Below are 62,680 nucleotides of genomic sequence, written 5' to 3'. Positions count from 1 at the left end.
TCCTTTGGGAAGAAGACCCTTAATGAGCGGTAGAGTTGACCTTCATAGTCAAAGACGCTGAAAAAAAAAGATCCGTTCAAGCAAATTGGTTTTAACGTTATACACTTTTTCTCTTTACAATTTCCGGCCTACTTTCCAGGGACAGAGGGACTCATTAACAAAGGGTCAGTGCATGTGCTAAAGACTGATCACGTATTTAGGGTTAATAGCGCCGCTTTTATCATGGGAATTCTGTGGTTTCATATCCAACTGCCAACGACAACACAAACTTCTGACAATACGAAACATGGATTGTAAAGAGAAAGCAAAGCTCTCCTCATAATTCAGAGTTTCAAACCAAAAACCTGCTACCTACCTAGGGATATTCACACTCCAAACTTACCTCAACAGAAAAGAAGGGTCAAATGTAGACACACCAGGCCTTACTTAAAAACCTCAGTGCCATGCTGATTGGTGCGGGCACCTGCGCCATTTACAGCCTGGGCATTGTCTCCTGAGATACAGCACGGGTGCAATGGAAAATAGTCCTAACCTCTTCAGTCTTTCCTCATAGGGGAGCTGTTCCATCCCCTTTATCATTTTGGTAGCCCTTCTCTGTACCTTCTCCATCACAATTATATCTTTTTTGAGATGCGGCGACCAGAATTGTACACAGTATTCAAGGTGCGGTCTCACCTTGGAGCGATACAGAGGCATTATGACATTTTCCGTTTTATTCACCATTCCCTTCCTAATAATTCCCAACATTCTGTTTGCTTTTTTGACTGCCGCAGCTCACTGAGCCGAGGATTTTAAAGTATTATCCATTTTGACGTCTAGATCTTTTTCCTGGGTGGTAGCTCCCAATATGGAACCTAACATCGTGTAACTACAGCAAGGGTTATTTTTCCCTATATGCATCACCTTGCACTTGTCCACATTAAATTTCATCTGCCATTTGGATGCCCAATCTTCCAGTCTTGCAAGGTTCTCCTGTAATGTATCACAATCCGCTTGTGGACTGAAACCCACCCAATCTAAGCTCTCCTATGATGGGCATATCCTCCCACCCGGCAGGATAAGCCCAAGTGAAAGGTAGCATATTGGCCAACCGATCAACGCACAAAAAGTCAAAAGGCATTTCAACCAGGATTCTGGCCATAAGCAGGGAAATGATTGTTAAGATCACTCCCTTTTGCACCTTTTTGAAATTTCTTTTTTTTTTTGAAGAAACAGTTCTGCTGAGCACCCCAAAGAAAACAAAAAAACACTTCCTGTAGCTGATCAGCATCCAGCGAAGGGGAGGTCCAGAAAAGAGGTCTTCAGCAGGACCGAGGGAATCAGATATCTGACTGTCAATCCCCCTGGAGAGTTTGGGCCAAGTCAGACCAGGGATACCAACCCCCTGCTCCACCTGAGGGATGGTCCACAAAGGCACCTAACACGTCAGAGAGTTAATCCTTATTCTATTCTTTTCCCGTTTAAAAAAAACCAAACTACTCCTGACTGCAGGTTTACACCACTAACATCTGCTGGAGACAGAGAAATACTGAGGGACTGCAGGTGGAACCTCTACCTCTGCTGGAGACAGAGAAATACTGAGGGACTGCAGGTGGAACCTCTACCATCTGCTGGAGACAGAGAAATACTGAGGGACTGCAGGTGGCACTCTCGGTTATGTAGCAGTGTCAGAGAATTTTTTATTCTCTGCCTCCATCTGCTGCTAGGGATGCAAAACCCAGGTGTCTGGACTGATCTGGGGTATGATTAGGAAATCAAAATAAACACAAACTACCGAAAGGTACATAAAGAAAACCAAAAACTCACAGGGCTTTGCTAGAAAAACAGCTCCTGCAACTGCAGAACTTTCACTGCAGAAAGAGATAAAAAAAACTGCCTTACAGGTTCTGTGGACAAAAAAAAAAAGAGACGGAAGGAGAGCAATGCTGAAAGCTCTAAAATCGTTGAGATCTGGGAGCAGAGCATCAGCTAACGTCACCCATGTGTGAGGACTTCATACTGCTCTCCTCAGAGAAACCGGATGTCTGAAAATCATTGGGTAAAGCACATCTGGGGATCAGCAATGCATGGACTTTTTAACTGGCAGGCTCAGAGGTGGGGTGAGGTCAGGGAAGGCAACACCATGTATATTTTTTTTCTGGAGAAAAAATACCTGCAAAAAATGCAAATGCAAATTCCTAAGCAGTTTTCTAACAGGCCGATGCAATATTGGCGCCTGTTTAACAGGTGCTCATGATGGAGTGCCCGCTCCCGTAATGCACGCCGATCCACCACTCCCGGATGCCTGATTTAATATTTAAATCGGGTGCCGCAGGAAAAAGGAGGCGCTAGGGGAAATTGTGCGCCTCCTCAGCAGCGGGCGCCCAGGAGAGATGGCTGTCAGCCAGTTAGGAAAACGGACCCTCAGTTTTATGATCGTCCCTTTTCCTAACCTGTGCGCAGCCGCGGGGTAGGAAAACAGAAGCTCGTTAATTGAGCGCCTGTTTTCCTAACCTGACTGCCAGCACACTTTCTTTTTTTTTTTTAATTCTCCTATTTCGGTTCCTCCGACTTAATGTCGCAGTGATATTAAGTCGGAGGGCTCCTCCAGAATTAACACCTGCTCTGGGTAGTCATGAAGTTTTGTACGTTGGGCGCACATTTTTGTTTTTTGAATCAGGGGGAAATAGGTAACAGCCTCATCATGAATTTACACGTGACGAGCGCCATTACCTACGCACTAACCCTCGTTTTGCGTCGAGGGTTAGGGACGCGCGTCCAATCGTGTGGTGAGCCCTGCGCTGTGGCGAGGGCATGGTACTGCATCGGCCTGTAAGAGAGAGCAGGCCCTGACTTTCCTTCATGACCTGCTGCACATTTCACAAGTTAAAGCACCTGCAGGCTCTACAAATGCCCTTGCTGTTTTAAAAATTGTTCCCCTTAAAGCATCATGACGCAATTTTTAATTCAATAAAGTATTCAAGGGGCAGATGATTACAGGGAGCACCATTTCTCTTTTTAGTGACGTGGCCAGCAAGAATACGAGTTTCCCCCTCCTTTGCTGATACAACTGTTAAGGTATCGAAGTCTCCTTCACTGCATTTATGACTCAGGTTGGGATTGTCTATAGCTTTTGCTCCCTGTATTAAGTGGGCCTTTTAATAAAAGGCATAGTTAAGAGAGACTGAAAAGATTCCTAAGGTTTAAAGCTTAAATTTATTTCCAAAACACACACACACACACCACTTTCCTTGTCCCTTCGGAGCCTCCGGCAAAGGCGAGCTCTCACTCTGGGACACGGGATGCAAAGAGGTTACGTATCCTATATCAGTGCTGGGCCCGGTCGATAAACAGCAGGAAAAGCCAAAAGGTGTTGGATGCCCTCGAAGTCCTTAGTCAGGTGACAGGAGGGGATCCTGAGTCCCCCTCACCCTCTCTCTCATGCGCTTGCCTGCCGGGCCTTGGATTCCTCGTATTGTTTCATCCTCTTCTCCAGCTCTGGGCGGAAGTGTCGGATCAGACCCTGGGGGAAGACAGAAGCAGAGAGATATCAGTCAGCATAAACCAAGTCCTCTTCAGGGGATTTGTGAGATCAGTGTGGGGCGGCCTTTACATAGCTGGGACATACATCACCCTTCTGGCCCTCTCAGCTCCTTTCCTCTTCTGCTGGAGCCTAGCTCCTCTCTCCAGGACTCCAGTTTCTTCACCCTCCTCTCAGTCATTTCCTCGTGTACCCCATTCCTTACAAAGCTAAACACCCTTAATTTACACTCCCGGCAATCTTACAGCCTGGAGATGGATGTTAGCGCACTGCAAACTCCTTTCATCAAAAGCCAGTACGAAAATTCATCAGAAAATGTATTTTTGACAGAACTTGCAGTAAACAAAAAAGTCTAGTAAATGCCATGACAGGAATTCTTTGGCTTTGACTCCTCCCAAAAAACAAAAAAAAACCGACCAGCAACTTCTGCAGCCACTGAGGCCTGTACAACCAGGTCTGGGACTCAGCAGTCATTACACGACCACTAAAGAAACAAATGGAAACCAGTGTGCAAAGCTCTCTGAAGTCAATATCCAAAATTTGGGATTCAGCTGGACAAAGGTTCTTTTAGATTCTTACCTGTAATTACCTTTCCTTGAGTCCTGACAGACCAGTCCAGACAAGTGGGATATGTCCTCCAGCCAGCAGATGGAGGCAGAGAGAAAAACAACAACTCAGAACTGACTTCATTCCCATATAAGGGCTGGTGCTGCCTCAGCTCTTCAGTATCCTATGCCAAAGCTAAAAATAACCAAAGGCAATTGTTAGTTTTGGTTTCCAAATCACAATTATAACTAAAAACGTGATACCATCACAAATGTTCACTCCCTGGTCATCATAGCCCAGGAACAAGAATTCCCACTCAAAGGTCTGCTTTCAGCGTGGACCATAAGAACATAAGAAAATGCCATACTGGGTCAGACCAAGGGTCCATCAAGCCCAGCATCCTGTTTCCAACAGTGGCCAATCCAGGCCATAAGAACCTGGCAAGTACCCAAAAACTAAGTCTATTTCATGTAACCATTGCTAATGGCAGTGGCTATTCTCTAAGTGAACTTAATAGCAGGTAATGGACTTCTCCTCCAAGAACTTATCCAATCCTTTTTTAAACACAGCTATACTAACTGCACTAACCACATCCTCTGGCAACAAATTCCAGAGTTTAATTGTGCGTTGAGTAAAAAAGAACTTTCTCCGATTAGTCTTAAATATGCTACTTGCTAACTTCCTGGAATGGCCCCTAGTCCTTCTATTAATCGAAAGTGTAAATAACCAAGTCACATCTACACGTTCAAGACCTCTCATGATTTTAAACACCTCTATCATATCCCCCCCTTAGCTGTCTCTTCTCCAAGCTGAAAAGTCCTAATCTCTTTAGTCTTTCCTCATAGGGGAGCTGTTCCATCCCCTTTATCATTTTGGTTGCCCTTCTCTGTACCTTCTCCATCACAACTATATCTTTTTTGAGATGCCGCGACCAGAATTGTACACAGTATTCAAGGTGAGGTCTCACCATGGAGCGATACAGAGGCATTATGACATTTTCCGTTTTATTCATCATTCCTTTTCTAATAATTCCCATCATTCTGTTTGCTTTTTTGACTGCTGCAGCACACTGAACCGACGATTTCAATGTGTTATCCACTATGACACCTAGATTTCTTTCTTGGGTTGTAGCACCTAATATGGAACCCAACATTGTGTAATTATAGCATGGGTTATTTTTCCCTATATGCATCACCTTGCACTTATCCACATTAAATTTCATCTGCCATTTGGATGCCCAATTTTCCAGTCTCACAAGGTCTTCCTGCAATTTATCACAATCTGCTTGTGATTTAACTACTCTGCACAATTTTGTGTCATCTGCAAATTTGATTATCTCACTCGTCTGCCATACCTCTTTCTTCTTCTGTTACTTTTCTTCTTCCTCCTTCTTCGGCTCCTATTGTACCAGGGCTGCTGCCCATGGAGCCTGGTCCGCAGCTCCTGCTGCTGAATCCACCGAGGGAAAGAAAGCCACTGGGAAACTCCTCTCCGGTGCAGGAACTCACATCCCATGGAGTCAGATCCCACGAGAGGGAAAGGCAGGTCAATTCATCAGTACAGCCACCTATGTAGCTGCAGCACCATAGAGACAAATACTGAAGGGCTGAGGCAGCGCAAGACCCTTATATGGGTGTGAAGTCAGCTCTGAGCTTTTTATCTCTGTCGCCATCTGCTGGCCGGAGGACACATCCCACTTGTCTGGACTGATAAGGAACCTCAAGTTCTTAATTTCCCTCCTAGCCATGCAAGTCATTACACGGCTGAAACTTAACTGGATAAAAAGAGCAGTGCAGGGGTGCTCCTGGGCACTATCAAATCGTTAAAAAACAATCCTAAAGTTAGCTGGATAACTGTAAAGCAGTCCGCACCCCACCCAAAAAAAAAAACCAAACCAAACCAAGTTTGGTGAGCAGCAGCCGATGTCTCCTGCACCCATCCCCAGCAGCCCGATCCAGCCCTCCCTCCTACTGATTCCCAGAGGAGAAAACGTAGTGCGCTGAAGGACCCGGCCCCCCTCCCCCCATCAGCAGAAGATTAAAATGTTATCTGCTGGGAGAAGGAAGGAGCCTCGCCTCCTCCCGCTGGCCGATACAAGACCTTTCGGGGGTCAGCAGGTGAGGGTGGAGTGAGGAGAGGGGACCTGCTCAGTGGGTTAACATTTTAATCTTCGGATGATGGGGGAAAGAGGAGAGTCCCTCAGCCTGCCACCAGGTTTCTCCTTTGGAGATCGAGAGGGGGGACCAGCTCGACCCGCTAAACCTTTTGGCTTCTGGGGATTGGGAGGAAAGGGTCCTAACGGCTGCTGGACATTAGTAGCTCAATCTGAAAATTAAAAACGATTATTTTGAAAGTCAGCCAGCAGAGGCGTTACCCAAAAAACTTTGTTAGCCAAGTACATTCAGTAGAAGACTTGAGCTACTGAATATCTGACTAAAGTTATCCAAGGACCTTCACCCAGATAAGGTTGCTGCTGCCTGCTTTACCGAATTCTGGCCCTTCTGTACCTGCAGACCTTCAAGGCTTGCTTAGAAAATGGGCTGTGACCCTGACCAGATGTAAACTGTAATCATCTGGAACAAACTGTAAATGTAACTGCAGTGGCAGCAGGAAGGTGCTTCAAGCAGTAACCCCTGCAGTATCTATAATTCACTGACACAGCGGGTGAAAAAAAAGCTTTCCTCTCACCTACTACATAAACCAGCTGACTTTACAGCTTATACAGACTAAGTCCCACACGTTACCTACCCCCGCAGGTCACAGATGCACCCAGCCCACAAGTCACCGATGCACTCTCTCCCTTCTTCCTATGGTACCTGCACAGGCCACGCAGCTCCGTCTCCCAGCGCACAGATGGTGTGTCCCTCAATCTGTTTGCTAATCTCCCACAGCATGTCGATCTCAGCCACTCGAGCATCTCCTTTGACAAAGCGCCACATGACTTTGTTCATCCAATCAACACCTAAAATAAAAAGGAACATGGCAGCCAATGAGACATAGGTGACGTCTTTATATGCTGCTAAGAATATTACAAACTAAACAGCCAAGTGCAGGCAAATTGTGTTAATCAGAATAAGATCGTGAGCATATATTACACCATCATATAATCACTGCCCTGACATGGCATGCCGACATGGAGGAAGGCTGGGCAGAAATTGAGTGTGTGTTATATATTGATATATTGACCATCCCAGCATGGTGTGCACCAGCGTTGTGTGACAGAGGTGCATATATATGGTATGATCACCCTTGCAGCACTGGCAGCGTTGAGGAGAGTGTGTGTGGTGCTATGTTCACCCTCTCGGCATAGTGTGCACTGGTGGTGTCATGGAATGCATGTGTGGTATACTCTCCCTCCAAGAACAGTCAGCACTGGTGATGGGATGGAGAGTGTATGTGGTATGGCTCACCATCCCCGCACACCATGCACTAGCAGTGTGATAGTGTGCATGCATGCTATACGCACCCTCTCGGCACGGGATGGAGAGTGTATGTGGTGCTATACTCACCCTCTCGGCATGGTGTGCACTGGTGCTGTCATGGAATGCATGTGTGGTTTACTCTCCCTCCAAGAACAGTCAGCACTGGTGATGGGATGGAGAGTGTATGTGGTATGGCTCACCATCCCCGCACACCATGCACTAGCAGTGTGATAGTGTGCATGCATGCTATACGCACCCTCTCGGCACGGGATGGAGAGTGTATGTGGTGCTATACTCACCCTCTCGGCATGGTGTGCACTGGTGCTGTCATGGAATGCATGTGTGGTATACTCTCCCTCCAAGAACAGTCAGCACTGGTGATGGGATGGAGAGTGTATGTGGTATGGCTCACCATCCCCGCACACCATGCACTAGCAGTGTGATAGTGTGCATGCATGCTATACGCACCCTCTCGGCACGGGATGGAGAGTGTATGTGGTGCTATACTCACCCTCTCGGCATGGTGTGCACTGGTGCTGTCATGGAATGCATGTGTGGTTTACTCTCCCTCCAAGAACAGTCAGCACTGGTGATGGGATGGAGAGTGTATGTGGTATGGCTCACCATCCCCGCACACCATGCACTAGCAGTGTGATAGTGTGCATGCATGCTATACGCACCCTCTCGGCACGGGATGGAGAGTGTATGTGGTGCTATACTCACCCTCTCGGCATGGTGTGCACTGGTGCTGTCATGGAATGCATGTGTGGTATACTCTCCCTCCGAGAACAGTCAGCACTGGTGATGGGATGGAGAGTGTATGTGGTATGGCTCACCATCCCCGCACACCATGCACTAGCAGTGTGATAGTGTGCATGCATGCTATACGCACCCTCTCGGCACGGCGTGCACTGCCCACAGCTCTCGTGTTTGTAGAATTCAATAAGACGAGCAATGGCTCGTACAATGTCTGTCTGTGGATAAAATGAAGAGACAATCAGATAAACAAGGTTGGGATAGAAAAGGTCAAGGAACTGAGAAAGGAGAGCAGGAATTCACAAACAAGCCAAGACAAGTTACTCCCTCTCCTCTCCTGTCACACCCAGTATGCTCAGGGCTATAGCCTCTTGTATTTACAAGAACAGGTAGCTTTTCCACAGAATTGCACCAGTGAGCACTTTTCACTCCTGCTGCTATGAACTGCACTTCCCGTACAAATAATTCCCCGACCACCGACAAAACTTCAACAGAAGACATCTGGCCAAATTGGATTTAAACCTCTTAACCAAGGAGCTTACAGAGTACACTAAACCCCAAAGAAATATACATCTGGGCAAGCAACCACTGGTGCCACTTTTCCAGAGCAGTCCCTGCAGCCTAACTCAGGGGCCGATAATAAGATGCGTGCTGAAAACAGGCACTCGTACTGAGCGTGCACAGCCACAGCCCCTGGTCTCCCAATGCAATATTTCAATGAAATGCCGCGTTAAAAAAGAGCCTGCTAACGGAAAACTGAGTGTCCAGAGCGCTCAACAGGTTACTGCAATGAGCGCTCAATACGAGCAACCGTTTTGATCCTGCTTCTTCTTTTTTTTTTTTACCATAATTCATTCAGCAACATCAACAAAATATTAGGCGCCCTTTGCTACAGACATCCAAATTGTGTGGAAATCAATAACGTGTATACAATTATTTTTCTCCATCAGTGTCACAATGATACGTAAGGGGGAGGACACACTTACCCGCTTTTCCTGCTACACCAGTCCACATGGGTGGTTTTACTCCCCCTACCAGCAGATGGAGACAGAGGACCCGCCTTCTTCTGTGACATCATCACTGACTGTTACCACGGTGCAGCTCCAGCAGGTGGCAGTATTCTTATGTCAGAGCATTGAAGGATAAAAAACTGACTCAAAAAATAACCTGTTTTTTAAAATGTTTTTCATGAACCCTTGACTGCAAGCTGACTTCACTCCACCTCCAAGGCTGGAGTTAGATTTGCCATGTTAAAAAAAATGTGCGTTGGGTGCCCTGCACTTTACTGCATCGGGAGTAATAGGTAATGTCCTCATCTACATGCAATTAATATCCGACGGGTGCTATTGGGTTCGCGTTTGTTAAGGCGCGCGTCTTGGATGCGCTGATCTTACCGCATCTGGCGCTAGCTAGCACGTGCAAAACCCGTGCCCCAGTCTAGGCGCAGTTTATTGGATCAGCCCCTCAGTTGCTAACCATCTAGAGCTGCGTCTGTCTTCTGCATCAAGCTGAAGAAGCAGCGTTACTCTCAGGCGCTACCCCACTCTCTCCTTAGGATCTGACACTCATTACTCACTTGCTCAGTAACAGAATTTTCTAGCCATGCATTGTAAAACTTGTGATTTTTCACACCGAGGGTACACAGTGGTGACAGCATGTCACTGGAGATCATCAGCAAAAATAGAGAATAATATTCAAAAGTGGGGGTGGATTTCTGCCTTTCCACTCCTGTTAACTCTTCCGTAACTAAAGCAGCTAAGCATCCAACATTCAGCACACTCACCCTGCCGGGGCAGACAGATGTGTCACATTCAGATACCTTTTCACTGCAGGGGGTACATAAGAACATAGGATGTTGCCATGCTGAATCAGACCAAGGGTTCATCAAGCCTGGCATCCTATTTCCAAAAGTGTCCAATCCAGGATACAATCACCTGGCAATACCCAAACATTAAACAGATCCCATCCTACTAATGCCGGTAATAAGCAGTGGCTTTCTCTAAGCCAACTTGTTAAAACAGCACTTTATGGACCTCTTGCAGGAATTTGCCCAAACCTTTTTTAAACCCAGCTATGCTAACTGCCTTAACCACATCCACTGGCAATGAATTCCAGAGCTTAACTGAGCGATAATTACATTTCTCCAATATGTTTTAAATGTGCTACTTGCTAACTTCATAAAGTATCCCCTAGTCCTTATATTATCGGTGAGAGTAAATACCCATTCACATTTACCCGTTCTTGTCCTCTTATGATTTTATAGACCTCTATCATATCGGGGGGGGGGGGGGGGGGGGGGGGGGGGCTATGTCCGTGCTGCCGTGCACTGACACTGCTAACGATCTTTGAAGTTGTATCCATCGTATGATGACAGGTTCCTACTTACCGACTTATCCATGACAATGACAGCAGCAGTCCCCAGCCCCGTCTGTGCTTGGACTAGAGCATCAAAGTCCATCATCACTGTCTCACAAACTGACTTGGGGATGAGGGGCGTGGAGGAGCCGCCAGGAATCACAGCCAGGAGGTTATCCCAGCCCCCGGTAACACCCCCTACAAAGAGAGCACACACAATGCGTTTCAGGAGCTGCATCATGCATGCAATGAACTGAAGGAAAATGCAACAGGGAAAGAGAACAGCATTGCTTATTTACAGAGCACTATCAGCATCTTATGCAGAGGACAGGAGAAACCATGAGTTCAGATGATACCTGTCCCACAGAGCTTATATCTCGCTGGCAATACAGAAAACCTGGTCTCCAACCCTGCTGCACTGCTGCTAAACCCTAGCACCAGAATACACAGCTCCTGGGTGAAGCTGGGAGGGGAGGCAGCGAATTTGCAAGGACTGACAGTTCTCTGCATCTTTTTAATACGAGAGGATCCAAAGTCGGCCATGTCCCCATACAGTGATAAGACTGACAGCATTGAGCTGTGCCCAAGGAGATCTCGTTTCATTCCTTTGCATAGCAATTTGTGTGTCCTTCTGCGAGTCATTTTCTGCCATCATTTCTATGTTTCATTTAAACTCCTGGACTTGGGCTGTAAGATCTCTGGGGAAGAGAGCCACTAAGAAAATTACTGCCTAAGCTTTTCTCTCCTAAATAAAAAAAAACCCTCTCCTACTGCGAAGCTAGAAGGCCCCCGAGTGAGGCATTACTTTAATAAGACCTTACTGTGCCAACCGTAGTGGCTGCCAGATTGGCCCAAAGTGTAGGGGCCTTCCGCAGTGTTCCCTCTGCACGGTTCCCGAGTGGCCCCAGGGGACCACCGTGACTCTGCTTTGAGCACTAGAAGTCCTCCTGCTGCTTGCAGAACTGGGATGTTGTGCCGTGATCTGGTAGAGAGGCAGGGGAAGACTGCCCCAGTGAATCCCTAGTGCAGCGAGGGCTCTGCTGTATATTACTGCGCTGATTAACGAGGAGGCCTGTGAGATGGCAACAGTAAATACTCTGGGCTGTGGGAAGAACTGAACAGGCTGCAGAGCAGTCGGGAAGATTTGCTAGCGACAAAGGTAATGAGCACCGCTTGGCTTCTCGTATAAAATGCACCAGTTAAGTAGCAGCACATGTCACATGGTCTAAAACAGAAGCCCTCGCATTGAAAATTGCCCCCTTATGCTAGAACCTTCTTTCCTTTGAAAGAGGCTCACATACAGTGCATGGAAACTTTAAGATACTTAAATGTCTCTATTATATCTCTTCTACATTACCTTTCTTCTAGATATTCATGTTTAGATCTTTAAGTCTATCCCCACTAGAAGAAAGACAGAAAGACCACTGATCATTTTAGTCTATCCCCACTAGAAGAAAGACAGAAAGACCACTGATCATTTTAGTCTATCCCCACTAGAAGAAAGACAGAAAGACCACTGATCATTTTAGTCTATCCCCACTAGAAGACAGAAAGACCACTGATCATTTTAGTCTATCCCCATTAGAAGAAAGACAGAAAGACCACTGATCATTTTAGTCTATCCCCATTAGAAGAAAGACAGAAAGACCACTGATCATTTTAGTCTATCCCCATTAGAAGAAAGACAGAAAGACCACTGATCATTTTAGTCTATCCCCATTAGAAGAAAGACAGAAAGACCACTGATCATTTTAGTCTATCCCCATTAGAAGAAAGACAGAAAGACCACTGATCATTTTAGTCTATCCCCACTAGAAGAAAGACAGAAAGACCACTGATCATTTTAGTCTATCCCCACTAGAAGAAAGACAGAAAGACCACTGATCATTTTAGTCTATCCCCACTAGAAGACAGAAAGACCACTGATCATTTTAGTCTATCCCCACTAGAAGAAAGACAGAAAGACCACTGATCATTTTAGTCTATCCCCATTAGAAGAAAGACAGAAAGACCACTGATCATTTTAGTCTATCCCCATTAGAAGAAAGACAGAAAGACCACTGATCATTTTAGTCTATCCCCATTAGAAGAAAGACAGAAAGACCACTGATCATTTTAGTCTATCCCCATTAGAAGAAAGACAGAAAGACCACTGATCATTTTAGTCTATCCCCATTAGAAGAAAGACAGAAAGACCACTGATCATTTTAGTCTATCCCCATTAGAAGAAAGACAGAAAGACCACTGATCATTTTAGTCTATCCCCACTAGAAGAAAGACAGAAAGACCACTGATCATTTTAGTCTATCCCCATTAGAAGAAAGACAGAAAGACCACTGATCATTTTAGTCTATCCCCACTAGAAGAAAGACAGAAAGACCACTGATCATTTTAGTCTATCCCCATTAGAAGAAAGACAGAAAGACCACTGATCATTTTAGTCTATCCCCACTAGAAGAAAGACAGAAAGACCACTGATCATTTTAGTCTATCCCCACTAGAAGAAAGACAGAAAGACCACTGATCATTTTAGTCTATCCCCACTAGAAGACAGAAAGACCACTGATCATTTTAGTCTATCCCCATTAGAAGAAAGACAGAAAGACCACTGATCATTTTAGTCTATCCCCATTAGAAGAAAGACAGAAAGACCACTGATCATTTTAGTCTATCCCCATTAGAAGAAAGACAGAAAGACCACTGATCATTTTAGTCTATCCCCACTAGAAGAAAGACAGAAAGACCACTGATCATTTTAGTCTATCCCCACTAGAAGAAAGACAGAAAGACCACTGATCATTTTAGTCTATCCCCATTAGAAGAAAGACAGAAAGACCACTGATCATTTTAGTCTATCCCCATTAGAAGAAAGACAGAAAGACCACTGATCATTTTAGTCTATCCCCACTAGAAGAAAGACAGAAAGACCACTGATCATTTTAGTCTATCCCCACTAGAAGACAGAAAGACCACTGATCATTTTAGTCTATCCCCATTAGAAGAAAGACAGAAAGACCACTGATCATTTTAGTCTATCCCCACTAGAAGAAAGACAGAAAGACCACTGATCATTTTAGTCTATCCCCATTAGAAGAAAGACAGAAAGACCACTGATCATTTTAGTCTATCCCCATTAGAAGAAAGACAGAAAGACCACTGATCATTTTAGTCTATCCCCATTAGAAGAAAGACAGAAAGACCACTGATCATTTTAGTCTATCCCCATTAGAAGAAAGACAGAAAGACCACTGATCATTTTAGTTGCTACCCTCTAGACCAACTCTAACCGTTTTATATCCTTTTGGAGGTGTGGTCTCCAGAAGTGTACACAGTATTCCAAATTAGGCCTCACCAGGAACCTATACAGGCGCACTATCCCCTCCCTTTTTCCTCTGACCATTCCTCTACCTATACAGCCAAGCATCTTTCTGGTTTTTGCTGTCACTTTATCCACCTGTTTGGCCACTTTAAGATCATCAGAACCCCTTGTAACATGTCTTCAACCCAAGCGACTTGCAATGCGGCTGGCCCTTAGTACCTTTCTGTACTGGTTCCAATGTGATGTCCTGCGCTCCCCTGCGGCCTTCCAGTATGGCTTAGAGAATCCTGGTTTTGCCCTGCATCCTATAGCTGATTAGGGGCACACCCAGGAAGTATTGTGCTTTATAGCACCTGAAGACAGGAAGTCCTGTGGCAGACCTTGAGGACATAAGCATTATTTAGCTTATTTAAGGAAGCCCAGTTCGCATCAACAATTGCCTGACCAACATCTCCTGTTATTTTTGAACTGGAGTATTCGCTTCTTCACGTTCCTACTTTGTTTTGACCCGGACTTTTCTGACCTCACTCAGTTTGCCACCCGCACTGACCTTGGCCTGACATCTCTTCTCTTTGAATGGACTCCGCCTGTCCTGACCCTTGCCTGTTTACTTCTTTCCCTTGGTTCTGCACACTGCCATCTTGCGTCTGCTGCCACCTGTCAAAGCCAGATCTGCTAGATCAGGCAGTGACAATCTGACAGTGGTCCAATGGGTTCACGCCTCGGCCCGTGAAAGACCCGAAAGGCCAGAGGAGTAGTCTGAGGCTTACCCCATTACTCACCTCCAGATCCCACTCTTCTTTTGTGCTCAGAAGAATTTCACCTCTAATACTGTACCCTCTCTCTTGGGTTTTTGTATACTAAATGCATTACTGTGGATTTTTTAGCAATAAATCTTAGCTGCCAGTCTCTAGACCATTCCTCAAACTTTGCTAGATCCCTCCCATTTTCAGACCTTCTTGGCTGTCTATCCTGTGCAAATTTTTGAAATCATCAGCAAAAAGACAAATCTATCCTGACAATCCTTCCGCTATGTCGCTCACAAAAATGTTGAAAAAGAATCGGTCCCAGAACTGATCCATGAGGCTCACTGCTAGTAACGCACCCCCCCTCAGAGAAAACTCTATTTATCACTACCCTTTGCCACCTCCCACTCAGTCAATTTCTAACCCAATTAGTTATTCTAGACTCCATTACCAAGGGCGCACAATTTATTTTTAATTCTCCTGTGCAGAACCTTGTCAAAGGCTTTACTTAAATCCAAGTGCACTACATCTAGTACTCCCCCTTGATCCATCTCTCTGGTCACCCAATCAAAGAAATGGATCAGATTTGTCTAATGAGATTTACCTCTAGTTAAACCATGCTTCCTCAGATCATGCAATCCACTGAATTCCAAAAACTACACGATCCTCTGTTTTAGCAGCGATTCCATTAATTTGCTCATCACAGACTAACTGGCCTGTAGTTCCCAGCCTTCTCCCTACTTCCACTGTTATGAACGGGAGCCACATCTGCCGCTCTCCAGTTCTCCGGAACTACTCCCGACTACTAGAGCAGTAAAACAAGGCTCTAAATACTTAATCAGAAAGAGAAAAACCTCAAATCTGGAAGGCAAATATCCTACTGCACCAAAACAGCATGTTCTACCATCTGCTGGAGACAGAGAATACTGCCATCTGCTGGAGCTGCACCATGGTAACAACTAGTGATGATGTCACAGAAGAAGACTGTGACCTCTCTCTCCATCTGCTAGTACAGGGCATTAACCTATACATAAGAAATTGCCAAACTGGGTCAGACCAAGGGTCCATCAAGCCATACCTATTTAGAATTCAGTGCTGTTGTCTGTGATATTTTTGGTGTTTGTTTTTGATACTATTTTATGTATGTTCTATTGTAAATCACCTAGGCCACAATTTTGTTGTGTTAAGCGATTAATACATTTTAATAAATGAAATGAAATATATATATATGCTAGAGATGTGCATTCACTGTTGCCAAATTGGACAATTTCAACGAAAAACGATCGGGTTTTTCCTGAAATTTTGGGAAAAATTGTTTTTCGGGTTAGTGCGCACTAACAGGAGTTAGTGCGCGCTAACTCCCTTTAGTGCGCACTAACACTAAAATGTTAGCACGCACTAACCCGAAAAATGACTTTTCCCCAAAAAAAAAAAAAAGGCCCGAACCGCGGGAAAACGAAATTTCCTGCGGTGGGCTGAAAACGAAGGATGATACAGATAGAGAGAGAGAGATGATAAAGAAATAGATATTAAATAGGGCTGCAGAAAGAGCTGATCCCTGTGGCATACATGTACCAACTGAGTAACAGGAGGAAGTTGAACAGCCAGTTCTCACCTTGTAGGAATATTTTGTGAGATAGGAGGAAAACCAGCTCAAGACTGTGCTATAGAGTCCGATATCCCTTAGCCAAGATAATATCTGGTGGTTGAGGGTATAAAATGCAGCCAACATGTCTAACAGAATTAAGACATAATTTTGGCCACTGTCAAACCCTTGTCTAAAAAGATCTAACCTGGTCAATAAGGACTCAATACTGAACATCCTGCGGAAACTGAATTGGTACTGATTGAGGATTAAATGCTCCTCAATGTAATCATTTAAATGTTTTAACCCAGCACTTTCAATGACTTTCATCAGAAAAGACAGGGAAGAAATGGGACGATAGTTTGAAAAACACAAAGTGTCAAGAGCAGGGTTTAATTTTTTTTTGTGTTTTTAAGAATCAGCCAAATCAAAGCTTTCTTGAAATTAGCAAAAAGATATCCTTCATCAAAAGAGAAATTAACAATTGTCTTGATAGCACTCCTGATATCTGAGCAAAGTGCCTTGAATTCAGTAGTTGCACATGAGTTTAATGGACAAATGGAGAAATTCATAGCAGCTATGATGGGTCTCTGCTTTCGTTTGGAGTAAGAAGCAGCCATTCAGAACGTTACTCTAGTCCTTGGCTCAGTCTATGTGCTCTGGTATTGCAAACTTATTCCTAAAGAATTGGGTTTTCATTGTTATTCCTATTGATCCACCAGCTGGTTACTGTTCGATTTGTTTTACATTAGTATTAAAGAGGTATTGTTCCAGCGATGATAGCGTATGTCTATTGAGATATCATGTAGCAATTAGCTAATCTTTAGGTTAAACGGATACAGACATGACCTATAATATCTTTATAGAGAGAATCATCATGGAGCGATTCCTCCGAAGACCTCCCCTCCAGACCCTACTGGACTTTGGGTGCTTAGGGTTCCTGCCAGAAAAAGATTCCTCCGCCTTTCACTTGCGAGCAGGCCACGCCGTGGCCTGGCAGTCAAGAAAAGTTTTGTGCATCAAAAGTACAAATTCAGGCAAAAAAGGAGACTCACAGTCCATATCCAAATCCATCGGATCAGAACAGTCCTCCGATGGTCCCCCTTGGGCACCCTAGGCCTCCTCCAGGCTCAAATCGGGTGGGGAGGAGGGGGGGGGAGGCGGTGGAGAGAGATCCCCCCCCACCCACAGCCCCCTGAGCTTCGCGGCTATAGTCCCCAAAATGGCCACTGTTCCCACACTCAGTGGGAACGGATCACTGCCCTCTTGCCAGGCAACCTTTGTCCCCACGGATCGGCGCGGGCACAACGTGTCCTGCGCCATCCTTGCTGAAGTGTCTTCGCCGGCAGAGAGGCACCGGGAGCAGTGCAAATCCCGATCAGGCGTGCTGTCTCGCGGCCACACAGGGAGCAAGGGAGCTCCTTGGGCATGTCGGCAGAAAAAAACCCCGCGAACCACGGTAGTCATGTGACCTGTCATTCTAATGTTAATATATATTAATAGCACACAAAAGTGAGGGTCGGCACATTCAAAACGCAATAAATCGTGCATTTCACAGTCTGCTAAAAAGACAAGACACCGTCATGACTTAGCGGCGCACTTCCTATAATCATTTACTCAACTACACAGTTCCACACAAAGAAGTGGTCAAGTGGTCCAAGTCTTTCTATTACTGTTTTTGTAATTTTTGTTTTTATGCAAGTAAAACGGCGTCTTAAGTGCCCAAGCTTACTATATATTATCATAACAGTGCGCGCTGTCTTCCCTCTTTACAAATCCCTGTGATTCCCTAATGACTTTGGAGAGGAATTTTCAGTCTTGGCTATTTAAGTATTCAGTGCTATAAGGCAGCATTGCTTTCTGCAAGTTGGTGACCTTAGTATACAACTACCCAGTGCAAGTGGCACCTAATTTGAGTCTTATCAACAAAATGTTAAGTCTTGATGAGCACAATTAAGACACATCTCATAGGCGGTGTGAGAGAAGCTTGCACTGCTGCTGCCTGTATTGCCTGTACTGTAGTGGGGCAGGGTGTGTGCGTGTGTAAGGGAAGCTTGCACTCCTGCTGTGCCTGGGCAGTGTGTATGTGTGAGAGAAAGAAGCTTGCACTGCTGCTGCCTGTACTATTATCTGTTCTGTAGTGGGGCAGGGTGTGTGTGTGTGAGGGAGGGACGTTTGCATTAGTTCTGCCCATGCTGTACCTGTTGTGTGGTGGAGCCGTGTGTATGTTTGTGTGTGAGAGCAGCTTGCACTGCTGGTGTGTGTGTGTGTGTGTGTGGGGCGGGTAATGTGTATGAGGGAAGTTTCCACTGTTGCTGCCCATGCTGTATGGAGGATTTCAGTTTCCACAGCTGTCAGCCTGACTTCTCTCCCCAGCACACAGTGGCTGAGTGGCTGTGTTGTGCCTGGGGTGTCGTGCAGGAAGTGGATGCTCTCCCCAGCACACAGTTCATGAGGACAGTGGCTGAGTGGCTGTGTTGTGCCTGGGGTGTCGTGCAGGAAGTGGATGCTCTCCCCAGCACACAGTTCATGAGGACAGTGGCTGAGTGGCTGTGCCTGGGGTGTCATGCAGGAAGTGGATGCTCTCCCCAGCACACAGTTCATGAGGACAGTGGCTGAGTGGCTGTGTTGTGCCTCGGGTGTCATGCAGAAAGTGGATGCTCTCCCCAGCACACAGTTCATGAGGACAGTGGCTGAGTGGCTGTGTTGTGCCTCGGGTGTCATGCAGAAAGTGGATGCTCTCCCCAGCACACAGTTCATGAGGACAGTGGCTGAGTGGCTGTGTTGTGCCTGGGGTGTCATGCAGGAAGTGGATGCTCTCCCCAGCACACAGTTCATGAGGACAGTGGCTGTGTTGTGCCTAGGGTGTCGTGCAGGAAGTGGATGCTCTCCCCAGCACACAGTTCATTAGGACAGTGGCTGTGTTGTGCCTAGGGTGTCGTGCAGGAAGTGGATGCTCTCCCCAGCACACAGTTCATGAGGACAGTGGCTGAGTGGCTGTGTTGTGCCTGGGGTGTCGTGCAGGAAGTGGATGCTCTCCCCAGCACACAGTTCATGAGGACAGTGGCTGAGTGGCTGTGTTGTGCCTGGGGTGTCGTGCAGGAAGTGGATGCTCTCCCCAGCACACAGTTCATGAGGACAGTGGCTGAGTGGCTGTGTTGTGCCTGGGGTGTCGTGCAGGAAGTGGATGCTCTCCCCAGCACACAGTTCATGAGGACAGTGGCTGAGTGGCTGTGTTGTGCCTGGGGTGTCGTGCAGGAAGTGGATGCTCTCCCCAGCACACAGTTCATGAGGACAGTGGCTGAGTGGCTGTGCTGTGCCTGGGGTGTCATGCAGGAAGTGGATGCTCTCCCCAGCACACAGTTCATGAGGACAGTGGCTGAGTGGCTGTGCTGTGCCTGGGGTGTCGTGCAGGAAGTGGATGCTCTCCCCAGCACACAGTTCATTAGGACAGTGGCTGAGTGGCTGTGCTGTGCCTGGGGTGTCGTGCAGGAAGTGGATGCTCTCCCCAGCACACAGTTCATGAGGACAGTGGCTGAGTGGCTGTGCTGTGCCTGGGGTGTCGTGCAGGAAGTGGATGCTCTCCCCAGCACACAGTTCATTAGGACAGTGGCTGAGTGGCTGTGCTGTGCCTGGGGTGTCGTGCAGGAAGTGGATGCTCTCCCCAGCACACAGTTCATGAGGACAGTGGCTGAGTGGCTGTGCTGTGCCTGGGGTGTCGTGCAGGAAGTGGATGCTCTCCCCAGCACACAGTTCATTAGGACAGTGGCTGTGTTGTGCCTGGGGTGTCGTGCAGGAAGTGGATGCTCTCCCCAGCACACAGTTCATGAGGACAGTGGCTGAGTGGCTGTGCTGTGCCTGGGGTGTCATGCAGGAAGTGGATGCTCTCCCCAGCACACAGTTCATTAGGACAGTGGCTGAGTGGCTGTGCTGTGCCTGGGGTGTCGTGCAGGAAGTGGATGCTCTCCCCAGCACACAGTTCATGAGGACAGTGGCTGAGTGGCTGTGCTGTGCCTGGGGTGTCATGCAGGAAGTGGATGCTCTCCCCAGCACACAGTTCATTAGGACAGTGGCTGTGTTGTGCCTGGGGTGTCGTGCAGGAAGTGGATGCTCTCCCCAGCACACAGTTCATGAGGACAGTGGCTGAGTGGCTGTGTTGTGCCTGGGGTGTCATGCAGGAAGTGGATGCTCTCACCTGCATGTCTCTCTATCAGCTCCTTCAGCGGGATGGACATCTCCTCCTCCACCGTGCATGGATTTTTAACGTGACCGGAGATGTTGAACAGTTTAGTGCCTGAATTCCTTTCCCGGCCAAACCCAGCAAACCAGGCACCCCCTCGCCGGCAGATCGTGGGGGCCACAGCCACTGTCTCAACATTTGCCACTGTTGTGGGGCAGCCAAAAACACCTGGAGTGAAAGCACAAGGATCGCTAGTGATGGAATAACTTATAAACAGGCCGATACAGTAAAAGTTGCGGGAGAGCGGGCAAGTGACTCTCCTGTGCGCACGATTCAGTATTCAAATGAGGGCTCGTGGTAAAAGGAGGCGGTAGGGACACTAGCGCGTCCCTAGCGCCTCTTTTTTGACCGGAGCGGCGGCTGTCAGCAGGTTTGAAGGCCGACGCTCAATTTTGCCGGCTTTGGTTCTCGAGCCCGCTGACAGCACAGGTTCAGAAACCGGATGCCGGCAAAATTGAGCGTCCGGTTTTCAACCCGTGAGCTGATTTTACTGCTTTTCTGTGCACTTTCCCGGTGCCGGCAGAAATTAACGCCTACCTTTGGGCAGGTGCTAATTTCTGAAAGTAAAATGTGCGGCTTGGCTGCACATTTTACCTACTGAATCGCGCGGGAATAAGAATAACTAATAGGGCCATCAACATGCATACCCACCGAGACAGAAACGAGAGATTTTAAAAAGATAAAAATGTCTTTGCCTCTCATTTACCACAGGCATCTTATATGCTGCCGTTCTCTTTACATTTTTTAAATCGGGAGCTTCTAAAGCAGGTTCCAGATTGTGTCATCAGACCGTAATATGCACAGATTACAAAGACAGCTCCAGTTCTGTGAATGAGGAATGCAAGACAAGCTCCCAGCGTGAGCAGAAGCAATCAGCTCGTTCACGAGAGAACTGGCTCCTGGGCAACCTCACAGGCACCAAACAGTCAGCCTGGAGCAGAGGGATCTCTTCCTGCTTACTCACTTTTCAGCTTTGAAATTCTTTCAACGTCTCCCCCTAAGGCCCTGGGAGCAGCCAGATTCAGGACAGACTGGGATACAGCTGGATTATGCAGAGTGCAGTCATTTGTGCCATCATAGCTGACTGTGACCCAGGCTGTGATGCTTAGAAACCCTACTTGTTATGGCTGCGGTTACACAGGGAGTAGTTGTAAGATTTTCTTTTTAAAGCAGGCTCCATACAACCCACTCATTGTACTGTGGAGGTAAAGTGTCCCAGAAGACATCACTCATGTGCACCGGTCAGCTCTTTTGTGGCTCCTTCCAGACCTGTCATTTGTGACATGTTAACAATCTGGTTGCTCCCAGGGCTGCTGCTTACGCATTGTTACGTGTACAGTTTTTTGCAGGGGTCCATACCAACGTCAGCAGGGAAGGGCGGCTTGAGGCGCGGCTTGCCTTGCTTCCCTTCGATGGATTCGATCAGCGCCGTCTCCTCGCCACAGATGTACGCCCCCGCCCCTCGCACCACAAAGACATCAAAGTCGTAGCCGGATCCGCAGGCATTCTTCCCGATAAGACCTGCCTCGTACGCCTCCCGGATCGCCATCTGTTGGAAGGAAAAAAGGGACGTGCCAGGTACAGAGCAGGCAAAGCACAGTCAACGAAGCCATCTCAAACCGTCCCCCTCAAAGCACCTACCCATTCGCAGCATCGCCTCGCCACCCCCACCTCAGGCCCATCTACGCGCCCTCGCGTCCTGTCACCCGCGAGCTGTAACCTCTGTCTCAAGACTTCCGCAAGAGGACGAGACAGGAGTCCCTCCCTCACCTGCAAGTTGGAGGCCTCGTTGTAAAACTCCCCTCGGACGTAGATATAGGCAGCACGGGCCCCCATGCTGTGCCCCGCAACCAGGCAGCCCTCCAGCAGCTTGTGGGGGTCGTGCCGCATGATCTCACGGTCCTTGCAGGTCCCCGGCTCCCCTTCGTCCGCATTCACCACCAGGTACTTGGGCCTGAGGGCAGGAGAAAAAAAAAATCCATGCATGGAAGGAAGTATCCGTTTGACTTCTAATCGCAGAGAATTTAAAAAATTACTGAAAACTCATCTATTCACTCAAGCTTTCCATTTATAATAATTTTTAAATCTTTGTCTTGATTATAAATGTTTGTGTCTTTGTTTTTAAAATTATGCATGTGCTTTGAACACTTGTAAACCGCCTAGACGGATATATATTATCCATTTGTGCGGTATATAAAAACGTTTAAATAATAAATAAATAAATAAGTATACGAGGATCTACTGAAGGATGCGCGCTGACCACACACACAGCACTGACAGTGCAACCTCAAGGGACAGACTAAACCTTACACCACTTTTAAGTTTAAGAGCAAACTAGGTAGAATTTTTTTTTGATCCCAAAATATTTTGGGAGGTAACAACAACATGTTTATTTTGCATTTCCAAAACTATGTGCATTGTTTTTGCCAGAAAAAGTACCAACAGAAAAATCAGGTGCAAATCTCTGCAGACACTTTTTCCTTGGGAGTAATTTACAAAGTGAAAGTAAGCAGATACTTTCATTTTGGAAACTAGCACAAAACCGGCAGGTAAAAGTAGCAGTGAGTTTTGCACCTGCTCGCACAGTGTGGAACATTATCTCCTTAGTGTGTCCCTGCTCTGTGTTATTCCTCAGGCAGGGAATCTCAGATGTGCATTGCTTATGTGTGTTACATTGACAACTTGTATCACAAGGCTCAGCAGCACTCAGGAGCCACAGCTGGGAAGGGAACCTGAAACTGATGCTGAGCAATACAAGGTAATCAAAGAGAGTGCTAGGAATTATTAGGAAGGAATAAAACGGAGAACGTCATAATACCCTTATATCGCTCCATGGTGAGACCGCACCTTAGAACATAACATAAGACCTTCCATACTAGGTCAGACCAAGGGTCCATCAAGCCCACTATCCTGTTTCCAACAGTGGCCAATCCAGGCCATAAGAACCTGGCAAGTACCCAAACATTAAATAAATCTCAAGCTATTTTGCTTATTAATTAACAGCATAAGAACATAAGAAAATGCCATACTGGGTCAGACCAAGGGTCCATCAAGGTTTGTTGATTGTGCATCATTACAACCTTTCAGGTATCTCCCCTGCACTTCCTCTCCTCCAGGGTATACATATTTAGGTCCTTCAACTTCTCCTCTTAAGACATTTGATGGAGATCCCTCACCATTTTGGTCGCCCTTCTCTGGACCGCCTCCATCCTGTCTCTGTCCCTTGACAGTACTCTAAGTGAGGCTTCACCAAGGACCTGTACAAGGGGATTATCATCTCCTTTTTCTTACTGGTTATTCCTCTCTCTATGCAGCCCAGCATTCTTCTGGCTTTAGCTATCGCCTTGTCACATTGCTTCGCCGTCGCTATACACTATCACCACAAGGTCCCTCTCTTGGTCTGGGCACAACAGCCTTTCATCCCCCATTACATACAGATGCATGACTCGGCACTTCTTGGCATTGAATCCCAGCTGCCATATCTTCAACCAAGCTTCCTCAAATCATGTCTTATTTGTTCTACTCCTTCCAGTTTGTCCACTCTGTTGCAGATTTTAGTATCATCTGCAAATAGACAAACTTTACCTTCTATCCCTTCTGCAATGTCGCTCACAAAAATATTGAACAGAACAGGTTCCAACACCAATCCTTGTGGCATTACACTTAACACTATTTTCTTTTCAGAGTAGGTTCCATTTAACATTACACACTGTCTTCTATCCATCAACCAGTTTGTAATTCATGTCACCACTTTGGCGCTCACTCCTAAGTCTCTCATTTTATTCAGAAGCCTCCTATCAAAAGATTTGCTGAAATCCAAGTAGATCACATCGAGCGCACTTCCTTGATCCAATTCATTAGACATTTAGATTTGTCTGACAGGACCTTCCCTTGGTGAATCCATGCTGCCTCGGGTCCAGCAATCCTCCTGACTGTAGATAGTTGACTATCCTTTCCTTCAGCAGAGTATCCAGGTAAGACTAGCCAGCCTGTAGTTTCCAGTCTCCTCTCTGCTCCCACTCTTGTGAAGCGGGACCACCGCTGCTCTTCTCCAATCTCTCGGCACCACTCCCGTTTCCAGGGATCTATTGAACAGGTCACGCAGCGGAGCCGCCAGCACATCTCTGAGCTCCCTCAGTATCCTGGGATGAACTTCATCAGGCCCCATGGCTTTGTCCACTTTCAGTTTTCCTAGCTCTTCCCAGACATTCTCTTCTGTAAATGGAGTTGCATCTACCCCATCTCCATCTACAGTCTTGTCAACCAGCAACGGTCCTTCTCCAGGGTCTTCTTTAGTGAACAACGAACTGAAGTATTTGTTTAATATTTCCGCCATTTCTTCATCTCTCTCTACATACTACTCCTTATCACCTTTCAATTTCACTATACCACTTCGGACCTCCCTTCTTTCTTTGATATATCTGAAAAATGTTTTGTCTCCTCTCTTTACCTCTTTGGCAATCCTTTCTTCTGCCTGACTTTTTGCTTTCCAGATTTTTTTCTTCGACTCCCTCAGTTTTAACAAATATTATTCCTTGTATTCTTTTTTTGGGGGATCCTTTATATTTCTTAAATGCTGTTCTTTTTGCCTTAATTTTTTCAGCTACCTCCTTAGAGAACCAGATCAGTTTCTTTTTCCTCTTATACTCTTCTTTACTTTCCTAACATACAGATTTGTTGCCTTTATAACAGCTCTTTTTAATCTGACCCACTGTTGTTCCACCTCACCCGTTTTCTCCCTGTCTTCCAATTCAAACTGCAGGTGCAGTATTTATTTAATAAAAGATAGTATTAGACTCTGCCAGGCTGCACAGTGACTAAGGCCCGCTATGCGGCTGGCAGACAGTGGAAAGAAGAGGAAGAAAGGAAAAGAAAAAGGAAACTACGTAAGAGAAAGAAAAATAGCTGCAGCTCTAGAAAAAAATCACTTATAAAAACTGTGAGGAGAGAGCAAAGCTGAATACCATGAAACACACAGCTCCCACGATCACAAGGCTCCGCGGGAAAAAAAAACCCAAAAAAAGACTGAGGGAGCCTGCCTAGGGAGCAGGGTGATAACTACAGCTGCACGTGCTCAGTAGGGCATGCTTGAAAGTTCTAGAATCTCTGAGGTCAAAGTTCCTGGCTGGGGCTCCATCCGATGATGTCACCTATGTGACATCCTGCTTGTCCCTGGAGAATGGGATTTATTTACTGTTTGACAACTCGCCAGGTACTTGTCACCTGAACTGGCCGCTGTTCGAAATAATGGACACTCAGCCTGACCCCTGTATGGTAATTTTTTTAAATTATAAATCAGTGAGCAATCGGACTGCTCCCACTGTTCCATGACCAAATCAGGTAGGACAAGTCTTGTCAATACATTGGCGTTACCTATCACATGATATCGGCACCAAACTGCACTATCCCACCCAGAGTCTCTTGCTGACCCTTAGAGGCACTGCCTTGCCTCATCATCACTGCACAACACTCTTTTTCTGTTCCGCGGGCAGCACGCTCGTGCACTATACCCCTGTGGACACTGTTAGGCTTGCACGTTGTTACCTGCCATCAGATGGTTTGTTCATGAAACTCCATTTGAGACCGGTGGGGAATCCGGCCCCTCCCCTTCCCCGCAAGCCCGATGTTTTTATCTCATGCAGGGTCCAATCGATTCCTTTCAGCAGAATTTCTTTAGTTTTATACCAATCACCACGAAGCTGCGCGCCCTTCAACCTACAGACAGGAAAAGCATGGGGAGGGGGAGAAAGTCATTAGAAAGCTGAAGAAAACTGGACTCTCTAAGTTGTTATACCTTTTACTGGATCAGCCCAAGAAACGCTGAGCATAGGAGTTTTGAAGACAACAGAGGTCACAACTGGAGGAGGGACCCCTGTAGCCTGGAAAGCTCCTGCACTCCAGCATCTCTCATGTAGGGTCCAACAATAGGTATCAGACCTTCAAAGCCTCCATTATACCATTATATGCAATGACAGAACTAGCGAGCAACTGGGTCTGTATGACAATCTGCAAGAATAACAACAAGTAGACGTTCAAGGGAAATGCAGGTGATGAAATAGCTGGATCTGCCTAGCAGGCTATGATCTCCTTCTGTCGACTTGGTCACTGTGGTGGCTTGCTGATGGTGGAGTACCATCGGGAAAGGCTACAGGGATCTAAAAAAGTCACATGTTCAGGCAACAGCCATGCTGGTGTGGGCTTTGTGCTTAGATATGAGAGAGGAGGGATGCTGGCTGTGAACTAGAAAGGAAAGCTTGTATGCTTGGCTGCCTAAGAGGTCGAAGTACAAAGGAGAAAATAGCAAAAACTGCCTTGGATAAGGAGTCAAACTCTATGGGTAGCAGCTGGGAAGCATCCTTGGCAGTGTGGGCAGACAAGATGAGCAAATTGGTCTATTTGTAACTGCTTTCTTCCACACGTTATTTCTGTTTTGATGTATTTATTGCACCCCTGTTTATTTGTAAACCAGCATGATGTGATCGCTTCATGAATGCCGGTATATAAAAACCTTAAATAAATATTTATTTATTTATTTATTTATTTATTTATTGCACCCCTGTTTATTTGTAAACCGGCATGATGTGATCGCTTCATGAATGCCGGTATATAAAAACCTTAAATAAATAAATATATCTTTTGGCCATCATCTACTACAGTGGTTCTCAACCTTTTTTCGGCTGGGACACACCTGACAGATGGTTCTCACATGCATGACACACTGAACATGTGACAGTCACAGGGCTAAATGTAAACATGCACTCTGTATCCACAGGAAACCCCTCGACCCCCAGCAATGAGTTGTGCAGGGCATTACCCTGTACAACTCGCCATATAAAAAAAAGATATTCTGGTTCTGATGACATCTCAGCAAAAGCAAAACAAATTCCCTTTACTACCAGGCACAATAGCCCTCCTTATGAAAAGACAGTAATTTACCACTAATGCATATCCTATTGAGAAAACACAACAAATAAGATTGATACAAATGCCTACATCCTAGTAAAATACCTCACTTCGATCACACACCCAGAACTGACCTTCACCAAGTACAGAAAAACCACAAATTATAAATATGGAGACAGAAACTGGAATGGAAAACCAAAAAAGCCACTCTGCATGCAGTGCGAACCTGGAGAAATGGAAAGAGAAATATAGCTCCTAAAATAGTCCCAAGATCTGCAATAATGCACACAGTTACACCTGTGATTATGGAACACACTCAAACAGTAACAACCCGGTCTAAGAAATACAACTATTAAACCAGGCCCTGAACACTAATACATTTCCTATTGGGAAAACACAACAAATAAGATTGATACAAATGCCTACATGCTAGTAAAATACCTCACCTCTGTCACACACCCAGAACTGACCTTCATCAAATACAGAAAAACCACAAATTATAAATATGGTGGCAGAAACTGGAATGGAAAACCAAAAAAGCCACTCTGCATGCAGTGCGAACCTGGAGAAATGGAAAGAGAAATATAGCTCCTAACAGTCCCAGGATCTGCAATAATGCACACAGTTACACCTGTATTATGGAACACACTCAAACAATAATAACCCTATCTAAGAAATACAACTATTAAACCAGGCCCTGAACACTAATACATTTCCTATTGGGAAAACAGAATAAGCCAAGCTGCTATAGATCCTGAGACAGAAATAACTGAAAAGCTATACTAATAGATGTTACAAAACAGCTGCTGAACAGAATAACATCCAACACTTAAAAACTCACAAAAATGATTAAAACATGCCCAAATAGCAATAAAATATTTCAAAACAGCAAACACTGCATAATTCCCAATAATTAAAATGGCAGTCAATCAAGAAAAATAAACTTAAAAGCCACCTTTACTTACCTCCTCCAGCAACTCTCCTACTCCTTTCCCTTCCAGGCCAATAGCACTCACCAGAAGCAGCAAGGGCTGCCGAAGCTCTGACCTCACAGCGCCCACAACCAGTCACTCACACACACATCCAATTAGACCCCACAACCAGTCTCAGTCTCTCTCACACACACACACCAGTCATCTTCCTGACCAGTCTCTCTCTCAATCACACACAAATGCTCCTGCACCCATTCACATAAGCTCTCACCCAGGCACCCATTCACACCCACACATACAAGCTCTCATTGGCAAACAACTACTTCCTTCACTGCAGGGATGGGCTCCAGTTCCGCCACGGCTTTACTCCAGCGGGCCTTCTTTTTCGCCGCCACAGGGATGAGCTCCCGTGGTAGCCTAGGTCGGGTTTCCTCTTCACTGCTATGGGAATGAGCTCCCGTGGCAGCCTAGGTCGGGTTTCCTCTTCGCCGCCATGGGAATGAGCTCCTGTGGCGGCCTTGCTTGGTCGGGGTTGGGTTTCCTCTTTATCGCCATGGGGATGAGTGTTGGTGTTTGAGGTAGTTGTGGGTGGATCCTTGGGCCAGCAGCAGATGACCACGCCCCTGGGGAAAGATCCCGAGAGGGACCACCGGTCAGGCTCAGAGTATGGAGACAGACACACACAAGTTCTTTTATTAGACAGTATATGGAATCACCAGAGGTGGCAGTAGTGAGCTGGAAGTGCCCAGCAGGACTGTAGTCCCTCAGGTACTGGAACAGCGATCCCTGGATAACTGAGCTGTAGAGAAACTGAGATAGTGAGTAGGCAGGTATGCAGAGTTCAAGAACAGAGCCTTGATGGTAACACTCACACTGTAGTCTCTAGAAGTAGTCCAGGTGTTGGAATGACTTAGGCCCTCGAGGAGCGAGTACCTGGTTCCAGGGAAAGCTCTGAGAGAGAGAAGGTAACTCACTGGTGTGGTAGGCAGTGATGACCTCCAGGCAGAATAAGTATTCAGCAACCAGTCCGGGAACATGGGCCCTCGAGGAGCGAGTACCGGTTCCTGACTGACCTGAAAAACAAAGAGAGAGCAAGGCCCCCGAGGAGCGGGTACCCCTGGTAAGTCCGAGGAGGCAGAGTAGCTTAGAACGAATCCTGGTCCTTGCTAACTCCATTAGTTAGTGATTTCTAAGACCTTATTTATCCGGTACTGATGACGTCATCTCAGGGGGACGCCCCTGAGGTTCGCGCCACTGCTGGTACATCAGTCGGGGCCGCGCCGCTCACGCGCCCTTAGGCCCTTGTGAAACATGGCGGATTGCAGCGTCGAGCCACTCCGGAGAACGCCGGAGGAAGACGGCAGAGTGACGCCATAGCAGCCAAACTTCCACTTGAGCAAGAGGGAGTCGCCAAGGAGGGCGGAGTGGAGACGTTGGGCAGCGACAGTCGCAAGAATGAGCTCCCATGGTGGCCCTGCTTTGTCAGGTCTCAACACTGCCATCTCTCCTAGCCCCCCCTCAAACCACCCCAACCCCGGGCTACGCGATGCCCCTTCTTCCTGCCTCACCGGCCAATCAGAGGCTTCCTCCCTTCTTCCTACTCCCACTGGCAGGTAGACGGGAGGAGGCTTCCGATTGGCCTGCGTGGGGGGCAGAAAGAATGAAGGAGGCTTCCCAGTGGGCAGTCGGGGGCAGGAAGAAAGGAGGCTTCCCAGTGGCCCACGGGGGCTGGAAAAAGAGAGAAGGGATACCAGGAGCCGCGACACACCTGCCGGTGCTTGGCGACACACCGGTTAAGAATCGCTGATCTTCTATATTATAATAAGGATAACAATCGGAGCAAATGTATAATTATCCTTGGACTTCCATTAAAGGGGCAGAGGCAGTCTATTTAATACTGACTGGCTCAAGGGACCAGCACAGAGATAATCATTTACAGAAGACAGAATTTTTTTTACCTCTTTGACTGGATGGCACAGGGGTTGCCACAGGGTCAGAAAGCCTAACAGGTTTGGAGAAAGCAGATCCTGGGTAAGAACAGAGAGTCACTGAAGCCGAAATTAAAGAAACTCAGGCAGCATTACCTCCAGTCATGGAATCCGTAGAGATTTGTGAATATCCGATCCTCATCATTCAAAGGCCCAAATTTAGTTTTCTTTGGAGCAGTCTGGAGAAAGACAAAAAGGAAAACTGGTTCTTACCTGCTAATTTTCATTCCTGGAATACCACAGATCAGTCCAGACAAGTGAGTTTATGCATCCCTACCAGCAGGTGGAGACAGAGAATAAAAACTTTTCATGCACTGCTACTTAACCGAGAGCGCCACCTGCAGTCCCTTAGAAGTGACCTGCACCCAAGCCAAAACGAACCCCGACAACTTTAAGCTGACGTGGCAACAGCCCCATCCAGACTGGCAGCCCTCCTCCCCCCCCGAGAAAAAGGGGAGGGGGGGAAAAGACCTGCAATGTGGCAAAGAGCCTAATGATTTTTATCAGCTGGAAAGTATAAGATGGGGACAAATATGGAAGGGGCGGATCTGAAGCAGCCCCAGCACCCCCAGCTATCGAGGAGGGAGAAGACTAGGTGTGGCCAGGAGATCAGAGAGAAGATGTGCCCTGCCTGGGGTTGGATGGTGGCGTGGGGGTCTGAGGCGGTGAAAAGCTGAGAGAAGGCCGGCAGCCCTGCCAAAACTAAACCCGAAAGCAGGTCTCCTCCCCAGACGGTTCTCCAGACCTCCAGCCAGAGCCTGCTTCAGAGGGAAATCGCCTGAAGTTGGGACCAGGGGTAAGTTAGCCCTAAGTATTAATATATTAGGAAGGCTAAGGTTTATGGCAGGAACAAATTCAGAAGAAAAAGAGGAGGAGGAATCAGAGTCCTCCCCCGGGGCTCTGCTCGGCCGATCCCTGATAAAACCGCCCCTCCCTGGAGACTGTAACTTGCGGGGATAGCGCAGGAAGAAGATCCCCCTCCCCCTCAACGGGAGCCGGCGAGGTGTCCAAAATGGCGCCTGTTCCCATGCTAGCTGGGAATGGAGAGCATGGCGCCGGAACTAGTCGACCAGGCTCCCAGCGAACAAGCGCCCGACTCCCTGACAATTCCCAAACGTGCCCTCCCCACCGGGGAGGCATCTAAAATATATTCCAGCGCTCCCAACACAGCCAAAAGTCCACACACTGTTGTGAAAGGCATCGACTTTTATCCACCCTGTGGGAGGGATGAACACGGGTAGAGCGCTTTGGACTGTCCCCGTGCCCTGCATACAGGCACAGGCACTTACCTGCTGCGGGGTGGAGGATGTGAAGCGTACGAGGGACAGCACAGCTCCCTGGGAGGGGTATAGGGAACGGAGAGCCTCTCTCACTGCCAACATTTTGCACAAGTTTCACTCTGCAGAGGTGGAAAAGAGAGAAAATGCAGATTTTGTAGTTAGCAATAAAAGAGGAGCTGGGTTACTGTTGCTAATGGTAATCAGACCAAGGAATGCTCCATTGCTAGGAGGATCAATACAAAGGAACATGCAAGCCAAGCAGCAGCACCAGCCAAAGCTGAGCAGACGCTGGCATATCAGAATATAAGAAATGCCCTGCTGAGTCAGACCAAGGTCCATCGAGTTCAGAATCATGCCTCGGACAGTGGTCAGTCCAGGTCACAAGAATAAACCTATTTCTGGTTACTCACTCCCAGGGATAGCAATAGCTTTCCCTTGGCTAACCTGGGTAATAATGTATTATGGACTATTCTTTCAGAAATTTGTCCAAACCTCTTTTAAACCCCACTATGTTAAGTCACCTTGACCACGTCCTCTGGCAACAGGTTCTACAGTTTGTGATTGTGCACTGAGTAAAACAGAAGTTTATATAATCCTGAGTGAGGTGGAATGGGTAAACAAAGGACAGCTATTTGCAGGCCTGGATTTAGGTCAAATGTTCATGAGTGCTGGAGTGCCATTACTGATGCATGCCGTCAATTCAGGCCTGCAGCCCAACAGCAGCAGCAATTTGGGGAAAAGAAATTCAGCACAGGCCCTGCATTAGCCCCACCCTTCCTATTTCCGTAGGAAGAGTGGGGCTGCCACAGAGCCTCTGAATGCACAGCCCCCTCTGAGGATACCGGGAAAGGGAGTAATCGCATGGGGGAGATGGCAAACTCCATGCTTATGGGCACCCACTCGTTGAAGCCAGCCTTGATTATTTACCTTCCCAAGTAATACTAAAATGAGAGGATACTCCATGTAACTAACGACCAGCGGATTTAAAATAAAGTGCAGATCGTACTTTTATGTCTCCTCTCGGCTGGCTCTTTTCCAAGCTGAAGAGTCTCTCATCGGAGGGGAGCCATCCCATCCCATCCCCTTTATCATTTTTGTCGCCCTCCTCTGCACCATTTCCTAATTCCTCTATGTCTTTTTTGAGATGCGGTGACCAGAATTGCTAATAAATCTCAAGGAGCAGTTGCATCGTGGATCAATACAGAGGCAATATGATATTTTCAGTTGTATTCTCCATTCCTTTTCAGATCATTCCGATTTGATTTTTTGACTGTCTCTGCACACTGAGCAGTGGATTTCAACTCAAAGTCCACAATGACTCCAAGATCCTTTTCCTAGCTGGTGATGGAACCCAACCTTGTCCACCTGTAGTTGGGATTATTTTTCTCTATCTGCATCAGTTTGCACATTTCCACGTTGAATTTCATCTGCCATTCAGATATCCAGGCTCCTAGTCTTGCAAGGTCCTTCTGCAGTTCCTCACAATCCATTAGTGTTTCATGTGAAAAGGTGTTAACGGGAAGTGTTATTAGAAACAGGAAGGGAGATTAGTTTAGAAGGCCAATTGTTAATCCCTTTGCAGTTTGACTCTCTCAGAGGAGATTGTCTTTTCATGCACTTTCTTTGAAGTCATTGCCTTAAAAACACAGATTATACAGGAAAGTGAAAACTGAGTCCAGAGGGAGTGTTGACTACAGAATCTTCATCTGCTACTGGTAAATTGGACTGGCTGGGAAAGAACACTTAAAATATTTTAAAGGGTTAAAATATTAGTGTGTGTTAGTTTTTAAGAATTGTCTTTGTTCGGAAATGTTAAGAATTGTGTGCATTTAGAAATCGGACTTTGGACTAATTTTGTGAGCTCGTATACATTAGTATTTGTTTGCCATTGTTGGGAATTGTGAGAGTTTAGAGATAATAGGCTTTGAGCTAAGTTTGTGAGTTAGTGTAAGTTAGTATTTGTTTGCTAAGTATTTGCAACGGTCATTTATTAGATCTGAAAAGGTAAAAATACGGGTTCCTGGGCAACTAGTCACTAGTTTGATTCCCACAAGTTAATTATCTTGTTCTATTAAACAGATAACCCTCCCTTCCCAGAGAAAATATTCAAAACAGGAGTCAATTAGTGATTTTGAATATTAAAGCTTGAGGAGTTGTCAAAGGTTTGGCAATTGGGATTTAATGCCAAGAAGTGCAGAGTCCTGCATCTGATGTGCAGAAATCCAAAGGAGCTCTACGTGACGGGAGGCAAGAGGCTGATGTGCACGGACTGGGAAAGCAGCAAAGCAATGAGTCAAGGTGGTGGCCAAGGCCAGAAGAACACTGGGCTGCATCGAAAGAGGCACAATCAGCAGGAAAAAGGAGATGATCTTGACTCTGTACAAGTCCTTCGTGAGAGCTCCTCTGGAGTACTGCGTTCAGTTCTGGAGAGTGCACTCCGCCTAGTACATAACTTGATCTGCGGTTAGACGCACATTTTGGATGCACTAGAATAACTCCTGATACAATAATGAGATTAACACATGCAAAACGTGCATCCAAACCAGCGCATAACTAGAAGTGCTCAACACTTGTAAATGCCATGTAGATGAGGCTATTAGCTATTACCCCAATGCAAAAAAATCACCGTGCACCTGATACGCACATTTTAACATGCAAAAATTAATGCCAGCCCTGGAGCTGGCATTAAGTCTTGATGTGCTCCAAGCCTCCACAAAAAAAGCAAAAAATACTGCATTTCTGTGGTTCCTCCTACTTAATATTGTCGTGATACTAAGTAGAAGGAAAAAAAAAAAAAGCAGCATCATGAAAATAAATGTCTTGATGGTGAATTTATGAGCATCTGTTTACCTAACAAACGCATAGCCATGTCTCCTGGGTGCCTGATGCCAAGGATGCACTAGGGACACACAACTGATCCCTAGCACATCCTTTTTAGTGTGGCACCACATTAACATATCGCATCGTGCGCCCAGGAGAGGTGGATGGGCGTGCGTTAGGAAAATGGGCACTCAATACAAGCACCCATTTTCTACGCACTTTTATTGCATCGACCCCAGAGAGATAGGCAAAGGAAGCAGCATTGTTTGATGTGACTATCCTAGGCTGCCCTGCAGGCAGAGGCTCCTGATCTGCACCAATGTCTACACTACCTGACACTGTTTTCAAAGGCGTGGTGATGGCATGTTGGCAAGACCCTATGCTGTTTTGAAGGATCCAGAATCGAGGTTGGAAAAGAGAAGAAACTGAGGGGATTGAAGACTTTGGAACTGTGGGGCAGGGAAAAGTAGGGTTTGGGTGGGAAAAGAGGGAGTGAGTACAAACTTTAAGAATAAGTGAGGATTTGGGGAAGGGGCAGTGGGAAGTGAGCGATTGAATGGGGTCATGCTGGGCTGGGAGTTAGCTGTAAGAGCAAGGGGGGGCTGAAGAGTGCCGGAAAAATCAAGAGGTGGTGTTTGACAGGGTTGGCTAAAGAAGTGAAAAGGGATGGATAACTCAGTTACCTCGGTATCTTCAGTTTAATTATCAAAGTCGAGGAGGAGGAAGGACCTATGGGCCTGGGCCCATTTTTTAAGCTCCTGATCATTTATCATATTCTGCACCATTTCTTATATGCTCGGTAAAAGACGCTTAAAAATAACATCCCGTGTGCATTGAGAGTTATCCCGTGGCGGTTCTCACTTCTGAATGCCTTAACCAGTGCAGTGACATTTCTCATGGAAGACTACTTAGTGATGAAGGTAAAGTGAAGGCCATCGGGAGACGAAGTGAGCCAGCCCTGGTACGGGTGGCCTTGTCCTCTGGTGGTTGTTGTGGTTTTGTTTTTGTTTATCGAAAACACAAAACGGAACCGCAGGGCTACAGAGGCAGGTGACTCGCCCAGCCCGTCTCCCCTCCCCTCCCCCCTTACCTTACCTCCCCTCCCGCCTCGCTCCGCAGGGAAACCGCAATCAGCCCAAACATCCAATGACGTCACGAGCGCGCAAATCCCCCGCGACAGTGTCACCTTCACACAGCCGCGCCGCCGGCCGCTGACGTCATCACCGGCGCCACGCTGCCGCTCGTCGCCCGGAAATGACGTAAAGGCCCGCAAGCTCCAGATCACAGTTGCTAGTTTGGGCCACTTTTTTTTTCTTCTTCTCGTTGCTTGGATATTTTATTTTTTTTTATTCGGATAATTCGGGTTGCGCTAGTTTAGGGCTGGGCACGAGGGCGGCCGAGCGCTAGCGATCTCCTTTCTTGCTTGCCGGCAGTCGTGGCGTTATGACTCATCCGGTGGGAGTCGGTCAGGAACAGCGGAGGGCAATGCTGCATTGCTCTAGTTGCAGACCTCGGACGAGGAAGACGCGTGCAGCCGTGTAACAAATTACGGATTTAAATGGAATCCGACCTGAAAAGTAAGTCGTTTCTTACCATCTTGTTCTAGTATCACTAACTTTTTTTTTCTAGAAAATAGCACCGCTAAACCTAACTAACTCGAGCCAGGAGCTTCTGCATAGAGAAGAATGTGGTGGAAATGAAAGTGGCACCAAGTCTAAACCTTAATAGCAGAAGTCTCCCCATCCTGAATCGAGCAATCATGCTTTGGTTTGATTTCTCGTTGGTGTTTTTCCTCGAAAATGTTTTAAAAATTGAGTATTAAGTGTTACGATTTATAGGTCATAATTATAAAATAAATAAATAAAAAACCAAAACCCCACGACAAGGTGACTTGGAGCTGTGTGGTAAAAAGAGCATGAGGTGGGTTAGGCCCCGAGATAATTCTCTCATAGATCACAATTTACTTGTCTATTAAAAAAAAAAAAAAAAAGAGAGAGATTTGGCCCTGAACGTTCTGTGACCTGTAATTTTACTTTACTATTACTATTCATTTTTAACTTTTTTTCATTTCTTTCTTAACCCTTTTATTCGAATCATTATGTATATTACTTTAGCAACATATGTAAAATTGTCATGTACATCAAGTTATCGGAACCTGCTTGTAAGAAAACAGAGCGGACTGCTTGCCCAGCCCAATCGGTCTGCCCACACCCCCATATCTGCTGAAGTTATTGCTGCCACTGAACTCTTCTCCATCCTAGTCCTGAACCCGAAGCTGCTAACCTCCCGTCTTCATACTGCTGAAGCTTGGTAACCCAGCCACTGTCTGGGAATCAGAGATTGAGACCTGACCGACCACTACGGGAGGTAAAAAGCAAGACTAGGGGAAGAGATGTTTTTTTGGACTGATAACAGATTTAGCATTATGGGAGATGGGGGCGAGACAGAGTAGCATTGTTGGATAAATGGGGAACAAAGGGGTGGTAGAGAGAGGGTTTGGGGTAAAAGTATGTTGAGCAGCATGGGAAGGGACAAAGGGAGGGGTTGGATGGGAGAAAACTGGGGCTGCATAGAAGGTGGGGACAGGAGGAGGTGCGTGCGCAACAGAAAAAGAGATGGGTAGGGGACAGAGAAAAGGTAATGTAGGTGGGGGAGGCAGGGAAGAAAGTGTGAATACTCAGATGAAGGACCAAAACTGGGGGCTGAGGAGTGAAGTGCAAGAGCCAAGGCTGCTGTTAGTAACTTGACAGTAAGTTTTCACTTTTTAGCCTGCACAATTTCAACTGATTTTCAAACACAAGGAACTTGTGTACAGTGTGTTTGAATATAGGCTTGTGATACAGATAAAAGTACATGCATACACTTAGTACTATTGATGGCATAAAATACACACATTAATGGTGTTCCATTATATTCTTCCACTTTTTTTTTGTAACATCTATAGTAACATAACGTGAATGATGACATAAATGGGCCATCTAGTCTGCCCAGCAAGTTTATTAAAATTATTAGGTTTTTAATTATTCATTCTTTTAAGGGTAGAAGAAACTGCTGCTCCATGCAGGCTAACCCTAAGCCTTCTGTTGAGGGTAGTAGCAATTGTTGCTCTGCAAGCTACCCTGAAGACCCCCCCCCCCAAAAAAAGGTGTAATCAGCTTGGATGCATCTTACTTAAAGCAGTGTGATATAGCTTTGGTAACTCTTCTGGTCTGTTAGCCCACATGCAACAAATAGTGGTCATGTTCCCTCAGGAAGGAAAACTCCTTCAGGGTGGGACATTGGAGAGCAGGTAAGTGGGAGTTGCCTTCAGCTCTGAAGTCTATGGCTGGTGGGGTAAAGAATGAAGCTCAAACAGTTGTCCTTTCTTTTCCCAGGCTACTCTGTATGATTCCCGTGTTTCAAGACCTCCCTCAGTGGAGGCCAGGCTGATCGTTTCTTACAGGTAAAGGATCTGCAGAGAAAAGGGAGCTCTGGACATAAGCACCCAGGAGGATTCATGGCTGGCGAGAAGAAGGGAAGCAAAGAGGGGTTTCCCTTTGGCGGGTGTCCCCATCTGCGCTGGTCATTGCAAGTTGAGGACCTCTGAGTACGTGCAGGGTCTCTTGGGCACTCCCTCCCAGGGGGCTTAGTCTAGTTTGGGTTTTGTGGTACACCTTGTCGTTGTCGTCCCCCTTCCCCCTCGGGGTGAGAATGGTAGTGTGGACTGGTCCTAGTAGAGGGGAGCTTAGCAGAAGGCCCCTCCCCCATTCAGGCCAGCAGAATCTCTGAGGCTCCATGGCAAAATCCCCTGGCTTTGAACACCCAAGGTCACAACCTTGATCTCCGCTGCCCTGGACAGCAAGTAGATCTGGCACAATATGTAAACCGAATTTGGCAAAGCTTAGGGTTTGCAATTCAAAGCCATTCCTGCATATTCTCTCTAAGCTCTATGAGCAGATATTGATCAAACATCTGTTCCTGGATCCCTGGAGGACAGCAATGAGGCTCCCCTTGGGTTAGCAGGAGCTCCAGATACTTAGTGGGGCAAGGAACAATAAGCCTTCCTGATAGAGGGAGGGAAACAGCTCTGTGGTAGATAGCACTCAGTTTTATTTTTTCCCCCCAGTCTTTTGTATGGGAAGCCCCTCATATTTGCCTCCAAGAGGGGGGAGGGAACAGATCTTTACTGTCCCTCAGAGAGTTGGGCCGTTGACATAAACCATAGAGATTGAGAGGGGAGTGGGATCAGAACCAGTGGAAACTGGATAGGAGCCCTGATAGAGGACCAGAGGGGCCGGGTCCAGGTAGAAGACAATGGTCAGCTGGCTAAAATGCCAAATATTTGGTTGCAAATTAGGCATTCTAAGAATCGGGAACTAGTACCTGACCTGTAGTTGTTCTATGCAAACTTAGCCTGAGCACTCTTGGATCTGCCAGTGGCAGATCCTGCTGAGAGAGACAGTGATGGCTGAAGGTATATCCAGTTTTCCACTAGAAGTATTTTTTGAATCTGAACAGTGTGGGAAGGTTTTTGGATCTTCCCTCCCCACAGCGATTGCAGTGCTTAGGTAGCCTGATTCCATTTTAACTTTTCCCCAAAAGAAGTCCCCCAGAAATATCAACTAAGGATGAATGTCCAAGGCTGGGAGACCCCCAACCACATCACCACTTATGGGACCAAGATAGGCTGGGTATCTAGGAAGAAGATGGGTTAAGGTAGGACTGTAATTGCTGTGAAATTGGGGACCCCTCCATTAGGATTCCCAGTTAGCTGCTGGATGACCTTTGTGTACTTAAAATCGCCATGGGAGCTCTACCCAGATGCCTGAACTAAAAGGACAGCTATCTACAGAGAAATACACATGTACCAGCAGTTCGATGTAACTTCCACCTTATTGACAAATGGACTTAAATTAAAGTTTACTGATTTGATAATAAATAAATTAAACCCCCAGAGCCTGGTCCTGTCTGATTTGTCCCATCATCTCACCCCATGGGATGCATCTTACTTTCTAAGCACACTGAAAACAAGACACCATCGTTCGGACGCTAAGTGACAGCTTTCCCCCATAAAAACAGTTTAGCATGGGCTGTAAATTGCTAGCAGCCGCAGCAGCCCTTGTGTTTTAAAACCCCACTAAGGGGTACATAAGAAACACATAGTGGTGATGCAATCCTTCACCTCACAGTCCCTGAAACATGGGCTGCACTGTTCAAACACTTTCACCCTGAGGCACAAGTTATGCCATATAAAACGTTTTGTTAAAGATAAAACGTCTGCCACCCCTCACTAGCCTTGACGCACGAGTTAACTTTGCTCTGATCTTATTCTTTATTTTGGTCTTTACTGAAGAGGATGATGGGGAGAAAACCTCAATGAAACCATTCTATGGTTATTCAAAGAAACTGAAGCAAGTCACTGTGCAGTGGAGGATGAATGAGAGCAAATTGCCAGGCTAAATAACAAATCACTGGGACTTCCTGGGATTCAGTTATTTTAATTATGTCGTATGTTTAAATGCAATGTTTTTATGTTGACTGGAACTCGCCTAGCATACTTGTAGTAATATTTTAATAAATAAATAGATCCAGGAAATTATAGAGCACTGAATCTGACGTCTGTGCCAGGCAAAATGGTAGAAACTATCCTAAAGAACAAAACTGCTGAACATACAGATAGGCAAAGTTTAATGGGACAAAGCCAACATGGATTTAGCCAAGGAAAGTCTTGATTCACAAATTTGCTACATTTTTTTGGAAGGCATAAATAAACATGAGGATAAAGGTCAGCCCGCTGATATAGTGTATCTGGATATCCAGAAAGCTTTTGACAAAGTCCCTCATGAGAGACTTCTTAGGAAATTAGAAAGGCATGGGATAGGGGGCAGTGTCCTATTGTGGATTGCCAACTGGTTAAAAGATAGAAAACAGTGAGTACGGCTAAATGGTACATTTTCTTACTGGAAAGAAGTGAATACTGGAGTGGCCCAGGGATCTGTTCTGGGACCACTGCTTTTTAATATATTTATAAACGACCTGGAAATGGGAACAACAAGTGAGGTGATCAGATTTGCTGCTGATACAAAATTATTCAAAGTTATTAAATCACAAAAGGATTGTGATAAATTGAAAGAGGATCTTGTAAAACTAGAAGAATGGGCATACAACATGAAATTTAATATAGATAAGTGCAAAGTGATGCACTTGGGGAAGAGTAACCCAAATTATAGCTACAAAATGCAAGGTTCCACTTTAGGAGTCACCATTTAGGAAAATGATCTAGGTGCTATCATTGATAATACATTGAAACCCTCTGCTTAGTGTGCAGTAGCAGCCAAGAAAACACATAGAATGCCAGGAATTATCAGGAAAGACATGAAGAATCAAATAGAAGATATCATAATGCCTATGTATCGCTCCACATTAAATACTGTGTGCAGTTCTGGTCATGACTTCTCAAAAAAGACATAGTGGAATTAGAAAAGTTACAGAGAAAGAGGACCAAAATGATAAATGGGATGGAACAATGACCCTATGAGAAAAGGCTAAAGAGGTTAGGACTCATCAGCTTGGAGAAGAGATGGCTGAGGGGAGATATGAGAGAGGTCTATAAAATAATGAATAAACATGAATCAGTTGTAATTTCTTTACTCTTTCAAAACGTACAAAGACTAGAGTGTTACGCCTGCCACCCGTGGCTGCCCTGCAGTGCGGCCCTCTCACCTTTCTAAGCAACTTCCAGGCTCCAGCTCCCCGTTGCTAGCGGCAGGGGGCTGCCAGCCCCGATCTCAGGCTCCCACCAGCGTCTCCATCCCTGCTCCACTTCCCGGGACCTCCAGCCAAGATGCCTCCATCCATTGGGCCTCTCCGCGGGGCTCGCGGAGAGACGCCGCCAGCAGCGCTGCGCCCCTCCCTAGGCATGCGCATCAGTAAATCTTTTTAAAGGGCCTGTGGTGGGAACCTGGCTGCGGACCCAGATGCTAACATCAGATCCTTCAGTGTATAAATGCTCAGACCTCGCACCATAGCGTTGCCTTTGCAACAGGTCTCCTCGGTTTCCTGCTTCAGGTTCCTGAGTACTCGTTGCCTCCGTGCTTGTCTTGCTCCGTGTTCCTGTTGATTCCTAGTTCTTGGTTCCTTGTTCGTCTCATCTGTGTGCTGGATTGACTTCCTGGGTTTGACCTCTGCTACGTCTGACCATGCCTGCCTTCTCGGTGCCTTGACCATTGCTGATGACTACACTATAGACTTGAGTCCAGAGCTCTACATTGCTTGCTACACTTTCCATTTGCCGCCAGCTTCCATTCAAGCTCGACAGTGTCGCCTCTGTCTCTATCCTCTGGACGTGGACTAATAATAAGGCAGTGTCCTTTCTTTGCTCGGGCACCTTCAGTTTCTCCTCGTTCTTTGCTGCCTGAGTTACTGTACTGCATCCCATCCAGGATAGAACTACACCACCTGCTGGCTGCTGTCTCTGGCCTGAACCACCCACCTCCTTTTCCTAACCTCGAGGCCCGGTCTAAGTCCTGCTGGCCCCGGCACCCAAAGCTCAACCCGAGGGGAACGTGGGCTGGTATAGGTGATGCTCCAGTGGCTTCCAGCTTCAACCCACTCTACCTGCTGACGGTGGGGACACGTAGGCCCTTGCCTATGGATTACATCAACCCCAGCTCAGCCCAAGAATCCACCTCCGATGCAACATAGGGCAAATACAATGAAATTCTATGGCACACACCCTGGTTCTTATATTATCTGAAAGAGTAAACAATCAATTCACATTTACTCATTCTAGTCCTCTCATGATTATGAGGACCTCTATCATATTCCCCATCAACTGACTCTTCTCCAAGCTAAACAACCCAAACCTCTTTAGTCTTTCCTCATTGTGGAACCGTTCCACCCCCTTTATCAGTTTTGGTCACCCTTCTCTGAACCTTTTCCAGTGCATCTATATTTTTTTCTGAGATGTGGTGACCATAGTACTCAAGCTGCAGTCTCACCATGGAGAGATACAGAGGCATTATGACATTCTCCACTTTATTCAATATTCCCTTCCTAATAATTTTTAACATTGTTTGTTTTTTTGATTGGCACAGCACACTTAACCGACAATTTCAGTGTATTCTCCACCATGACGCCTAGATCTCTTCCCGGGGTGGTAACTCATAACATGAAACTTGAGCCAGCCCCATATGCCATCTATTGCACAATGGAGAAAGAGTACACCTAACCTTCTTACTATGGAACAACCTACTGGTTGGTTGGGTTCTGCCCCAGCAAAGAAGTGTTTTATTTTATTTATTTAACAGATTTTATATACCGGTATTAGTTAGGACATCATACCGGTTCACAGTTTAACAAAAGAGCTGAAATTACATTATAAAAGGGAGGAAGAACTGGGTCGGGGATAACAAGAGAGCAGCATTGAAGGAGAGGATAACAACAGCCAACAGTAACTCAGAAATGAACTTAGCGGAGGAACGCAAGGGTAGTAGAGTCAAAAACATATAAGTACCTGGCAGGGAGTGAGGATACTATTCTGAGGATATGTGGAGGCTGTATATGTCCTCATTGCCTCAGAGAGTCCATAGTATGGACCTTAATAATTAGTGAAAAGTGTCTGTTGATGGTTGAGGTGGGATAGAGTGGGAAGAAAATTCTGGTTTATGAATATGTCTGCTTTCTTCATTGCTGGATTTTGCATGGTCTGTATCAGAACCAAATATTAGCCATTCCTGCTCTTCTATTTGTATCTTTAATAAACACATTTAAACAAAAAAGGTTTGGACAGGTTCATAAATAATTAGCCAGATAGACTTTGGTTTCTCCACCTCTCCATTCTTGAGGAGAGACTTCCATATTGGGATTTGGCAGGTACTTCCAGGTGACCTGGGCTGGCCCCTGTCAGAGACAGGATACTGGGCTCCATGGAGCATTGGTCTGCCCAGCATCGCACTATATCCTTATGTTCTAATGGAGGGGGTCCCAACCTTTCAGAGAACGCGGACCTCTCTTCATTTCCCCCCACACGCCATATTGTTATGGCATGCAGTCTTTAATGTCTGCATGCCATAACAATATAAATAATGAGATGCGCCCTCTAAAATCATTCATAATGCGTACGACTTTGATCTAAACTGAATATGGAGGGAGCGCAATTTCCAAAGCTCTTTGAAAATTGCCTTCAGCATTGAAGGTCGAGGCCACTCCACCTTCCAGTCCAGCTGCAATGGGGAACAGGCAGCAAGGTCAAAAAAGCTGTGGGTTGGCAACTTACGACCTGGCAGAAAATCGGCACTGGTGCCTGCAGACCTGCAATCGGATTTTCAAAGGGAAACTGCCCGGGGAGCATCCTCAGGCTGGCGGGGGAAAAAGCCAGCGCTTGTCATCTGCTTTTGAAACCGGTGTAACGCACATGCACGAGGATTTCAAAATTAAATCCTTGCACGCGCTTTCCTTTCCCCCACGCAGGTTAAAGTCTGCAGGCTGGTCCTAGGTGCGGGCACTTTTACCCTGAGTGGCCGGGAACTGTAATTTTCAAAAGGACCTTTTTACATAGGTAAACAGGATAAAATGCCTGGGCCTGTGGCAGAGGATTTCCATTTGGGCTCAGATCCTCCCCCTCCCCTCGACAAACCTGCTTTCCGTCTTGGAAGCTGTAATTTTTCCCTCATTAAAGGTCCAGCCTGCTCTCCCAGTGGGGCAGTGACCTGGGCAGAGAGGTGAGAGGTTCCTCTGCCTTTTGAAAGCATCACCCCTTTCGCTCCTCCTTAGCCACGGCTCCCAATTCCCTGCTGTAATTAGCCCTGCCCAAAGGTGCTAATCTCACTGTCTGCAGTGGCCCGGGCAAAGTTTCTCTCCCAGGTTTTGTGGATTTACTGCTCTCTTAGTCCCTGGTTTTTGGAAAAAATTGTGACCCAGAGAGACAAGTTTACAGCTGTGACTGGGAGGCTGAGGCAATATCGTGCACTCAGGCTAGCGGGCAGTTTAACCAGCATTCGGACGCGCTAGGCTAACACCCGATACAATAAGGGGATTAGCGTGTCCAAATTCATGCACAGCTAATAGCATTCATCACATGTAAATGCCATGTAGATGAGGCCATTAAATCATTCCCCCCCCCCCATGTAAAAAAAATGCCATATGCCCGACGTGCATTTTCTTTAACATGGCAAATGTAATGCCAGTCCCAGAGCTGGCGCTGCCTTGCTGCATGTCAAGGGCTCACTAAAAAAACAAATAATCCTGCTTTCTGTGTTTCCTTCTACTTTTAGTATTGCTGTACTACTGAGTAGGAGGAACCACAGAAAGCAGGAACATGAAAAATAAAAGTTACAATGGTGGCCAGCTTAGATGCTGAATCCATGGCTATGCACACAGCCACGTCTCCCGGGCACCTGATGCCAAGGATGCGCTAGAGACGCACGATTGATCCCTAGTGCATCCTTTTTAGCGCAGCACTAATTAACATACTGAATCAGGCGCCCAGGAGTCCTGGCATTACAAAAACCGGGCACGCAGTTTGGAGACACATTTTCACGCACAGCTTATTGTAGCCACCCCCAGAGGCTGAGGATCTCTGAAAGGAGAGGCTGGAGAAGGGGCAGCATTGCACTGGACCGCTCTCATCCGTCCCTCCCGAGCCTCCTCGGCATGCACAGAACATGTCCGGATGCAGACAGCAAGACGACTTTGTTCACGGGCAGGAAACACTGCATTTCCCAGCTCCTGGCCACTGCCAGCCGGTATTGGAAGTTGTGACAAAAAGAAACGATGCACAGATGTTATATGCATGATGTCTTAAGGCCTTTGAGGTCCTGTTTTTCGATGTCTCAGACCCCACCGAACATTCATTTATAATAACATTTCCTAGAAACCCAATAATCTTCCTCTCTGCATCACTTCTGTGTTATATAGAGAAGTGCTGTATCTTGGACATTTGTACACATATGGGCAGTGTGCACACTCAACTCTTCTGAATTGCACACTTGTTCACTATTGCACCCTCTGTTATAATTGATGGTCCACATCAGTTTCTTTTTTCTTATTTTTTTTTCCCCAACTACACACGAAACAAGTCAATTTATACTGAAAGCTCTCCATGGTCCATGTTTTAGAATTATCTGCTTCCTGGGTCGGGGCACAAATGAAGGAGTGAAAGCGTGATAACACAGAACGTATTCAGAGAGGACATTATTTACTGTTGTCAATAACACTGCCATCATTTCTTTTGCCTAACCAAGAAAATATATCACCGCCCCCTGGAGTCTGCTCCTGCAGAGCAGAAATCCAAGAGACACACCTGGGTGACCTCCTTTCTCTGCCCCTGCCCCCTCAAAAATGTGTGCGCTTGTGTGGCAGAGACGAGCAAGCCAATGCAATAACCTGAGTGTTAAGAAATTGTGCGCTGGTTTTCACTGAACAGTTTTAAACACTCAGCCTAACATCTTTTTTTAAATTTGTAATGTGGTAAACTAAAGCTACGCAAATGGATTGAGTTAAAAATGGCTCGTCAACTGCAAAATGACCGTTCGGCCGGCCAATGGCACCGATAGTGTCACATGGAAAGGGTGAAGGGCCATCGGCGCTATTTTGAGTGCTGGCAGCCGACGGCCCGAGAGCAGGAGATCGCTCCCGGGACCCCCACTGGACCACCAGTGAATTTTGGCAAATTCTGGGGGCATTGCAATGAATTAAATTTGGAGGGTTGGGGTGGGTTTGGGGGTTTTTTGGGGGGGGGGGTTTGGCCCCCCAGGGACTTTCGGTAAATCTTGGGGGGGGGGGTTTCAGGCAAGTCTTGGGGTGCAACCGCGCCATGCTATAACTAGGGCTTATTTTTGGAGGAGGACTTATATTTCAAGCCCTACTCCATGTAAAGGCTATGCCTAGAAGTTCCAAGTTATTTGTAAACCGATACGATGTGCAAACGGATGTCGGTATATAACAAAAATTCTAAATAAATAAAACCCTGAAAATCAAGCTAGGGCTTATTATCGGGGAAACACGGTAGGAACCGAAAGGCTACTGTGGAAGCAGGACAACATTAAACAAACAGAAAAGCACCTGTGGAGACAGGACACTCCCCGCTTGGAGTTAAATAAAAGCTACACTGCAGTCAGTGTGAGGAGTCCGAAGGGCTGGTACTTCTCCAGGATCCAGGAAGAGCCCTGTGTCAGGGACAGGTCTAACCAGCTCCTTTCCATTCCTCTGTCTGGCAGTCCAGGTTCCAGATCTCCCCATCTCCGCTGGGCTTTGTCTTGGGGATGAGCTCTCCGGGCAGTGCCAGGGTCACATCCGTCTTTTGAGGAAGGATGGAGGCTTGGAAACTCCGGTTCTGTCGATGTAGGAACCCCAAGGGTCTGGCATCGATGATGGCCGAGACCACAAGCACCACCAGCGTGGTCAGCATGAGCATTGTCCTCCTTGAAACCGACGGAAGCGGCGCGTTCCTTGTGGCCTTTTACTTAGAACATCGACAACCGAGCGGTCACCTGAGGACGGATGTCTGCATCCAGTAAAGGATTCACCAGTCCAAAGCAGACGGTTGAGTTTGGTGCTGTCTCTCCCCTGTTCCAAAAAGCAGAGGAGACCAGGGAGAGGGAAGGCGATGTTACTGATGGAAGAGGACGATGATACCAGGGGAGAGGCATGAGAATGATGATGGGAGGAGAGGGGAGAGGGGGGAGTGGGTGTTTTGCCATATGCAGACAGAAATTCTAAAAAAAAGAATAGACAGCTAGCAAACAGGACCACTGACCCACCTGTCTTACATGGTCATGGTGTAAAAATCATGTTTTATATTGCTTACTAATTTCCCGGACTAGTTTTTTAATGAAGGTGGTTTTGTAGGATGTTTTCCCACATTTATAGTATAGTATAGCGTATAAAAGGTCATAACGAAAAAAGAATAGTCAAAATAATAAAAACAGAGCCCCAGACGGGCTCCTGTGCCCACCACCCATTCCTTCTAACTTAGGGAAAAGTTTAGGGCAGGGTCCCCCCAGCACCCAATTAACCATGACAGTGGTTATGCACCGGTGAGGCTTCTATCTAGGCCTCAGCCTGCACGAGGCAGATCTCTTGGACTTTGTATAAACCTGAGCCCATAAATCGGAAATACAATTCATTGCTTACACAGAGCAATCAGTGTTTTGTTAGAATACTTTTACTGGGCAAATACTCATGGGTGTGTTTCACAGAAGGCAAGGCACAGACCAGATCGCCCATCAAGCTGGCCACTTGTGTTCTCCTCGCGCACTTCTTCCTTGAGTTCAGAGCACACCAGCTGCCAACCCCGGGAGACAGACTCGTTGTGCCGCTCCTGTCATGACATCATTTAAAAAATCAAAAGCCTAAAAGTGTACAACGCTGTGGAATTGATACAATACAGCAACCCTATTCTCTTTATGAGGACTGCTCTTAAGTGATTTTTTATTCATTCTAGACTGCATACGAGAACTCACATTTTATTTGCATATACTATATATTAAAAAAAAAAATGTTCGATTACACACTAGGTGGATTTGAATTTGTACACTCTAGTTTTAGAATGACTGATGATTAATTTGGGCGCCCCAGCTGTTCACAGAGGAAAAACAAAGAGAAATACCTCTTACCTGTTCAAAATGACGCAATGCCGATCTTCATCTTGATAATCCTGTGATATCGACTATGAATGCCGGGCACCAGCTCACGCCAGTCTGTGTAGAATACAGATCCAATCTGAACTGAATGCAAAAGGACTCCCAGCAATGATTTATACACCTCCCAGGCAGGATTATGATGCACCCCATGACGTCATGATGGGAGAGCAGTGATAAATTTGAAAATAATAAGACATTGCAAATAAATTGCAAATTTACATTTCCCATATTCCGTCTGACAGATGTATGACCTTGTGACAGGACTTCGGCGCCTCCACACGCCGCACTCGCGATGCCATATGGGCGACCGATGCAATAAAACGAGTAGCGCTAAGGACGCTCTTTTTTTTGACCCCCATGCGCTTTTTTGGTGCCGTTGTCATTTGTGTTGTATTTGAACACGCGATCGCGTGCTCAGAATACGCGGCTGTGCGAGCGGTGAAACAGCGGGCGCCCAGAATGGATGCACAGTTGTACCACGTCCGTATTGCATTGGCCCGTGTGTCTTTCTCATGTGCAGCTTGAACAGATAAGCTTAACTCGGTCTTTACTCACAGACAGAGGAAGCCACTTCTTTAACTCCAAACTTTATTAATGGGAAAACAATGAACAGAGTCCTACTGGTGTAATCGGGTGAGGGGAGCAGGCATTTCATCCTTATATAGTGTGACCCACCTATCAGAGATGAGGAAAGGAGCAGACACCTTATCTTTTTTTATAAAGTTATACAGTGTAATTTGTGTATCAGAAACAATGAAGGGGGTGGATGTTTTATCCTTAACATAAAGTTATATTGTGCAGTCTGTGTATCTGGGACAGTGAGGGGGCGGGTATTTTTTCCTTAATACACATTGTAACTGTGTATTGGGGACAGTCAGAGGAGCAGGCATTTTCTCATTAATATAAAGCTGTGCGGTGGTTCGTGTGCATCAGGAACTGGAAAGGGAGCAGGGGATTTTGCTTGTAACGTGAGAATATAGTTGCAGCAACAAACATGCGAATGCATAAAGGAGGCCTGTGGCTATTGTTTACCCAGCTTGTTCTCTTCCTTAGCACTGCCAGTACCTCCCCTGCCCCCTTGCTGTTGGAATCCCAGATGTTGGGGCAGATGTTTTCACAGCCCAGCCCCAGATGAAAGGTTGTTTGCTTGACCTACTAATTGAGCCAGAACTGTCCAGGCCTGGGAAGGAGGTGAGAAGTGACACATTAGGAGGGACAGCAGCTATCGATTCATTTCAAAGCTCTTTCTCAGCCTGAGAAGGCATGGAAGACGCTAGATTCCATATCCATATCCCTCCGTTTGTCTCCCCTGTCTGTTCCTTTCAGTTCAGCTCAGAGGGCACTTTCTCTATTTTGTGGGTATGGAAACAAATCTTTATTGCGTGAGGCCAGTGTATTTTCAGAGATCTTCCCCGGCAGCACAGTAAGTCACACAGACACACATTGCTGGTCAGAGTGTGAAATTCTGAGCAAACAGCAGAGTTTGTGCACAGCACAGTGCTGTCTGCTTCTCAAATCCAGCCTGCCTGGGGAGGCAGCCTCCTCTGCTTCTATTTCTGCCTTTTCCCTGGGGCCTGGCTCCTTTTCAGATTCTCACCCATGTCCCCGGGAAGGCTCCTTCTGTTCTTCTGTCCGTGCCCAAGAAACACGCTAGCAGAGTACCTCAGCTCAGTCCCAAATGCAAAAACCAGACAGTCCCTCACCAAATATGTAATCACAGACTAGGAACAGAAAGATGCAGACAAAACCTCAGCTGGAAACCCCAAGAAGCCAGACTGCATGCAGTGCAACACTGGAGAAGCAGAAACAGAAATGCATTTTCTCCTGTGCTCTGCAAAACACCAAGGAGATCAAACATGCAGGTTTGCAAAGCTGACCGAGAAAAGCTAAGGCTTCCCACAAAAGAATGAGCAGGAAAAACTCTGGAGAAACAGCAGCAAAATATGTGGTCACCTGCCGCCCAGCCAGAAATGAACCCTAACCAGGGATAATATGCACCAAAACCGTCCCTGTTGTACTTTCTATAATTTTACTTCCCTGTTATTAGTTCATAATAATTTCTTTCTTTCTCTTTTATTTGAATCATTATATATAGTGCTTTGGCAGCGCATATAAAATTGTCATGCTAGTGTTATCTAAATCTGTTCTGTTTGCACTTCCGCCTTCCTTCACCTGCAAACTGGCACAGCCCATCTGAGCAGGTCAGGCTCCCTCTCTGGACATGGCCAAAATCTCACCTTTCAAAACTGAAACCCTGCTGCTTCCTTAGTCATAACCCTTTGTGGTTTACCCATTTCTGTACTAAAGTTTCTCTTATGTGTTTTGGCTGGAGACACATAAGAGAAACAAATGTCCCTTTTATTTGTTCCTGTACAGTGCTACAGACATCTTGTAGCACTATATAACCAATGGTATATATGAATGCCTGTGCATGCATACATGTTCCTGAATGAGTCCAGTGAGGCTGTGAGTCTGTATTTATTTGTCAGGGTGTGTGCTGGAGTGCAGCTGTGCACCAGGAGAACTGAAAAGATTTTAATATGAGCACAATGCTTATTACTGTATGTAGTGAGACAGACAGGATAGAAATGCTTGGAGATGGTCTTTATTCCCAGCACCGTGTGAGTTAGAAGGGCTAGAAGGACTTGGGGAAGGTGGCAGAGGAGAAAATCTGTTGAGAGTGAAAAATGAAAGACTGTAAGGCGGGATTAGAAAGCATTTACTAAATCTATTCTGTGCCCAGCTCTGAATCCATTCCTTCTCCCCTCCCCCTCAGACTTCTACCAGACTCCAAAATAGTAAATAACGAGCAAGATAATCAAATTAAGTGTCCTGGAATCCTCCTCCTCACCCTGGCCTTTGCCTGAATCTACATCTGGCATTGCAGGGGTTAAACACTGCCCAAGGAGACAGCAGGATGTCAGGGGGCTGGGTCTTGAGACTTCTGAGCCTTCTTAATCAGTTCGGAGAAGAGTTGCACCTCGGTAAGGAACACTGCAGCCCCCCTGGCCTGCTGCACTGAGAGAGACTCTGATTCCAAGAGAAGGAACCGAGCTTTTTCCCCCCCCCCGGAAAGAATCGGAAGCTTCCCCAGGAGGGCTCCCCTTGCAGCTGGAGAGCACTGAGGGGCATGCGGGCGTGAGCCACTGGAGCACTAGGGTCTGAGGAGGGAGGGCGACAGCACCGGTGCATCTCAGAAAGAGCGAGCCGTTTGCTGCTCAGATGAACGAGAGCTATGCGGACGTGGAGGTGGACTGTGACTACGAGGAATGGCAGCCATCCATTATCCTGTTGCCCACCATCTACCTGCTGGTGTTTCTCCTGGGCATCTCTGGGAATGGCTTGGTGCTGTGGACCATCTACAAAAGCAAGGAGAAGCGCCGGTCGGCAGACACCTTCATTGCCAATCTGGCGCTGGCAGACCTCACCTTTGTAGTGACTCTGCCACTCTGGGCGGTGTACACCTTGCTGGGCTACCACTGGCCCTTCGGCACCTTTGCCTGCAAGCTGAGTAGCTACCTGGTGTTTGTGAACATGTACGCCAGTGTCTTCTGCCTCACCTGCCTGAGCTTTGACCGCTACTTAGCCATTGTCCACTCCCTGACCAACACTCATCTCCGGTCCCGGGCCAGCAACCTGCTGGCCACGAGCCTCCTTTGGGCGCTGGCCATCCTTCTGGCACTGCCGGCCCTGGTTTTCCGCAGCACGGGCCAGGATCCGGAAGAAAACAAGACCATCTGCTTCATGGACTATTCCAGCGTGGCCCAGAACCACACGGAGAACGCGTGGATCGCGGGGCTCAGCATCTCCTCCACGCTGCTGGGCTTCGTGGCCCCTTTCGCCATCATGCTGACCTGCTACTTCTTCATCGCCCGCACCATCGCCAGCCACTTCAAGAAGCAGCGCCACGAGGGCCTGAGGAAGCGGCGGCTGCTGACCATCATCGTCACCCTGGTGGCGGTCTTTGCTCTCTGCTGGCTGCCCTTCCACCTGGTGAAGACCGTCTACGTGCTGATGGACCTGGACGTCATCCCCTACTCCTGCGCCTTCCACGCCTTCCTCAACAACATCCACCCCTACGCCACCTGCGTAGCCTACGTCAACAGCTCCCTGAACCCCTTCCTCTACGCCTTCTTCGACCGGCGCTTCCGGGACGAGTGCCTGGCGGTGCTCTCCTGCGGCTGGCTGCAGGGCCGGCCGCCGTCCCAGGACAAATCGGCCAGCTTCTCCTCGTCCGGCAAGCACGGGGAGCTCAGGCTGCCAGGGACACCCACGGACGAGATACTGATCCGTGGCCAAAACTGACCCCCACCCCCCCAAAAGACAGTCTTAAAGCAAATGGAAGGGGAACAAGAGGTAGAGTGATGTCTGTCCATCTGTCTGTCTGTCGCTGGGTTCTCCTGTATAACTGGAAAGCTTTGTAGACAGTTTCCTAGCAGAAAGGTTGTAGAGTACCAGAGGGGAAAGGGTATGGATGAGAAGGAGCCCGGGGCATCTGGCTCTCTTCTTGGCTTCTTTGATATTTCTATGTATTCATGAGGTGCAGGGTTTCCCTTTCTGACTTAGTGCCTGGCACAGGCTGCACACACTCCTGGGGGGTAGGGTTTCCTCTGTTGGCAGGCACACAATCCCAGTGGGGTCTGTACATTTCTGGCCGTGGCGGGACCTCTGGGACTGAATGGGCAAGCAATATACAGCAGCTCCTGCCAGGAGGGCAGCTGACCTTCCAGCCTCATCTGGGTCCAGTGGAGCAGGGGTCACTGGCTTTGTACTATTTCTGTGGAGGGGAAGGCTGTGGGGAAGGGGCTGGCTGCACTAGAACAAGGGTAGATTTGGAAGTCTGGCACTACAGGTAACATCTGTGTATGTGGCCACTGTGGGACCCCCAGCCGATGTCTGCTCCAGTACTGGACCCAAAGCCCCTGTCTCCACACTTAGAGACAGTTCCTAATTACCGATTTTTCGCCCATACCAGCATTTCAATCTTTTTAAAATCTCTTTATTTATACTTTCATGGATATACATAATACAAGCGAAATGCTTGAAACAGCTGAGCCACAAAATAACAAGTAAAAACCTTAGAATCAACAACAAATATTTAGCCCTAAAAAGAAATTCCACAAATTATGAAGCCGAATAAGGACTGCTGAGGGACATCACATGTATAAGAAAAGAAACCCCAAGGACAACCAAGCACACAACTGGGAAATAACAAATAAAAAAACATTAGCCAGTAGTTTTAGTATCCTCAAGAGCTTTCAATTGCCATGGCTTAAAAAAATACTCATCTGTTATTATCCATAGTAACTGCACATTTTGCTGGATATAGTAATGCAAACTCCCCCCCCCCCCAACCTAATAAGTTTATCGAAAGGATAAAAAAATCCTTCCTTCTTAATTGTGCATGCCTAGATACATCAGGGAAAATCCTGAGCTCCTGTCCCCTTATTACAAAAACACAAACCAAGAATAACCCGAGAAGCACAAGCAGTTAGTAAGGTGGCGCCTTCGTTTCTCCTGATTGCTCTAAAGAACGAGTTAAATTAAAACTAGAAGGAGAAGCACATGCGAGACCAGGGTTAGCATTTTCCGCATTTCAGTTTTCCTTGTTGCAATTTGCTATAAGAAATTATGGAATAGCAAACCCTAAATGAGATTGATTGACTACATAAATGTGAAAGCTCTTTTGAGGGTGATTAGGAGATTGAAATTGATGTCTTAGCTTGCATAGTCATCAGAGCTAAAGAAGAAACTCCCTGCTGCTGTACCCAGGGAGGGTTGGTAGTAACCTGAGGGGTTTTTTTTCCCTGTGCTTAGAGAAAACACAGGCTGAGCTTCAGATGCCATTGTCTGCAGTACAGGAAAGGACAAGGCTCCTAAGCTGGAGGTCTAAAAATATTGCTTGGAGGGCTCAGACGGCTTGTTATGGTTACAAATCAAGAGCATTGTTTCTGCTGGGAGCCCTTATGTTCAGGAAAATATCTCCCTACATCCATTTTATTAAAAATTCCTGGGTTTACTAAGCCCCGGGAGGGAGAGCTGCCTTTAAGACCTGATTCACTCAGCTCCTTTCCCATAGCCACAGGGACTCAGGCCCTTAATTAGTTCTCGGATTAAAAGCTGCTGGCGCTCACGTTCCTTACAGGCTCGGTCCCCATGGCACCAATCCCCCCCCCCCCCCCCCCCCCCGGGACCGACCTCTGGAGAGGGGAGCCCCTCACAAACTCACACCGGCTGAGTTCCAGATCTGCCCGTGGGCTTGGGATCTTAGGAGCAGAGCCAGGGCTGCCTCAAGGAACGGGCAAGAGGGGCGACCACCTGTGGAGCTCAAGGTGGGGGAGGGGCACTGCCCTGCACCACACCCCACCCCACCAGCTTTTTAAGTCAGTCTGTGAGGCTGCGAGTGCGAGAAACGGGGGTGTCGGAAGCAACCCTTGCCTGGGCAGAGCTGGTGCATGTTGAGATGTTTGCAGGAACTACCTCTACCCCGCTTAGATGACGCTGTTCTGCAGCAGCTTATGAATCCTGGGCCCCTTTACAAGGATGCTGGACCCTCTCTGTGCCCTCTGATAGCTGAACAGCCCCCATCTCGCCTCTGGCACAAACTGGAGTTTGGCTGCTGTTATTCCTCCGGTTAGGATCCAGCTGTGACGTCACACAACGCCTGCACTAATCAGATCCCAGGATGTGTGACGTCACACAATGCCTGCACTAATCAGATCCCAGGATGTGTGACGTCACACAACGCCTGCACTAATCAGATCCCAGGATGTGTGACGTCACACAACGCCTGCACTAATCAGATCTCAGGATGTGTGACGTCACACAACGCCTGCACTAATCAGATCCCAGGATGTGTGACGTCACACAACGCCTGCACTAATCAGATCTCAGGATGTGTGACGTCACACAACGCCTGCACTAATCAGATCTCAGGATGTGTGACGTCACACAACGCCTGCACTAATCAGATCCCAGGATGTGTGACGTCACACAACGCCTGCACTAATCAGATCTCAGGATGTGTGATGTCACAGGGCCACCCCCGGGAGGAAAGGGGTGGATGGCTGCAGGGTGTCCTTGTGTACATGACAGGCACACAAAGGGAACGGGATGCCATGGCATCACCCCCACCTGGAACCCACAAACAGGACCACAACGATATGAATGGTGCAAATTGGTGCAGGGGCGTCCCTGAAACACGTAGTCAGTGGGTTCGTTCTGATTATCCTCGGCTGCGAAGCAGAGTTGAGGCCCATGACCTGCCCGCTCCAGCGAGACCTTGAGGCTGTAGCTTTCCATAGTCACCCCCAGGCCTGCGTGCGTGCGTGTGTGTGCGTGTGTGTGTGCTTGTGTGTGTGTTCCCCAGCCAGGCCCATCGTTCTCTCAGTCTCCTGCCACATGGCCCTAGCTGGGGATTTTGAGGTATTGAAAGAGGGCTGGTTCCCAAAACTGAGTTTGTGCTGGTTAAAATGACTGCGTGTTTATTTAATTACTCCAACCAGATTGCTAGCAGAACTTGTGAGAAAAGCTGAATAGTGTTATGCAACAGTGCCACTTGCTGGTGAAAATGGGGGCTAACTCTTTTGTTTCCCATAGGAACTCTCATCAATGAATTTTTATCCTTTGGACCCTTGTATTAGAGGCTGTTCCTGTCCACCCTTTATGAAGCCTTGAAATGGACGCTACCAGTGGCCGGTGATTAATTTGTTATATCCACCAGTTTAAATGGCAAGTTCCGGGTGTTGTACCTTGCGCTTCCGATGTAGCAGCTGAACAAGTATCCACATCCCACCCTCCTGCCACCGAATTCAGATCACTGTCAAGGAGAGACTGGCCCAGGAAGGTGAACCACTGAAAGCCACGTGTGGACAATTCAACAATGGCAGGACTTCATTTATAAAAGCGCAGCCTGCTTATGGGCATTAATTTAGGTGAGAAATATTCCTGCATTCGGGTCTGCTTGTAATCCGTGGTTTCACTTGAATAAAAACATTCTGAAAGCAGGCTTGTCCTGCATTTCTGCTGGAACAGGGCTGAGATCTGAGCTGTGCATCTCTGCTTACAGAGTTTACAGGACCTGCTGTTTTATTTGCCCCTCTGCACACAGCTGTGTTTGGCACTGGAAAGCAACTAATTACTCTTTTCTTTAAACTCTCCCCTGCAGCTCTGCAGAACTCTTCTAAAACCAATTTAACCTGTTGTAGCTCAGGACTCCCTGTGGTTCTTTCCCTGATGCCTTTTGTCATTACAGTTCTTGAGGGAAAATGATGGACCTGTGGAGCAAAAAAAAGGGGCTTGGAGTCCTGTTGTGACTGCAAGACATTTTACTCGGCAGGTAAAAGCCATAGTCTCTAGGGATAGGCCTTAGATCCCTTCTACAGAGCTGTAGACAGGTCGTATTTACTGTAGACATTCAGAAGAAGACAGGACTCAAAAGCAAAACAAAATTGGCTTGGCAAAGTGGAAGAGAAGAACTTTGCTCGAATCTGACATAGCCACCGATCCATCCAAGGCTGCCAGGAGGATTTTCAGCAACGCCTCTCCTACACCCTGAGATGCACAGGACGCTGCCTTTCTGCACTCACAGATCGCAGAATGATTAGAGAGGAGGAACTGGCCCAATGAACATTGCTCAGAATATCAGCTTACCTGTTTCTTGGCTTTATTACTAATTACTTACACTTTTGGTCTTATTTCCCAGTCTCCTTTATATGCTTTGTTTCTCGCATTTTACCTTTTTGGGGGATGAGGTAGGAGAATAAACTGTGTGAGCCTTATATTAGTAACCATCTCCAGGTTATTTTGTTAAATTTTCTTCTTTGCGTCCAGAGCTTCCCCGTGACCCAGTTCCTGGAAGCAGATTTTATGCCAGTCCTGGGTTTTTAACTTGCATCCCAGTGCAAGGTGGGATATATTGTCTGCCTCTGCATCACGTATCAGGATCTGCATCACCTTTCTGCTCTGTATGTCTCTGTCTAACTATACTGCCCTTTAAAAATGTGGAAATATCCAGGAATTTGGAGAAACTGTAGGAAAAACCAACAGAGCACAAAGTGCAGTAAGAGAAAGGAGAGTTTCAAGAATACATTTCTTATTCATTTTGAATTTTTTTTTTTAACACAGCTATGGGTGGTGCATTTTTCAGGGCCCGCTCGGGGGGAAGGCTCATGGTTCTCTATGTGATTCACCATGTGGTGCTGGGCTCTTTCTTTCTCTTCCGGGGATCATGCATCTTCCTAGTGTTGGTTCTTTTTTTATTTGATCCTGTTTCTCTTTCCAGGGTCTTGGGGTGGCTCTGATTTGGCTGTTTTATTTCTCCTTGGCGTCCCCTTGCGGTTATGGTTTCTTATTTGAGTCCTGATATGATCCTGGCTCTGCCCTGCTGCTGGGGGTCTCTTTCAGCTGCCCCTGGTTCACAAGCCTGGGTTCTGGGGCTCCAAGGTGTCAGGATATCTTTCATCTGAGCTTGCTTCTCTCGTGTTTTAGGTTTCTCTGTGTACCCTACTGAGAACCCTGGATCCAATGAGAAACCTTTAGGGCTGAATTTTCAGAAGCATTTACAAGCATAAAATGTGGCTTTATGTGCTTGAATGGTCTTTTAAGAATTGCCTGGGGAGGGGGTTGTACACATGGAAGTGATTCTGCACGTATCTTTACGCAGCAAAGAGTTGTTCCAGGGGCGGAAAGAGCATTTATCTACTTGCAGTGCTTGCGCCCTTGCTAGCCAGCGAGTGGAAATTGCACCTGGGCTGCTGCGCTGTGTTCCATGCAGATCACTCATTTTCAGAGTCTGCGGATGCTTTGTACATGCAGAATTTAGCACTGAAAATACCCCTTACCACTGCTATTGCTGTATTTTGTTTATTTTTCTATATATATAAATATTTTTTTTTTGCAAACTTGTATCTTAAGACATTAAGATCAGTAGTTTGTTAAAATAAATTCCAATTTTAAAACAATTGAACTCTGATGTCTATTTGTTACTCAATCCAAATGCCCTTTTATGCAGCCCTCTATGAAGCTACTGCTGCATTGTGACCCTATAGACCACGGTCAAAGGCCTGTGATGTCATAGGCCTGCTCTCTGACATCACCAGAGAAGGCTGCCCTTACCTCAGAGCCCTTAAAGGGACAGCGTTGGGGATAATAACAAAAATCCAATCATTTTCAGAGGCAGATCTGGTTCTCTCTGTGTTTATTTATTTCCATATACTTAAAAACTTCTAGGTGTACCATATTGCAGTCCCTGTGGTGCAGCAGTCGTGTAATTTGAAGTCAGAGATTCAGCAGCATCTTAGCAGAAACTGCTGCAGTAGAATAGGCCAAGCCTCTTGTTTCAAATTGCAATTCTCTTCCTGGCATTTTATCATTCCTAACAATGTCCCTTTAATTCTCATTATAAGAAACAGAAAATGTTTGTTTTGATTCTGAGACAACTGATTGGTTGGGGCAGAGGGCATAAGTTCCCTGGAAATGTATAAGGGGTCAGCCTGGTGGCTCAAAGGTCCCGGGTTCAATTCCCGGTCAGGTCTTCAGTTTCCCGGTCAGCTGGAGCTGGGGAAATCCTAGTTATTGCTCTTTTGACCTACACCTGGACTCTAAATTGAACGCTGAGCTCTTCAGGAGAGCATTGCCCAATGCTGTTTGTCTTTCTCTTTGGTAGAGGAACTTCAGGCTCCCTGCCACTGGGAACTTAAAACCTCAAGCTCTTTGCAAGGATTACAGACATTAGTGCTCTCTAAACACAGCATGCTTGGGTGGGCTCTGCTGGAGTTGGTTTCTTACAATTTGCAGAAGAAGAAATGTATTTTACAACCTGAGAAATGCAGCACTGGGGAGCCAGGACACATGGGTACCGTGTTACTGGAGGAACAATTGGGGCACATAAGTGCAATGTCACCAGCTAACTGGGGTTAAGGGAACCAGACCTGGGACCCAGGGAGAAAGGGATTGGAAGGGGAAAGGGGAAGAGAGTCCCTGGGATTAAGGAGGGCGAGCTCTCTGGGGTTGAGGGAGAGGAAGGGAGGGAGGGGGAAGAGGGGAAGACATGAAATTTGGATGGAGGGAAATGGTGGGCTAGGCAGGCAGCCAGCCCAGTTTTCCAGAATCTTCCAGGTAACTTCTGAACTGTTTGTTCCTCCTCCCAGTTCCCAGCTGGATCTCTAGTACAATGAGGCTGGTTCCCCAATCACACACAGCCCTCAGACCCGCCAGACCTCCTCTCTTCTCCACCTCAAAGTGCAGGCGCTATAACCCGGCAGTGGGAATAAGAGTGCACGCCTGCTCCTTGTAAGGTGGCCACCAGCACATCCCCAGAATGCAGGCCATCCTCATTGTGAAAGCCATTCCAAACGTTACCAGGTTTAAAAGGCTGAGCTGCTTTCATTTTCATCTCTTCCTCCTATGTTTCCTAATTATAAAGGAAGAACTCACCATGGAGATCCACTGTGTCCCTGTCCTGCTGGACTGCTCATAATACTGAACCACAAGAAACTGAAGAGGGGGAGGGGGAGATGGGGGACGGGAACAATGAGCCTGAAGAAAAGAAGGGGAGAGACAAGAACACAAGCAGGGGAGGAGGAGTTGGGGAGGAACTTAAAGACGGAAATAGAGATGAATTTAAGGAAGATGGTAGATTAAAAGGTAGGTAAGGGAGAGGAGGGGTGATAGAGAGGAGGAAGGGGGAAGTGGAGAGGAATCTAGGAAAATAGGGGAGGAGGAAGATAGAGTAAGGGATAGGAGGAGAGAGAGGAATCCAAGGGCAGGGGGTGACGAAGAGGATACTGGCAGGAGATAGAGAAGAAACCAGGGGCACAAGGGGAGGAAATGGAAAGGATGTATATAAATTTAAAGGGGATGAGAAATGGAGAGGTCACTGAGAGAGACAAAGCAGACATGGATAAGAAACTAAGGTAGAGATAGGAATGGGAGAGGGTAGGTATAGAAGAACCTCTGAGGAGGACAGTGAGTGGAAGAAGGGAAGGTGGTGATGATGCACCACACCATCTACACCTCCCATTTTCAAAATCCTAGATCAGCCCATGGATGTCTTGTATGAAAGTCAACTGATTTGCTTTTTCCATGTATGGCCAGATTAAAATATGGTGCATCCATTTTTTTGGTTAAGCAGGACATAGGGCAATTTCTCTAAAAAACATGACTGTTCTGTAAAATATCAGTTCATCTGGACACCACCCCAACAGTCTCATTACTGGGTGTCATGAGAACAAGAGAGCATGACAAATAAGACTGAACCCCTTGAGCAATTTCCTTAAAAAAGGCTCCGTTTCTGGGTTCCCTGTCTGAGAAGGAAGCGGTTGACCAAGCTCTACCCTCTCGACTATCTACATCAATGATTTCTCCATAGCTTCAGAACTGAAACTAAATGACTCAGAGATCAAATCCCTACTGCACACATACAATCTGGTAAGTTTATCTCCAATCTCAGAAGGTTTGCAAGAGAACCTAAACCTGCTAATGTACTGCAAATCATGGGCCCTACACGTAAACCCTGAAAAGACGAAAATTATGAGTTTCCAGAAAAAGCTGAAAAACTCTAACATAAATTCTCATTTTTCCTAAAGAACCAAGGAGCTGATCATATCACTGTCGTAGTTGGTGATTTGATTTTTAGGAATGTAGATAACTGAGTGGCTGGTGGGCGTGAGGATTGCCTGGTAACATGTCTTCCTGGTGCGAAGGTGGCGGACCTCACGCATCACCTAGATAGGATTTTAGATGTAAAGTTCCTGGATGGAATACATGACTGCTTCATGGAGCAATTGGTTCAGGAACTGATAAGAGAGGGAGCTATTTTAGATCTAATTCTTAGTGAAGTGCAAGATTTGGTGAGAGAGGTAATGATGGTGGAACCGCTTGGCAATAGTGATCATAACATGATCACATTTGAATTGACGACTGGAAGGGGGACAATAAGTAAATCCATGGCTCTAGAACTAAACTTTCAAAAGGGAAACGTTGATAAAATGAAAAAAAAAAAATAGAAAAAAACTGAAAGGTTTTCGCTACAAAGGTTAAAAGTGTACAACAGATGTGGACATTGTTAAAAAATACCATCCTAGAAGTGCATTTCAAATGTATTCCACGCATTAAGAAAGGTAGAAGGAAGGCCAAATGATTGCCGGTATGGTTAAAAGGGGAGGTGAAAGAGGCTATTATTGCAAAAGATCTTCCTTCAAAATCTGGAAGAAGGATCTATCTAAAGAAAATAGGAAAAAACATAAGCATTGGCAAGTTAAATGTAAAATAATGTTACGACAGGCTAAAAGAGAATTTGAAAAGAAGTTGGCCGTAGAGACAAAAACTAATAATAAAAACTTTTTGAAATATATCCAAAGCAGGAAGCCTGTGAGCAGTCGTTTGGACCATTAGATGATCAAGGGGTTAAAAGAGCACTTAGGGAAGATAAGGCCATCGTGGAAAAACTAAATTCATTCTTTGCTTTGGTGTTTACGGATGAGGATGTTGGGGAGATACCCATTCCAGAGACAGTTTTCAAGGGTGATGATTCAGATGAACTGAACCAAATCATGGTGAACCTGGAAGATGTAGTAGGCCAGACTGACAAACTGAAGAGTAGTAAATCACCTGGACCAGATGGTATACAGCCCAGGGTTCTGAAAGAACTCAATAATGAAATTTTAGACCTATTACAAGTAATTTATAACCTATCATTAAAATCTCCGTTGTATCTGAAGACTGGAATATGGCCAATGTAACCCCGTAATTTAAAAATGGCTCCAGAGATGAACCAGAAAACTATAGACCAGTCAGCCTGACTTCAGTGTGGAAACTGTTATAAAGAATAAAATCACAGAACATTTAGATAGACAGGATTTAATGGAACATAGCCAGCAAGGATTTACCCAAGGGAAGGCTTGCCTCACAAATCTGCTACATTTTTCTGAAGGGGTAAATAACCATGTGGATAAAGGTGAACCAGTAGATGTGGTGTATTTGGATTTTCAGAAGGCGTTTGACAAAGTCCCTCATGAGAGGCTTCTAAGAAAACTAAAAAGTCATGGGATAGGAGGCGATGTCCTTTTGTGGATTAAAACAGAAGGTAGGATTAAAATGACTGTTTTCTCAGTGGAGAGAGGAAAACAGTGGACTGCCTCAGGGATCTGTACTTGGACCAGTGCTTTTTAATATATTTATAAATAATCTAGAAAGGGGAACGATCAGTGAGGTGATCAAATTTGCAGATGACACTAAATTATTCAGAGTATTTAAATCACAAGTGGATTGTGATAAATTGCAGGAGAAAATGTGAGACTGGAAGATTGGGCGCCCAAATGGCAGATGAAATTTAATGTGGACAAGTGCAAGGTGATGCATAGAGGGAAAAATAACTCTTGCTGTAGTTAGGTTAAATTGTCAGTGTTCCGTGGTGGTCAAAAAAGCAAACAATTTTAGGAATTATTTGGAAGGGAATGGCGAGTGAATGCTGCATCCTTGAATATATAGAAATATAGAAATGACAGCAGAAGAAGACCAAATGGTCCATCCAGTCTGCCCAGCAAGCTTTGCCCTTTTTTTTTTCCTCATACTTATCTGTTACTCTTGGCTCTTAGTAACCTTTTGGTTCTATTTCTCTTCAACCCCCACCATTAATGTAGAGAG

General features: G+C 46.5%; 2 protein-coding genes across 5 annotated transcripts; one reads left to right on the top strand and one right to left on the bottom strand.

Moving 5' to 3' along the window:
* Window positions 1-3,176: 3,176 nt before the first annotated feature.
* Window positions 3,177-35,655, bottom strand: NDUFV1 (NADH:ubiquinone oxidoreductase core subunit V1). 3 transcript variants are annotated; one of them, XM_029575936.1, is made up of 11 exons: window positions 35,508-35,655; window positions 31,602-31,711; window positions 30,409-30,491; window positions 26,034-26,204; window positions 22,260-22,443; window positions 21,849-22,038; window positions 20,445-20,657; window positions 10,631-10,797; window positions 8,381-8,462; window positions 6,883-7,028; window positions 3,177-3,502 (listed from the first exon to the last, which is right to left on the bottom strand). In XM_029575936.1, the coding sequence occupies exons 2-11, from the start codon at window positions 31,692-31,694 to the stop codon at window positions 3,419-3,421; spliced, it is 1,413 nt and encodes a 470-aa protein (XP_029431796.1). In that variant the 5' UTR covers window positions 31,695-31,711; window positions 35,508-35,655; the 3' UTR covers window positions 3,177-3,418. The 3 variants fall into 3 exon arrangements, with proteins under 3 accessions (XP_029431796.1, XP_029431798.1, XP_029431799.1); XM_029575938.1 differs by having other exon boundaries at window positions 35,503-35,634; XM_029575939.1 differs by lacking the exon at window positions 35,508-35,655 and adding an exon at window positions 35,096-35,117.
* A 15,339-nt stretch (window positions 35,656-50,994) lies between these two features.
* On the top strand, window positions 50,995-56,819 carry LOC115075504 (apelin receptor-like). Of its 2 annotated transcripts, none has more exons than XM_029575941.1 (2): window positions 50,995-52,390; window positions 55,678-56,819. In XM_029575941.1, exon 1 carries the CDS (start codon window positions 51,257-51,259, stop codon window positions 52,337-52,339), a length of 1,083 nt encoding a protein of 360 aa, XP_029431801.1. In that variant the 5' UTR covers window positions 50,995-51,256; the 3' UTR covers window positions 52,340-52,390; window positions 55,678-56,819. The 2 variants fall into 2 exon arrangements, with proteins under 2 accessions (XP_029431801.1, XP_029431800.1); XM_029575940.1 differs by having other exon boundaries at window positions 50,996-52,390; window positions 55,634-56,819.
* The last annotated feature ends 5,861 nt before the right edge of the window (window positions 56,820-62,680 follow it).

The sequence above is a fragment of the Rhinatrema bivittatum genome, chromosome 13, assembly GCF_901001135.1.
Source record: "Rhinatrema bivittatum chromosome 13, aRhiBiv1.1, whole genome shotgun sequence".
In the NCBI taxonomy this organism is placed as follows: Eukaryota; Metazoa; Chordata; class Amphibia; order Gymnophiona; family Rhinatrematidae; genus Rhinatrema; species Rhinatrema bivittatum.
This window is presented reverse-complemented; position numbering and strand designations above follow the sequence as displayed.

What these genes read in the sequence shown, in the direction of transcription:
- NDUFV1 (XM_029575936.1), bottom strand. Translation starts at nt 31,694, where the DNA reads ATGTTGGCAGTGAGAGAGGCTCTCCGTTCCCTATACCCCTCCCAGGGA. An exon ending in TCATTGTCATGGATAAGTCG is followed by an intron (nt 8,463 to 10,630) that starts GTAAGTAGGAAC and finishes TTTTATCCACAG; the next exon opens with ACAGACATTGTACGAGCCAT. An exon ending in GTGCACGCCGTGCCGAGAGG is followed by an intron (nt 7,029 to 8,380) that starts GTGCGTATAGCA and finishes TTTTTATTTTAG; the next exon opens with GTGTTGATTGGATGAACAAA.
- LOC115075504 (XM_029575941.1), top strand. Translation starts at nt 51,257, where the DNA reads ATGAACGAGAGCTATGCGGACGTGGAGGTGGACTGTGACTACGAGGAA.